The sequence below is a fragment of the Lygodium microphyllum genome, chromosome 6, assembly GCF_053477565.2.
Source record: "Lygodium microphyllum isolate KBCC chromosome 6, Lygodium_microphyllum_v1.1.10, whole genome shotgun sequence".
Taxonomy (NCBI): domain Eukaryota; kingdom Viridiplantae; phylum Streptophyta; class Polypodiopsida; order Schizaeales; family Lygodiaceae; genus Lygodium; species Lygodium microphyllum.
Window position 1 is genome coordinate 131152220 of NC_141140.1, and position 72089 is coordinate 131224308.

General features: G+C 42.6%; 1 protein-coding gene across 1 annotated transcript; it reads right to left on the reverse strand.

Annotated features, from left to right (window-relative positions):
• Positions 1-4142: 4142 nt before the first annotated feature.
• Positions 4143-52955, reverse strand: LOC148035138 (uncharacterized). Its single transcript, XM_087680109.1, has 3 exons — positions 51902-52955; positions 4860-4989; positions 4143-4765 (listed from the first exon to the last, which is right to left on the reverse strand). Exons 1-3 carry the CDS (start codon positions 52364-52366, stop codon positions 4572-4574), a joined length of 789 nt encoding a protein of 262 aa, XP_087536235.1. The 5' UTR covers positions 52367-52955; the 3' UTR covers positions 4143-4571.
• Positions 52956-72089: the final 19134 nt, after the last annotated feature.

Below are 72089 nucleotides of genomic sequence, written 5' to 3' on the forward strand. Positions count from 1 at the left end.
TTATGTATTTAAAGTATCTTGGTCTTGCTTGATAATGTGATTCTTCCATGCTTTGGGTTAACCAGATAGATAGACTTCCATATTTAATGAAATATATAGCATGGTTGTCTAAGATATGTTGTACAATTTGTTTGAAAAATAAAGTTAATTAAAAGTCAAAGTTCAATAATGAAGAAACACAACAATGCAAACTTCCTACCAATAGTGAGTGATATTGATTACCCCAAACTCCTATCATTGCCTTTTTGGAAAGGTCCAATTGGTATTTGAATTCTTTGATTCCATCATCTTTCTAATCAATTTTATCACAATAAGAAAAGATTTTGTTTAGAGTTTCTCAAACTTTGGCTTTTTTATTCCAAGCATGTCCATTATTAGCATGATCCTTAACTACATTATGTAGGGATTTCCATTGATTATATTTAATGATTGAGCCCTCATTTCTAAGGTTTACCTTGCCAAGTTTTCCATGAAACCCTAAGAACCTTTTAACCTTCACCCCACCAATAGATGGACTTTTGGGGATACAATTACCATCCTTGGACTTTTGAGAATTTGGTCTAATAATATTATTGCCTCCATGCAAACCAACCGCAAATAAAACTTGCTAAATTTTATTATAGTATCTTCCCTAGCTAATAAGGGCTTTAATTTTCAAGCAAACCCTATGTAAATGTAAATGAGCATTTCAATTATTATGTAAAGTGCATGGTGTGTGCAAATATAAACATTGACCAAAGAAATATCTAAAACAAATTTGGAGTGCAGATATTTGATGTATGACTCTATTCCAATTGCTTAAGCTCAACTACACAACTAAAGACATACAATATAGATAGGGACATCTAGAGTTGGCTCCTTTTGACACATTGTGCATACACTTAAGTGCCTTTCAAGTCACCAACTATGTGCCATTTGACCTTATAGTAGACAAGTAGCTCTTCGCCTACTTGTTGGTATTGAAGTCCGTTGAATTATCCAATATAGTATATCAAAATCCTCTATATCTACTTCAAAAGCTTCTAATCACCAAATATTATATTCAGATTGAACACTAACGACACTAAATTACTACAATGACTTGATGAAAGTGCTCTACTCATCAAGGTAATAAATACTATCTCTAATTTTTACACTTTAAAATCTCACTTTCATCAATTTTAATCACAAACCTGGCTACTCCTTAAACCTCTTTTAAAGCCAAAACATAGAATCTAATCATTAAACATTACAAGATAGACAAGTCGATATAAATGTTGTTAAATTCATTAAAAATAACCTCTTTTCCCTTGCCTTTGAAGCTAGCCTTGATACAAGAAGGTTCACCCAAAACTTTCATCACTTTACCATTGAGTCTTTGCATGACAGTATTCACCACAGATGGCCTTAAAAGTAAATAATTACGTACCTGGCCCTTTTTCATATTTGATTGCATTACTTGAAAATTATATGTACATACATCTCATCTAATAGTGATATTTTCCAAAGTCTTCAGCACTAGCTCAAAATCTAAAAACTGATGCTTAATGAAAGAATCCAAACATTGTCTCTTTACTTTTTTGTCTTGTGCTCCAATTAAGCAAAAAATACAAAACCTTGATTTCCACATTAGCTCTAACTTGCATCATACAAGAAGGAACCATACACTTCTTTCTAGACAATAAATTAGGAGGCTAGTGATTGGGCAAAGGGAATTCACTTGATAATGACCAAAATGCTAAAATGCACACTTAAAAGAAAACCTTTTTACGTTCAAACAAGAATGATAAACAATCAAATTCCACTGTAAAGAGGTTAATACACCATACTCTTTCACCCAACTTTTTTTCCTCACTCCACAAGGCCTTAGTAATAACATCCTTCATTATTTTTCCTAATGAAGAGAAGGGATTTTCATTTTTTCTTATAAACAAAACAATTGAACTTTAAAAAGGAAAAGTTTTGGTTGATCTCTTAACACTCTTTACATATCCTTATATGACATAGCAATAGTAGACACAAAGGATATTAAATTGTCATCAAGGGGCCATACCTCACCGCTTCAACTTCTCTATGTTAGATAGACCCATGAGAGATATATTGGGATGAGAGTGCCTTCTAAGCAATTCCACATTGTGTCTGACCTAAACATCATTTTGTACTCATCAAACATGTATTGTTTGTTATTTATTTTCCATTTAGTTAGTCATAGCATTAGATAACATATATTTTGCAACTTGAAGATTTCCCTGACTTATAAGATGTAACATTTTGTTCTCATTGGCTGATTTAGACTTTTGTAGGCATTAATATAGCTTTCTTTTTTTATTTTTCTCTCCATGTCCTCTCTTTCCAATGACTTTTTTTAAATACATGATTATTAACCAATCTTCTCTTTGATTTTTAGTAGAATGATAAGAATGCTTCACATCACCCAACACCTACTATTCACATCAAGATCAAATCCATACTAGAAACATTTCACCTTAGTATCGCTTGTTTTTGTATGATTGCCTAAACCATTACTTTACCTTGAGAATCAATAATGAAGAATAATTTTCACCTTAGGAGCGCTTGCTTTGCACAATTGGTCTAAAACATAGTCAAAATAAAGTTCTTTACATGTTTATAAATAGTGTTGTCTCCAAAACTAAACAAATGGGAAGGTGTTCACCTTACAATCATATGCTTCGTTGGATAGTATAAATCATCAATTGCAATTAGCCACAATTGCTATTTCTATCAAAAGGAAGAGGTTTTCCTTGAAAATTTCCAAGATTTTGTCGCAAAAAACAAAATGAACGACCTTATAGAATGCCTTACACCTTCCAAATGTTATTGCTTTAAGAAATATTTGATGAGGAGCGTTACAAACCATAAATCAAAATGAATAAGGTATCACAGTATTTGATGACTCTTTTCTTAATCAAATGTATAGCACAACTCATTTGCAAAGACCAACGATGTGAATTTACTTTATTATGTCTCACAAACAAATATTACTAGGCATGTGCCCACAGCAGACCCTCCTTTTCTTTTTTGGTAAATCTCAAGAATAACAGCACCACGTAATGCTGCAGAGAAATTACTGATAGGTTGGACATATAAAAAGTAGTTTGTTTGTGCTTTCCACCTTTCAAAAGGCAAACGATCACTATTGTTGAAAGTTTTACTAGTGCAGGAATCTTCTGTAGGGTTCATACAGATGGTATGTCAAAACGGTTTTTCTCCAAGGCCTGGTATTCTTCATGATCAGTCTAGAGCACAGACTAAAACTGGGCATTGTGCAAGGTCTTCAACGACATTGCAAACCTGCATCGATTGTTGGAAATTTCAACCTTCTAAATGATTTCCAAACCAAGATCTCAAGACCTGACATGAAAGCTTTAATACCAGCTCAATGGAGCAATAGCAAAACTGAGACAACTTCGAAATAGAGAAATAACTGAAAACGAACTAGAATGAATTGAGAGCATACCAACAATGGCCTTAAATGGCTAACCATGAGAATGATACTAAGCTACCCAAGGTACCCATGCCAGGGAGTGCACCTTCCTAGCCATGGTGGATAGCAGAAGCAACAGCTCTCCAAATTGGTGTATCGAAAAGATTATCACCAAGATGTAAAGATCCTAAGAATAGTGAAGTAGGCCTTTATGTAACAGGTCCAAAGTACAAAGCTAAAACGTGGTAGAAGAAGGCATAGAACCATCTAAAACACCTAGAACCGTTAAAGAAAAAACCTACATTTGAAACTTTACTGCAGACCCTGGGATGAGCTTTGCAGATCTGTTGCTACTGTATGGGCAAGTCAAGTACTGTTATTAATAAGCTTTGACTTCTTTTTGACAAGTTCCTATGAAGACCAGTAGCCTCAGCTATTTAATGTCAGTGCGTGCAGCTCTGCACTAAGACTGTAACCCTTTTCAGCTGCATGTTACCCACCATTTATGAATATCTGCCTAGTTTTGCTTCTGCACCTAGTTTTGCTTCTCCAAGAGGCCTCTCTCCACAAATGCTGCTTTCCAAGCTCTGATTATGCATGCTTCAGTATGCACTTCCTAGATAGCACTGATGCTTGTCCACTTGAACATTTAATCACCAACACCTCCTGCAGCAGCAACACAATTGGGCTTCTCCAATCTAATCTACCCAACCACAACAACATTATTTGAGTCAAAAATGCAATACCAGTTTTACATCATACCATGAATATTGGAGTATCTCTTAATTTGTCTAATGTTGGGTTCCATATCTTTTGGACTCCTCATAGAGCAAGTTGTACCGTTAACTTTGAATGTGCATCTCATTACACATATCATAGAGCTCAAATGAGGCTCTGATACAATGTGAAACTAGAGACAGGAGAGACACCCAAACTTCAATCTGTCACTAAGCACTCGCACAAGAGAGGTGACACTCTCACCATACAATGAGGATAATACTCATACATGTACAAATATAAACTGTATGTGTGTGAACCATGTGTGATGCCATCTGTCCATTGCTTCCCTCATTCATAGATAGCCTAAAGATCTTCAACCATTTCCAAGTTAGTCAAGGCCTGGATATAGTGCACATACAGACAAGCACTAAGCTTCCCTCCAAATGATCTCGCATATAGTGCTACGGGCCTGGCCCTGAAATTGTAAATCCACATCAAGATGTTCAAGGCGAATACTATCACCAATCTTGAGCTTGCTAACATCCACTTCTATGAAGGAAGGCATCTCTTCAAAAAGACAATAGCATTGCACAGACTTCCTGTATACGACCAAAGTTCCTCCTGCAAAAACAAGAACAAGAGCACATAAATAGACCCTTCAATATAGACTACAGCTGGCACTTACTGCATTAGTTACTGTATATAATGGATATACCTGCTTTTAGACCAGGACAAACACTTCGACCTCGAAATTTGAAAGGAACATCCAATTTAAGCTTTACGCCTTCTTTGGGTATTACAAAGGCCACACATTTAATAGACCGATACCCATTAATAAGAGTAAGCTGCAACATATCCACAAAAACAGTGCAAAAGCAATAAACACCAAGGCACGAAACACAACATAATGAACAGTGCACTCAAAGAAAAGAAGAGAACAGTGAACGAGGAGAGAACTCATGAACAGGTAATGCAATCCATAAAGAAAGCATGAGAACAAAGTACAATACCACCAAGATAACCAACACTCAGGTGACCAGCAGCAATGCCTCCAGTCCAACTCTCCAGGGAAGCAAGTGTGATGCGATACAAGACAAAAGAGCAGTAGGAATGCCTATAAATAAGCAAGAGTGCTGTCAGAATGATGATCGGCTTGGCCAGCATACACGCAACCACAAGAAATCAGGTTGGCCACTAAAATGCAACCACCCACACTGATAGTGTTAGAGATATCATTCCCTGGACAGCAGTGTGCAGAGCAGTACCGCCACAGTGCCATGTCAGCAGTCACAGGAGCCACGTCAGCAGGTGCAGTACAGACAGACCAGTCAGACAGTTGCCACATCAGCACAGTTTGGTCAGGTACAGCAGCAGTCGGACTGTTTTATGCTTCTGGTTAATTTTGTGGTATTTTTCCTCTGCTATTTATAGCACTCCTGTCCAGCACTTGGACACACACATCTGACATCTGACAGAGACAGCCTGCTGGTGACTGACAGCACGCGGGCTGATGGAGATAGAGGTCCTCAAGGACATACGCAGATATTCTCTCTGCACCCGTGTATATTTCTGCATTCCTGTACAGCATTCTACACTGCAAATTTTCTGTGTTTCACTGTCTCCTCTCTCTCTCTCCTCTCTATGTTCACTCTCTCTGTCTTGGTCCCACGCTTCCGCATCGCTGCACTCTAACATGGTATCAGAGCGGTGAAATTGGACTGACTGATTGAAGAACCTACCTGAAAAGGAGATTTCAGTGCGACACAAGGCTGTGTTTTCAGCATTCGAGGGCGAGCGGAAGGGCTGCGCATCAGAACAAGGCTGAAGCAAGTGTGGGCATGTGGGGAAGGAGTCCAATTGGTGAATTTGTTGCAGGCTGTTGCTATTTGAATGGGTGGAAGGCTGTGTTTTAGGCCTTCCACTGCAGATTTTACCTTTTCATCGCCTCCGGCGGCTAAAGAAGCTTTGGGTAGCAGAGGAAAGAGCCCTAACAAGCTGCGTTTACACAGTCAGAGGGGGGGCTGATTTTAACATGTCTATAGAGACTGACTAGGAGTTCCAAGAGATCATGGACAGGAAAGTGCCTGTCCTACCGGCTCTTCCATCAGATCAGAAGCTTGATGGTGACAATTACCGCATTTGGCGCGTGATGATGTTGGCCATTCTAGAGTCTTATGATTTGGCGGAGCTTGTGATGGAGGAGATTAATCGGCCCTCGATAAGAGATGAGTCCAAACTCTCTTCCAATACTCGTGCAGAGTTGATCAAGGCCTAGTCTCATTGGTACAAACTAAATGCTAGGATTCGTTCTTTTCTTTTTCTGTCTTGTACTACAGATGTGATAGCTCACATCAAGCACTTGATAGTGGCTAGAGAGATATGGATGGAGCTCGACCAAGTGTATAACCGGGTGACCCTGATGAAGAGGATCTCTTTGGAGGTGCAAATGCGGACCTTGTCCGTGAATAAGTCTTCTTCGCTTCGGAAACACATCAACAAGCTTCAGTCGCTTCAGATGCAGGTTCAAAATGCGGGAAAGCCTATTTCCTCCGAAGACATGGCGATCACTTTCTTGTCCCAGTTGCCGCCATGATTCGGTACTTTTTATTCTGCTCTTATTGCATCCGGGCGGAAGTCGACTCTTCGGTGGGAAGAGCTGGTTCCTGTGGTCTTGGACCAAGAGGAACAGTTGAAGGGACAAAATGCTTCCAAATCGAAGGCTTTGGTTGGTCAAGCCTCTCAGAAGAAGGGAAAGAACCAAAAGAAGGAGGACAACAAATCCAAGAAGGATAAGGAGAAAAAACCGACTTGCCATATTTGTGGTAAGACCAGTCATTTGAAGAAGGATTGCCCCGACAAAGACAAGAAGGATACCAAGAAGGACCCGAAGGATTCTAGAGCGGTGGCTGCACCCTCATCAGCTGCTTTTCTACACTTAGTGGTCATTGAGGACCCTACACCGAAGACTTCGAATGCTGCGATGACAGCTCCCCAGGCTGGAGGGTGGATCGTGGACAGTGGTGCCTCACAGCACATGACTCCCTCTCCCGTTGGTATTGCACATTTGTGACCTTCGCATGGATAGATTCTCATTGGAGACAGCTCTTCTGAGTCTATTGCTGCGCAGGGTGAGATGTAGCTGATTCCAGATGGACGTGGTAATACCCACACTGTCGAGGTGTTGCATGTGCCAAGCTTGGGGTACCATTTGCTTTTGGTCCATAAGATTTGTTCTCTTGGCCTCTTGGTGGAGTTTGACAATGATGCTGTTCGGGTTCTTGATAGTGGATCAAGGAAGGTTCTTTCTTCAGGATATGAGAAGAACGGCATCTACAAATTGAAGTCTTCTACAGCTCTTACCTCTCTTCTTCTTACCTCTCAGACAAAGTCCGAGCTATGGCACGCTCGGTTTGGCCACCTGAACTATGAGTACTTTCGAAAGGCGTCACGAGGATCGTTTGTCCGAGGTTTGCCAAACATAGTGGTGAGCCAACAACCATGTGTCTCCTGCATTCATAGGAAACTACATCGAGATGCGATTCCCAACAAAGTTTCGAAGCAATCTATTTCGCCTATGCAACTTGTATCCACAAATCTTTGTGGCCTGATGAGGACGGAGTCCCTGAAGGGAAGCTTGTACTTCATGTTGATCGTAGATGACTACATCAAGATGACAAGGGCCTATTTCTTGACGTTGAAGTTGAAGGCTTTCTCCCACTTCAAAGATTGGCTTCTCTTTCAGGAGAACCAATCTAACTGGCGACTGAAGACTTTGCGCTTACACAAGGGTGGTGAATTTGTGTCTAATGAGTTTGCTTGTTTTAGTACAAATAGGGGCATTCACCAAGAGTTTGCTAACACCAACACTCCTCAAGAGAATGGCATTTTGGAGTGGAAGAACCGAAGTGTGATCGAGATGGCGCACACCATGATGGAGCACCGACAGACATCTCAGTTTCTATGGGCTGAGGCACTGGCTACCGCAGTTCACATCCTCAATCGATCTTCCACTTCGGCCATTGACAGGATGACACCTTTTGAGGCTTACTTTGGGACTAAGCATGATGTCTCTTATTTTAGGATCTTTGGGTGTGACGCCTATGTGTACATCCTGAAGACACAACGTGACAAGTTCGAGGCAGCTTCCTAATGACAGGTTTTTATTGGCTACAGCTCCCAGTCCCAAGGTTATCGTCTATTTGATCCCATCAAGCGGGGTATCTACAAGAGCCAAGATGTGTGGTTCGTGGAAGTTCCGACCACAAAGGGGTTTGAGGAGAACCCCGTCCTTGGAGATCTAGGGAAGAGTTGGGCTCCCAAGACAGTTCCTTTGGAGCCAGAGCCTCTTGATGAAAATTCTTCTTCTGATTCAGAGTCTTCCCTTCCACCGGCCACCCCAGTGGAGCTTCCACCGATGGATGTACCTGAGTCTTCAGCAGATGGAGAGCAACAAGGCAAGATCCAGCCTCCTCCTCATTGGGCCCGTGACACACTTCGAGATTCAAGGATCGAGGGGGTTCCTGAGGAGTGGGAATAGCAGGATAGACCGTGGAGGTCATGGAGGAACCATACACATTCTACGGAGCTTGTTTGCTCTAACTATTGTTTGATGGCCCATGTTATGCAAGATCAAGAGCCCACTTCAATAAAGGAGACTTTGCAGTCTAACCATTGGTGGAAGGCTATGGAAACCGAGTTGGAGACTATTGAGAGGAATGACACTTGGTACCTTATGCCTCGCCCCTCTCACAAGAAGGTGATTGGCGTCAAGTGGGTCTTTAAGACCAAGTACCTTAGCGATGGTTCTTTGGACAAGCACAAGGCTCGTCTTGTTGCCAAAGGTTTTGCTCAGCGCCCAGGCATTGACTTCCATGATACTTTTGCCCCTACTACTCCTATGGCAACTATTCGAGCTGTTCTTGCCTTAGCTAGCTATAGGAGATGGCATGTCTATCAGTTGGATATGAAGTCCACCTTTCTCAATGGTGACTTGCAAGAGGAGATCTATGTAGAGCAACCTCCTGGCTTTGGATCCTCGGATGGGAAAGTTTACATGTTGAAAAAGGCCTTGTATGGCCTCAAACAGGCTCCGTGTGCATGAAACGAGAAGATCAACTCATTTCTTCGGTCAAAGTTGGGATATCAGCGCTCCAAGGCCGATCTGCAGCTTTATTTGCACACTTTCGAGGCTGGTCGTGTGTTGTTTGTATTGTATGTTGATGATTTAATTCTTACAGGTGACCGTACACAAAAGGTCAAAGCAACCAAGATAGCTTTACATCAGACGTTCGAGATGACAGATTTGGGGCTTCTTCATTTCTTCTTGGGTCACGAGATTTATCAGTTTCAGAGGGGGATTTTCATCTCTCAGCAAAGATACATTTAAGAGCTCTTGGTGACATTTGAGATGGAGACTTGTCGGACCATTTCTACTCCTATGGATCCGAACTGGAATATCCCTTCACACTCAAATTCTCCCTTAACAGATACTTCCCGCTACCATCAGTTAATTGGATCCTTGATTTGGCTACTCAACACTCGTGTTGATCTTTGTTTTGTTGCGGGTCTTTTGGCGCGGTTCATGAGTGAACCCAAACATGTGCATTGGTAGGCTACCCTGAGGATTCTTCGGTATTTGGGGGGGACCTCTGACTTAGGGATTTCTTATCCAGTAGGTACAGATGCTTCCAATCTTGTTCTTGCAAGTTGGAGTGACTCAGATTGGGCTGGCGATGTGGACCATCGGCAGTCTACTACAGGCTACTGTTTTACCCTGGGTATAGGTGTTATCTCTTGGAGTAGTAAGAAACAGCCCACATTAGCCATTTCTTCTACTGAGGCGGAGTATTGAGTCGCATCTTCTACCACATGTGAGACTGTGTGGCTTCGGAAATTGTTGGAGGAGCTTGGCTGCCCCCAAACTCGTCCTACTCTTCTGCAGTGCGACAATGAGAGTTGCATTGCCTTGGTACGGAATCCTGTATTCCATGCCCGAACAAAGCACATTGAGATCCAATATCACTTCATTCGTGAGAAGCTTCTAGGTGGGACCATTGATGTGGAGTACTGCAAGACGGAGGATAATCTTGTAGATTTGTTCACGAAGGCACTTCCCCAGGCTCTTCTTCGGAGACATGCCAGATCCCTCAGGCTTCTAACCTGTCTAGGATCTGAGAGGGGGTGTTAGAGATATCATTCCCTGGACAGCAGTGTGCAAAGCAGTACGGCCAAAGTGCCACGTAAGCAGTCGCAGGAGCCACGTCAGCAGGTGCAGTACGGATAGACCAGTCGGACAGTTGCCACATCAGCACAGTTGGTCAGGTACAGCGGCAGTTGGACTATTTTATGCAGTCGGCTGCATTAATTGCAGCCAACCTGCTTCTGGTCATTTTTGTGGTATTTTTCCTCTGCTATTTATGGCAGTCCTGTCCAGCACTTGGACACACACATCTGGCATCTGGAAGAGACAGCCTGCTGGTGATTGACAACACGCAGGCTGATGGAGATCGAGGTCCTCAAGGCGAAAACATACGCAGATATTCTCTCTGCACCCATGTATATTTCTGCATTCCTATACAGCATTCTACACTGCAGACTTTTTGTGTTTCACTATCTCCTCTCTCTCTCTCTCTCTTCTCTCTGTGTTCACTCTCTCTCAGTCTTGGTCCCACACTTCTGCATCGCTGCACTCTGACAGATAGATATCCCATCCAGCCACCCACTGAAATACCCAATTAAATGCACAATAAAGTCCCCACTAAAGAGCATCTAAACCCATGATATGTGCAAAACTAATAGCCTTGACCTTCTGCAAAGAATACAGGGCTGCTGCAAGCAAATTGAAATGAAGCTTTGTCCTCATGGCCACCATTGCAGGCCAAGAAATAGAGGTGGAAGAAGAAGATGCATCAAGCTTGAAGTCCATGATGCTGAGAACTCACAAAGAAATACCTCTATGTGCTGCGAATACTTGAGATGAGTAGGTGGCCGTCCAGCAAACTCAGTAACTCCAGGTCATAAGGAAGGCTGTCCACACCATAGAAACAGAAGATTTCTCACTGCATAGAGCAGATGTCCACCAGAAAACAGAGCAACCAGCACAATGAACAGGAAAACTGCAGCCACCAGCACCTTGAAAACAGAAAAATGCAGCTCCACAACTTTGGCAGGATTTCCAAGCATCAAACAGCAAAACACAGGTTTATCAGGCCAAGCAGAGCATAAACTGCCTGTGAAAAGCAAGAAAGACGTCGATCAGCTAGGCAATGTTAGCAGATATGTCAGTTCATGGTTGAGTCTATGCATGTGATTTAGAGGGCTAGGGCATCAATATATTTCCTAGATTCTATAGGCATTTTATCTAGCATTTTATGATGTCTATTTTGGGCATTTTGTGCTGGCCGACCTGCTGTCATTTATGGCATTATTTTTGCCGATTTATTTCAGGCTCCTCCTCCACAATCATCATTCATCATCTGTCAGGTTCTAGTGGAGAGGGAGGAGTAGGTGCCAATGCCTTCACAACAGGTGACTCACATTGGTTCTGTAGTGTCTCATATCTTGGTATATGGATTCCATTTCCCGAGGATCTTTTTAAATCTGAGTTCTTTGTGCAATGTTCTTTTCTTTTCTTTTCTTTTGCAGTGTTTCTATTCTCTCTTGTGTTCAGCAGTCTGTTACAGCAGTTTTCCACACTTCCATCACTGCATTCTATAAACTTATGCTAGGGTTTGCACTTAAGAAACATAGCATGTATGACCAAGACTGAAACACAAAGACTGAGACAAAGACAATAAAAAAACTCAAACCCTAAACGCAAAACACAAAATGCAAAACGCAAAAACTCAAACACAGAGACAAGCACAAAGAGAGGAAACTCTGAAGTGAATAAATGTTGTAAATGAATGTAAGAATGTATAGAATGCCCAAGGGCAGAGCAATGAAGTGTCGGAGAGTGACATCCACTGGAGACATCCCAAGTGTTGTGACCACCAGTCGGAGTGACAGAGTGAGAGAAATACCAAATGTTGGTCACCAGAATATAAGGAGACTAAGGCAACTACAGAGGATGATGCCTGATGATGTGGGCAAAGTAACAAAACGTAGCAGTAGAACGCAGTAGTAGAACGCCGCAATAGAATGCCACAGTAAAACACGACAATAAAACGTAATGGTAGAAAGCCGTAGTAGAGGAGCAAATGAGGTGATGACAGCAGTCGCGAAGGTTGGACTACCATGTGATGGGAGACTAACGGCTGAGATATGCACACAAGGGTGAGAAACCTACACGGAAGAGATGAGGCTGCACCCCCAAAAAATTAGGGTCTTGGAAGGACCACTGAAACTCTCTTGAACCATGCACCAAATTTGTGTTTTTCATTAATTAAGTGTGTTTTGGGATTATTTAAAAATGCTAATCAGCTATAAAGCATGTTTTAGCTCAACAACCTCTCTCAAGCCCAAAACTGAGTCTAAAGAAAAGGCCAGTAATGTTTACCCCAAGGAGTCGCACCCCAAAGCAGCCAAGGCATCGAACAAAGGATGCACGTCAGCTGCCCAGTGGCCTACCAAGGCTACAGAGGTGATGGTTATCTTACCAAGGGAGTCCAAGTAGTCACCCCAAAGAGAACAAGGCATCAAACAAAGGGTACTCATTGGCTGTCCGATGACCTAGCAAGCCTGACAAAGAGGATAGGGCATCGGACAAAGGGTGCATCCAGTGGCTTACCAAGCCCTAAAAAAGCGTATAGAACCACATTAAACTTTTTTTTCTTTTTTGTGAAAAGTTAATTTTAGGGGGTGGCAGCCGATTAAGTAACAGTGACCGAAAAGATGGAAGTAGGGATGGTACACCCAACACATCACAAAACAATACAAGCTTATCCAACCACTCAAGAATAGTGATGACAAGGGAAAGGTGGAGTATCATGTGAAAAAGAATGGTGGTGTAATCCACCAGTGGAAACATTTTAGGATCCGTTCAGTGGTGCTTTGCACAATGGGATGCATAGTATGATACATGTTGAAGAATGCTCATGCAACAAGTGTCACTTGTACAATGTCCTTCTTCATGGAGAAATTGTTCACTTGCCCAAGAGCCCTAGTACAAAGATGATGAAATCATGCAATGCATAGGGGAAGATACAACCGAGGGGAGGTCAATATCAAAGATAAGTGTTGAAACCTATAGAATACCAAGAAGGGTAGAAACCCCCTCTCAACCTAGATATCTATGTTGAAAAAGAAAGAGGAGCCTAAGGATGTCAATTTTCATGTGGTGCCGAGAACCATGTGGATAAAGATGATAAAGCATCCCTACTAGAAGAGCAAGGATAGAAGTAATTGCCATAATAGCATCAAGAGAGATACTGCACGATCTGCCACGGGAGGGAAAGCCTCCATACTAATAGAAGAGCAAAACTCCAAATAGATGGAATCATGAAAGGAACAGTGCACATCTCCTCCCTCTAGCTCAAGAAGGACCAATGCAAGCATGCATGTTAGCTCTACACTGAAATTCAAAACCTGCAAAAGAGATCAAAAAATCTGCAAGCACAGAGGTGAGTAGTGAGTTGCTCCAAAAGACAAATCTGAAAATAAAAGAAAGCAAAGCTAAGTGCAATGCAATGAGTATGTAAGTATGCAGAGGAAGTCTAAAAAGAGAAAGGCTAAGAATGTGGCCACCATCATGTATGACGAGGTGGGGAATTGGTCCTAGAAGGTGCAGTGGATGCCCTAGGAATGGACACGTAAACTGCAATAGGTGAGCCACTAGCAGACCAATTGACTAAGCCTTCAAGAATAGTGAAGGATACAGACTGTCCATGTGCCACATGTCCAATAGCTATTGAGGTAGATGGAGTAAATGGTGAAGCAGTGAGACATATAGCCTCACTGGATCGACCAGTTAGAGTAGAGGCAATCGCAACAGTCTATTGTGGTTTTGTAGGTGAAAGACCTTAAGCCTTGATAGAATACTCATCTACATCGCCCAACCTCTGACAATGTATGCAAAGCCTGTTTTTCTTAGGAATTCACTACCAAAAAATTCATGTTTCTTTGGTTCCATTGGAAAAACTAGTGTCATCCTTGTTTTGGTTTGCCTTACATCTTGCGAGTTCTTGCCACTAGTGGTTTTTCCTTCCAAAGAAGAGAAAACCAACCCTCGCCCCTCTGAATGGATGTGTATGGAGGACTTATTGTGGACTTGATCATGCAACCGTGCATAACGCAAGAATTGACACTCAAACTCGTAGAAGATCGATAATCTAGATAGTGTGATAATGTGCTGGATAAAATGAAAATATTTGTTGGGCAACTTGTTCAAAAAGAACGTGACTTGACGCCCGAGGAGCCCATGGTGGAGGGATAGGGACACAGGGAGTAGAGGATGGAAATCCTTGCGTATGAGTGACCCAAGGGATGTGGGACGACAATCCATAAGTAGAGGATGGATATCCTTGTATCTGAAAGGTCGTGTGGGGGGTTTGTGAGTGTCTAGGGATAGTGAGGTGGATTCCCATCACAGCCGTCCCAAAGTGAAAGGATGTGTGGTAAAGTGGAAGTAGGTGGAAGATATAGTGTTAAAGGGTGGTATTTCCTCTAATGATGCATCAAGAGATGGAGTGAATGGAGGATAGGAGATGGTGGGATAGAGAAAGAAAAAGTGCTAATAGTAGAGATGGAAGATCCAACCCCTAGTGTGTTTTGAGCAGAAGTGAAGTGTAATCCAAGATATTGAAATGAAGATGCGAGTAGAGATCAAAATGTGAAGAAGATAGTGATGGGATGGGAGGGAGTCCAGAAGTGTGATTTACTTGCTCAAATGAAACAAATGGTAGAGATATACCTGATGAAGGGAATCTCCTTCAAGAGCCTCCTCTACTAAAGTTAACATACTAAAACCATCTAGATTCTACACACCAAAACGAGAAACAGAAGAGGGTTTCGGCTCATACGACTCAAAAAGGTTATATAAACCTAACACAAGGCCTGGTGGAGATAAAGGATATGGATCACCAGATGTACCAAATATCATAATCCCTCCAAGATCAAAGAGATGGCCAATCTCACCAATAGTCTCACTAATCACTCCTCCAATGAGTCACCAATAGTCTTGAAGGGGGTGAGAGTGTGCAATGGCATGCATGGTCAAGGCGTTAGCTGAAGAGTAGAGATGAGCTCAAAGTTAGAGAAAGAGTGAACGTAGAAAAATAGGTGTATTGATATGATGGTGCACAAAGAATAAAAAGAATGTATTTATATGTTAGGGTACATTAAGGGTGTGTTTACATCCATAAGTCTATTTACACGGAGACGAAGGGACTTTACACCCAACAACCTCCCATTTAAAGGCCCGAAGTGGTACCTTTAAGCTAATCAACTCCCACTAAACGAATGCAATGCTCGTGTTGAGCCCTTGCAAGAGACTTAGTGAGAACATCTGCAGGGTTATCTTGGGTTTTAATCTTAGTCAGTGTAACAAGACCATCATCCAAGACTTGTCAAATAAAGTGATACCGAACATCTATGTGTTTGGTACGTGCATGGAATATGGCATTCTTAGCCAGACATACTACACTCTGGCTATCACAACCAAGCACTGGAGTACGTGAAGAAAGACCAAAATCCTTGACCAGACGGCCAAGCCAAATAGCTTCCTTAGAAGCTTCTGTGGCTGAAATATATTCAGCCTCTGTAATACTCAGTGCCACAATTTTCTGCAATATTGAACACCAAGAGATAGCCCCACCAGCCAAAGTAAAAACATACTCACTGGTAGATTTCCTAGTGTCAAGATCTCTTGCCATGTCTGAATCACAAAATCCCTGCAACTCTAGTGTACCCTTTCCATAGCATATACACTTTTCTTGTGTACCTTTCAAGTATCTGAAGATACATTTCATTGCTTCCCAATATGGCTTGCCAGGGTTAGACATAAATCTGCTAACAACTCCCACTGCATGAGCAATGTCAGGGCGAGTTGCAACGATGACATACATCAAAGATCCAAAAGCTGTTGCATAAGGTATATTCTTAATGGCACTAGCAATTGTATCATCCTTAAGGCAATCAGCTTTGCTAAGCTTTGTATGTGGCGGTAAAGGCACACCAAGAGGCTTAGCATCAACCATATTAAACCTGTCAAGTACTTTGTTGATGTACTTGTCCTGTGAGAGAAACAACAAATGCTGCCCTCTGTCTCTTTTAATGCGTATGCCCAAAATGTGTTCAGCTGCCCCCAAATCTTTCATAGAGAAGGCTAAACTCAGCTGCCTTTTAAGAGCATTCAAAGTACTCTTATGTTGTCCTGCAATCAGCATGTCATCCACATATAAAACCAACACAATAAGGCTCCCATCATCAGCCTTTTTAGTGTATAAGCAGTGATCTACATGACTACATTTAAATCCATGGCTGAGCATAAAGGTGTCAAATTTTTTGTACCATTGTCTAGGGGCTTGTTTCAGCCCATATAAGTTGCGTTTCAACTTACAAACCAAATGCTCTTTTCCTGGAATAGCAAATCCTTCTGGCTGTTTCATGTACAACTCTTCATCCAAGTCACCATGAAGAAAAGCAGTCTTCACATCCTTCGATCCAACTCTAAATCCAAGGATGCAGTGAGAGCAAACAAAACACGGAGCGTAGTCATATTCACCACTGGTGAAAAGACCTCCTGGAAGTCTATGCCTTCCTTTTGTGTATAGCCCTTAGCAAGCAACCGTGCCTTATACTTGGGCTTCCCATCAATACATTTCACTTTGTAAACCCATTTATTAGGAATAGCTTTCCTATCCTTGGGTAAAGGTACAAGCTCCCATGTGTTATTTGCATATAGATACTTCATCTCTTCTTGCATAGCAAGCTCCCACTTTCTCTTGTTTTCACATGACTATGCCTCTTTAAATGTCAGAGGCTCACCCTCATCAATCAACAAAATGCAAAGATAGCTGAAACCTCTGTGGCTGCCTTCTGACACGTGTAGACTGTCTTACCCAATGATCTGTATTATCAGGCAGTGGGCCTACATCCTGAGGAATGTGCACACCATCACCAAGTGACTGATTTTCAGCATTTTCTTGCTGCTGTAATCTGTTTTCAGCATGTTCTTCTTGCTGTCCTGTTTCATCCTATGCATCTACTTGCTGTCCATGATCTTTTGGCTGTAGCACAATAGGTTTGCTGCACATTTTCAGCATCAAAAGGGACAGAATTTTCAGCATTTTCAGCATGTTCTTCTTGCTGTCCTATTTCATCCTATGCATCTATTTGCTGTCCATGGTCTTTTGGCTGTAGCACAATAGGTTACTGCACATTTTCATCATCAAAAGGAACAGAGCTTTCAACTAATGGCTGCTGAATGGCTGGCTGTTCATGCTGAAATTTGACCTTTTTATCAAGATCACCATGTGTAGCATTTTTCAACAACTTTGCCTCATTAAATACTACATCTCGACTGCGTATTATCTTCTTGCCTGAGGAAGCCAAACTCTATAACCCATCTCTCCCTCATCTCCATATCCCATGAAGATGCCCTTGATGGATTTCATGTCTAGTTTGGTCCTTTGTTCTACAGGTACATGCACAAAGGCATCACAGCCAAAGACACACAAATGGTCATATGAAATAGGTTTGCCAGACCAAACCTCTTCAGGAATGCCATTTTCCAATGCACGATTGGGAGAGCGATTGCATACATGAACTGCAGTTTTAAGAGTCTCTCCCCAAAACTGCTGCAGGAGATTAGCTATGGACAACATGCATCTGACTCTCTCACAAAGTGTGCGGTTAAATCTTTCAGCCATGCCATTTGATGCAGGATTATAAGGGGTTGTCAACTCCCTCTTAATGCCATGCATCTCACAAAACTTGTTAAATTCTTTTGAGACATACTCACCCCCATTATCTGTTTACAATGCAAGTAATATAAAGTCCCCCTTTTGCTGCCTTTAACAATTAGCATAGAACCCTTATGGACCTTCCAAGATCCACCACCAAATGTAGTAAAGTACCCTTTAGCATCAAGCTGCCCAACTGATAGTAGACTCTTCTTTATGCCAGGTACAAATCTAACATCCTGCAAAATCAGCTCTTGGCCATTTTCAAGAGTCAAGTAAATGGTGCCAACACCCTCTCTCTCACATGCATAGTTATTACCCAAGTAAACCTTGCCTAGGCAACCTGCAATGTATTCAGAAAATGACTCCAAAGAGGGGGTAACATGAAAAGAAGCACCATTGTCCACTATCCATGATTGTGACAGCCCATCATGAGCTGAAAGGAAGGCATCAATTACCTCCTTTTTTGTGATGTGCATATCACCTGTTGCTGCCATAATATCTGCATCATTGGATGAGGCTACAACAAGTATCTCTTCGATGTCAAGAAGCTCTTCAATGACCACACTAGATGCAACATTTGCCTTTGCAACTTCTTTTGAGGAAGAGCTGTCATCACCTTTATTATCATCTTTCTTTTTCTTACCCTGTTGTTTCTTTCTTTCTTGCTCTTTCTTGAAGTACAGGCAATCATGCTTTTTATGCCCTTTACGCCCACACTGCTAGCATATGACATCCTGTTGTTTGCCCTTGCTTTTGCTTCTACTTTTACCTTTACTGGCTGCATTATCTCTCTTTTCAAACTTGCCTCTTATAAGGTAAGCTGAGCCACTACTTTCACCGCTAGACTTTCTTCCAATTTCTTCATTGAGGATTGAACCTCTAACACTATCCAAAGTCAAAGCGGGGTTGTTGCTAAGTGACACAACCAAAGATTCCCAACTGTCAGGTAAAGTCATCAATAAGAAAGTAGCTTTCAATTTATCATCAAAAGCTGTCAAACCAAAGTCCTACAACTAACTCAAAACCCCTGTGGAAGTACTCAAATGCTCAGATATTGGCTTAGACTCATCCAACTCCATGTTCACAAGTTTACACATAAGATGCACTTGATTCACATGAGTTGTATTTTCATAAGTGTCCTTAAGCTTTTTCCATATAGTATAGCCTACATCAAGACGCTTGATGTCTGTAAGTACATCATCAGACACTGCCATCTTAATGTATGCAATGGCCTTCTTATTAAGTCTAGCCCAATCCACATCTGTCATAGCTACAGGCTTAGTCTCCAAGAAAGCATCTTCACAATCCTTGATAAACAAAATGCCTTGCATCCTATCCTTCCATAAGTCAAAGCCAGTGCCATCAAACCTCTTAATTTCAAAGAGGGATTTTGTGTCACTGCTGCTAGAAGCATTTACAGACATTTTTTAGCAATACACCAGAAATTCAATGCTGCAATTTATGACAACAAAAATGAGCTGAATATTCAGTTGATTTCAGCCCAATTTTTTAGTAAATAATAGCAAGATTTGGTCCAAGTATATGTACAGCAGTAGAATGAATGACTTTCAGCAGTATGACTGCAATTTCAGCATACAATAAATGCATACATCACTGCTAGATAACTCCCACTTCAGCAATATCACCAAAAATACATCTGCACTAATCCCAAATCTGCAAATGATCACTAAGACTGCTGCAACATGAATAATCAGCAATACATCAACTCAATGGGAGCTGCCCAACATGTGTACTACATACATATGTGCTCGTATCAACTTGTGATACCCCAAAACACCAAGAATTCTCTGCAATTTCTCCAAAATCGCACAAGCGGGAGATAAAAATGCTCAAATCACTCTGCTTATGGCAAAAAGATTGCTTCAGAAATATTCCCAAAGTGCATTTCACGCATTAACTTTGCCAAATTCCACAGATTTCAGTAAAAACCCCAAAATTTCACTGACCAATCTACCCTGACTGCATAAATACATGTTCCCAAAAGCATAAAATGGGCAAACTTAGTAAAATTTCACAAAATTTTGCAAAAGCCCCAAATTTATCGGGTCCAATTGTGCACCAATGTCAAACAACTCAGCTGACCAAAATTTCGCCAATACAGCAAAAGCCCCAAATTTTATGGGTCCAACTTTGAGAAATTTTACTTAGATGAGTAAAATTTCAGTAAATTTGGCAAAATCCCCAATTCAAACGCGCACAATGTCTGCAATTTCTGACGCAAATGCCTCGATCTTGCATGAGCAGCACTCAATCTGGAAAAGCCCCAAATTTCTAGGCATAAACCTGCACAAATCTGAGCTCTGTGCCTCCAACACGTGAACCCTTGTTTGTTGAGAGGAAGGGGGTAACTTTGAAATTAAAGAAATTTTTTATTTCTTTTTATTAAAAAGAAACTAACGAAATCACGAAAAAAGGGGGGGGTCCGCTGACCCTGCCCCGACGGCTGTCATCGCTTGGTCGTCGCCTGCCGGCACTTGGTCCGGATCATCGCACTACGAAGTCGCCTGCCAACGCCTAGTCGTTTCTTGGTCCCAATTGTCACACTGGACACGAACTCCAATCGTTTGCCCCGTGCCACTTGTTACAAGCAGCCGCCTATCGACTGGTCCACTGCCGTCCCTGCCGTCACGCTGAAACTGTCGCTTGGTTGCCCAACTGTCGCCTGGACTGTTCCTCACTACGCAACAAGTCGCCTGCACACGCTATAGTGTCACCTGTAACTTGACTGTCGCCTGTAAGCTGCCAACTACTCGTATCCTTTTGGTGGTCTTGAGAAGTGCACGAAGCCTTAAGCTCTGATACCAGTTTGAAGGGGGGTGAGAGTACGCAATGGCATGCAGGGTCAAGGCGTTAGCTGAAGAGCAGAGATGAGCTCAAAGTTAGAGGAAGAATGAACCCAAAAAAATAGGTGTACCGATGTGATGGTACACAAAGAATAAAAAGAATATATTTATATGTTAGGGTACATTAAGGATGTGTTCACACCCGTAAGTTTATTTACACGGAGACAAAGGGACTTTACACCCAACAAGTCTCACCAATCACTCCTCCAATGAGTAGTAGCACTCATTGGAGTGTAAACCAAATTGTACATGATGCGCAAGTACTTGTCAAACTCTTCATCTGTAAGATTACCAAAATAAGAAGAAGAATATGATAAAGATAAAGGTGTGTCTACCTCCTCCTCGAGACCATAATGCCTTCTGAAAGCCTCCAATGATGGAGAAGCCTGATAGGGCATCATAGAATCTAAAGAAAAAGGCACCTAAGACATTATGAGTCAAAATCGAGTCACATATGAATCTCGCACAAAGACTAGCCTCCACAATCACCACAGGATACTCTTTAGAAGAGCACCAACTCTGATACCATGTGAAGATATGCTAGGGTTTGCACTAAGGAAACACAACATGTACAACCAAGACTGAAACACAAAGACTTGAATAGAGAGAAACAAATCTCACACCCTAAACGCAAAACGCAAAACTCCAAAACTTAAACACAAAGAGAAGAAACTCTGAAGTAAATATATGCTGTAAATGAATGTAAGAGTGTATAGAATGCCCAAGGACACAGCAATGAATTGTCAGAGAGTGATGTCCACAAAAGACGTATCCCAACTATTGTGACCACCAGTTGAAGTGACGAAGCGAGAGAAACACCAAATGTTGATTACTAGACACCAAATGTTGATTACTAGAGTATGAGCAAACTAAGACGACTACAGAGAATGATGCCTGATGATGTTGACGAAGCAATAAATCGCCGCAGTAAAATGCTGCAGTAGAACGCTGCAACAGAGGAGAAAATGAGGTGATGGTAGTAGTCGCGAAGGTTGAATCGCCACATGGTAGGAGACTGATGGCTGAGATCTACACACAAGGATGAGAAACTTGCATGGAAGAGATGAGGCTGAATGGTGGGCAACCTGTCTATTTACAAATGTTGAAGCTTAAGGGAGCCCCAAAATTAGGGTTTTGGGGGACCACTGAAACTCTCTCAAACCGTGCACCAAATTTGTGTTTTTCATTAATGAAGCGTGTTTTGGGTTGTTTAAAAATGCTAATCAACTATAAAGCGTGTTTTAGCTAGACACATCCACTTCTGATATGGTATCAAATTGTAGGATCACTGTTCCTGCTGCTGTTTTACGTTGTTTCAAGTCTGAGTTTTGACTTTTCATCTACTACTTGGACCTGTTTCTGATTGGTGTGACTGATTTACAGCCTAAGCGACCTTCCTCTGCTAATTTTTGGCCTGTTCTGCTATTTTCTCAGCATTTTGCAGTCTGCCATTTGTGTTGACTAATTTTTGGGGCTGTTTCAAGGCTGAGGATCTGTTTTTGACCCTTCTACATCAGCATTTTGTTGTCTACTGGCTGAGGTGACCTGTTTCCTGCAGAATGACTGCATTTATTTCCTACCTGCATTTTGTCATCAGCACCTGTGTTTTGCCTTTCTGCTTCTGTGCAAGGCTGGCAATAGGCTTCAAGATATTTTTTGGCTGAGTTTGGTTTGTCTTCTCACTTTGTGGTACACTGCTCAGTTTTAGAGGGGGTTCATGTGCATCCAATTTTTGTGTTCTCATCACCACACTCGGGTTAGTACTGCTCTTTTCTCTATGAGCTTTCTTTACTGCAAAGAACTCTTGCAATCTTTGTGAGCCTGTATATTTGGCATCCTTTTCTCCTTGAAGATCCCTTGTCTTTCTTCATCTTCTCTATATCTCCTTCCTCATGGCTCCTCCGACATCTCCTAATAGTCAACATGTAGTCATTATTTACTTATCTACCAGTGTTATGCTGGAGAATTGCTATCTACAATTTCAAGTTTCCATGAGGATGCTATCTCTTGGTGCTTCTGATATTCCTGTTTCAAAGAGGGGTATCATACGGCGGAAGAAGAAAAAGTCTCAATGCTATTATTGTAGCAAGAAGGGAGACCTCCGAAAGGACTACAAGACATTAGCACATTTACAGCAGGAACAGGAGCAGAAGCAAGAGTAGGAGCAAACGGTGGCGAAGGATGACAACTCTCTCGGTGAGTCTTTCTCATCTCCCGGTCCAAGGGCACTTGATCTCATAGAACGTTGGCAATCAAGGCAACAAGATAATGTGTCGAATGAAACAAAAGTATTTTTCAAGTAACTTCTTTAAAAAGAATATAACCTGATCTCATAATCTGACTTCAAGGAGCCAATAGTGGCAAACTCAGTAAGTAACCATAGAAATTCAACCAACTTGACTTTCAGACCATCCCCTTCCTTAATGCAAAACTCCTTAAACTCAAAGACGAGATTTATACGCAGAGTGCAATCTCATGTCACATAGTAGTCAATGAGATGACTCCAACACTCAAATGCGAGAGGAAAATGCTATAACTAGGACTAAAACTCAACAAGCAAGCACGCAACCCCTACATAAGCTCAACATTGGCTATGGCATTGTGGGCTCTCCATTGACGAATGTGATCAAGGTGAGCCGATTGAGGGTCCGCCGGCATAGGTTCAAGACCAACAACTAGGTCCCAAAGTCCCTAAGATTCAAGCACTTGTTGCATGAAGTTCAACCAAGTGGTGAAATTTGCCATTAAAACGGATCTTATACATGAAGGCATTCTTGGCCATAGCAACTCTTGGATATGGAGCTCACATGTGACTAGCATGCCATGGCAGACAGAACTCCATGGAAATTGGGGGAGAGAGAGAGAGAGAGAGAATTCTTGCAAGTACACACAAACTGAAAGATAGGTTGATAATGATAGATGAGATGAGTGAGATACAAATACAAGTGATAGAGCTTGAATATATAGATTGAAGTATCCACCTATACCTTTGACCCTTATTTGATGCTAAGCAGTGTAAAAGGTGTTCACACTCTTACACACAATAATGTGTGTTCATACACAGGGATAAATAAATCTAACAAACCTTCCTTCGGATCATGGGTCATTGAACCCCTGACACAAAACATAACAAAAAGAAAAAGAAAATGTTTTATATCGAAGAGGTAGTGTCTAATCCCACACAATGATTTTGGAAAGGAGATACGTAAGTGAAAGAGATGCAACGTGAGGATGATCACAACGTGGTCTACTGAGGAGCTCATGGACCCAAAGTAAGACATGGTTCCGATGTGTGTGTGCATGGCTCAGAGGCTAATCAAAAGTCAGCGTGGCTCAGAAGCACAAGGCACATGACCAGAGGTCAAATGCACAATTATAGCTTTCGGAATCAACTCACAGGTCATGCGGGTAGTGGTTATAATCTCCCCTGAAATATAGTTCCTAATAGAATCATAAAAGGAAAGTACGAATCTCTTTGGATAACTCCAAGCAAAGTACCCCACACAATAAATGGATGTGTTTGGAAAAGTATTAACACATGCATTGGCATGGTCAATATCTAATTTCAAAACACATTATCTATTTATTTATTTTTACTTTTTAAAAGTTTTGTTAGGATAAAAACTCCCCCTCAAGGTTAATATTAAGGGAGATGCTATAGATATCGACTGCTTGCAGCAATGGTGCCAAGCATTGGTTGCTTAGAGAGTCATTTTTCACTCGATGTCAGAGGCGAGCACTCGAATGGTCTTGATTGTATCCTTGGCGACCTCAATTGGATGTCAAATGGCTCCAACATGAAAAGCGTCAAATTTCATAGGGCAAGAAATTTTTCAAATTCATGTGAATAACCCCTAAGTTATGAGAGAGTTTGAAATTTTTAATTAAGTAAGGTTTATAGTGTTAATTTAACCTTATCCCTAGGATTGTAGATGTCAAAGGCTAATATGACAAGCCAAAGTGACAGATTGAAGACCTGGTCGTAACGGGTGTTAGGTACTGTGTCAAGTCAAGTTAGCAGGTCAACAAGCAACACAATGTGTAGCAGGGCTGAAAGGTGCATAGAAGATATTAATGGCATCAAATGTAGATGGTGAGTTGTTGTAGATGGGCAGACTAACTAGGCACAGGTCAAAGGGCAAGAAGGCGAACAAAGTGGAAGATGACTGGCGTGGTGAGATTTTGGGAAGGTGATGAATTAAAACAGGTCACAAACATGGTAAATAAAAACGTGCTTGAGATGAGTAGTTGGTGAACACATAGGGTTGGGTTATCAAGGCAACATAAATGTGACAACTAGCAGCATTTGAGACTGCTCTGATACCACTATTGGGTATGAAGCTCACGTGTGACCAGGGTCCCAGCAAGCTCTGGCGGATGGAACTCCATTGAGGGGAGAGAGAGAAAGAGGGGGAGAGAGAGAGAGAGAGAGAGAGAGAGAGAGAGAGAGAGAACTTCCCCACACGTTGGCCTAGGGCCCTCGTGTATCTTGTAATCAGAAAAAAGAGAGAGAGAGAGAAAGAGAAAACCTCTTCACATGATGGCTTTGTGTCATCATGTATCTTGTAATCCAGTATTTTTTTCGTAATTAATATAATTACATTTTACGAAAAAAAAAAAAAAAAAAAGAGAGAGAGAGAGAGAGAGAACTCTCGCAAGTACACACAAGTTGAAAGATAGAATAGATTAAATGAGTGAGATACAAATACAAGTGATAGTGCCTAAATATATAGTTTGAAGTATCCACCTACACCTTTGACCCTTATTTAATGCTAAGTGATATAAAAGACGTTCACACCTAAACACACACTCTTACATATAATAGCGTGTGTTCACACACAAGGATAAGTAAATCTAACAGCAATAAGATTGGTACTGATGTATGATGGGAAAGGTGGATAGGGTGGGTGGGTTGGATAGGGTGAGGGAGTGAAGTACACTTGGAAATTAATCCCAAAGTGCCCACCATGCATGTGCGAAGTTTGTACAATGGATACAAATATTAGCATGAATTGACTCGGCATGGGCATGGTGACTATATGAGTAGCCCATGGAGGAGAGATAGGGATACATGGTGCAAAAGATGGAGCACCCTATGCAAGATTGATCCCTTCATGGTGTTGTTGAGAAACGACGTCTTTAGTTCACACACTTCATTTAGGATTTCGCACTGACAACCCCAAAAAGGACTGGTGTCCATATTTTGGCCACTTTTTCGGTGGGCGCCCACATAGTGATGCGCCACCCTAGACAACTTTTGCCTATAAATAGGCAGTCACTTCATTCCTTCTTCACCACCTCACCACTCTTCAATCATTCTTCACCCCTCTTCCTACGTCATGAAAAACCCTTTCCTTCTCTAACCAACCCCTTCCATTGCCCTCACACCCCTTCAGGAGGACATTGTGGTTCGTGGCTCGTGGCTATCTTCAACCTTCCTCTTCTGCTTCGAGCGCCCTTTTGCTTCAAGCGCCCTGTTCTAGCATCACACCTTGCGTTTGGAGCACCTTCCACCTAGTGTCACCATCATCTGCTTGGCGTCAGCACACTTCTCCATCAGGCTCCACCTTCGCCTACGTTTTTAGTGTGGAGACCTTCTCCTTGCCTAGCACCATCATCTCTAGCTTGACGTTAACATCCTAGCCTCTGGCAACAATCTACATCACCAAGCATCAGTGATTTCATCACTCATCTATCACAAGGGCTGCTAAGACCTAAATTTTTGCAACCTCGCTTCTCCTCCATCACCTAGCGTCACTCGTCTTTCAGAGAGGCCGCTAGGACCTGCATTTTTGCAGCCCAGTTCATCCTCCATCGTCTGGTGTCATCATTATCTGCTTGGCGTCAACATTTGAGCTACTCTCCTTGCCTTTGACATCTCCAACACTTTGGGATCTGCATTTTTATGCCTAGGTCACTCCTCGGCATCAAAGGACTACGATTTGCTCCCTCAATAGCTGGTGATCATCTTCCATATCTCCAATGGCATCAGAGGACTGCAGTTCACACTCTACACCTGTCTTTCACCTTCCAATGATTACTTCGATAGCCCACTACCCAGAGGGCTACATTTCGCTCCCTCCACTATGCAGATTCCCCACAGGTGCTACCGCCTAATTCAAACAGGACAGTGCAATTATCTTCTAAGCTTCGACTCTTTAGTATCAACTTTTCTTCTCATAGTATGATTCAGTGTATCATCACGCATTCTTGTATTTCTAAGTTTCTCTTCTCTCTCAATGTTTGCCATACACACTCTATGTTACTCCCCGCAAACCCTATTGTCTCTCTGTACCGTCACTTATTTTGGCATGGTATCAAATCATACTTGTTATTTGTGACAGATGTGGCGATGCACCATAAGAAAAGGATAGAAATCCCTACATTTGGAAGGTCGATGAATAGGGAGATGAGTGACCAAGGGTAGTGAGGGGAATGCCCATCATCGTCGTCCCATGGTGAAAAGAAGTGCCTACTTATGGGTATAGGCAAGGCACAATGTTAAAGGGTGACATTTCCCCTAATGATATACCAAGGTGTAAAATGGTAGCAAAGTGAGGATAGATGGAATATGGTGTGGAGAAAAAAAAGCGCTAGGAGCAGAGAGGAAATTTGAGGCTTTGAAATGAAGAAGAGAGGAAATTGAGTTGTGGATCAAAAGAGAGTGGGATGAGAGAGATTTGAGAAGAGTGGGTTACATGCTCAAATGAAACCTAAGATCTAGATATACCTAATAAAGGATGTCTTTTTCGAGATTCCCCTCTATTGAAGTTACATGTTGTTCATGTATCTCGCACAAAACCAAGCCTTCACAATATCCGCACAATACTCTTAACAAAAGCACTGGCTTTGATACCATGTGAAGATATACTAGGGTTTACACTCAGGAGGCACAAAAAGTACGGCCACGTCTGAAACACAAAGACTCAAACAGTGATGTGCAAAACTCAAAAGGCAAATATACAAACATAGACAGAGAAAGAAGAAAACTCTAAAGTGAATGAATCGATGCACTAAATGAATATAAGAGTGTATAGAATGCTCAAAGGACAAAGGAGTGAGTGTCGGAGTGTGACCTCCACCAAAGACAAATCCCAAAAGTTGTAACCACCAATCAGAGATGTCAAAGAGTGAGAAACTACAAAACGTTAATCACCAAGACAGTAGGAGACACAAGCAACAACAAACAAGGTGAAGGTTGATGGAGCGGCCATACCAGCTGCAAAAACACACACTGATTCAATTGCAAGATGGAGATCAGCTTGTCGCCAAGTCTAGAGCTGTAAATGCAAGCCGATTCGGGTGTCGATGAAGAGGAAATTGCAAGCGATAACTAACAGCTTTAAAAAAAGCAGTATGAGGCCTCCAAGCAAAAAGGCAATAGACAAGGATGGAGACACCATATGCTAGAGAGGATGTTGTTGTAGTCAGCAAGGGCTAGACAACAAAGGGACAATGGCTGATGGCTAAAATTTCCATGTGGGAGTGAGAAATGTGCACACAATGATGGGCAGCCTCTAAATTTATAGACATGGAAGGATCCTCCCAAATTAGGGTTTTGCATGTGGGACACAAAAACTCTCTACAACCGCTCCCCATTAAATGGAACTTTTGGTAATTTATTGTTGGGGCTGTTTTAAAGAGCTACTCAATATATAACGAATTTTAGCTCAACATTGAAGCAATAGCCACCGCTATCCACATCCTTAATCAATCCTCTACATCAGTCGTGGTTGGTATCACACCTTTTGAGGCTTATGTGTCTTATTTCAAGGTGTTTGAGTGTGACACTTATGTTCACATCCCAAAGAAACAAAGGGATAAGTTTGAGCCAACTTCCAAACGATAGGTGTTCATGGATTTTAGCTCACAGTCCCAAGGATACAAGCTTTATGATCCTGTTTCACAAGAGGTATACACGAGTCGAGATATTTGGTTCATGGGGTTTCGAACTAAAGAGGGGGGTGTTGAGCATCCCGTCCTTGAGATCCATGTGACAGTTGGACACCTGATCCAATGCCTTTGGAGCCTATGCCTCCTGAGGCTCCACCATCACTGGAGGAGGAGATTGCTTCACCACCAGATTTACCTATTGAGCCAGCCCCGATGGACATACTATCGAGGCCGGCTTTATGATCCCATTTCTAAGAGATATACACGAGACGAGATGTTCGATTCGTGGAGTTTCCACCTACACCGGGGGGTGTTGAGCATCCCATCCTTGGAGATCCATGTGACAATTGGGCACTTGATCCAGTGCCCTTCAAGCTTATGCCTCTTGAGGCTCCACCATCACTAGAGGAGGAGATTGCTTCACCACCGGATTCACCTGTTGAGCCAGTCCCAACGGTGGACATTCTAAAGACTTTGGCAAAGCAGCGAGGGAAGTATTCGCCACCTCCTTGCTCGGCACGTGATACACTCCATGATGCAAGGATTGAGGGAGTTCTTGAGGAGTGGCAACCATAGGATAGCCCACAACGATCTCAAAGGAACCAAGCACACTTCACCAAGCTTGTTTGTACTAACTATTGTTAGATGTCTTGTGCCATGCAAGATAGGGAGCCCACCTCTATGAAGGAGGCTTTGTAGTCATAGCATTGGAAGAAGGTTATGGAGTAAGAGTTAGATGCGATTGAGCAAAATGGCACTTGGGATCTTGTGCCCCGGCCCACTCATAAAAAGGTGATTGGAGTCAAATGGGTCTTTAATACCAAGTACGTAATGATGGCACTCTAGATAAGCATAAGGTGTGCCTCGTTGGAAAAGGATTCGTACAACAACTAAGAGTGGATTTCCGTGATACCTTTGCACCTACAACTTAGACGGCTATCATTAGGGCCATTCTTGCCTTAGCCAACCATAGAAGATGGCCGGTTTATCAACTTGATGTGAAGTTTGCATTCCTTAATAGAGATTTGAAGGAGCAAATCTCTGTTGAGCAACCTCCTAGCATTTCCTCATGAAGTGGCAAAGTGTACAAATTGAAAAACGCCCTTTACGGCCTTCAACTAGCTCCCAAGTGCTGGAAATGAGAAGATAGAATCATTCCTCCAAGGGAAGTCAAGCTATCGGTATTCTCTTGATCCCTAATTGTACCTCATGTAGAGGATGTGCATGGTTCGTGCTTTATATGGATGATCTCATCTTGACGGGTGACCATGCCCAAAAGGTCAAGCAAACCAAGAAAGCACTAAATGAGATGTTCAAGATGACAAATATAGACCTTCTTTACTTCTTTTTACGTCATGAGATTTAACAGACATCTATTAAAAGATAATACAAGTGTCCTAAGATAAGCTCAACGAGAACAGAAATCTTGTGTGGAACAAAAGTGGACTTATGGTATTAATGTGGTCGTGCAAATACTCCATTTAGTGTTGGTCACAAGGGAAATGCAATTGTTAATGAATGCAATGTATGGAAAAATGTATCTTGGTTTCGTTGGTAGTATGCAAATTCTCATGCACAATCACATTGCAATGGTTTGTTAGGTACACATGAGGGGCTAGTCAATTGGATGCAATGTTGCACATTAGTCAAGTTTAAATTGCAGCAATGTGAAAGTATAAAGCATCACAATGCTTAAGGGAAATAAAAGACCTACAACCTAGTAGAGGCTTGAGACAAGTAAAGTTAGAGGTAAAGTTTCCATATGCTTCTTGGTGAAGCTTTAGCAGTGTTTCACCAATAGATGCAAAGTGGATGGAAGAGAAGGACTTGGCAAACCATCCTCAGTTGTTGCAACTTTACCAAGATGCCTTTTAGTTAGCGTAAACTTCAGTTCGGGCTCAGTTGGGTTCAGCAGAGCAAGGGTCCAGAGTATTACCTGATGCTGAAGGGGGAGGTAGCACTTTCACTTCTCCAATTGTGCACAACTCTTGTATGTAGTGGATCTTGAATGTATTTAGTATGTATCCAAGGTATGATGCTGACACTATGTCTGCCATGGAGTCACTACTCGCTGTACTTGTCACTATGAGATATACGCAGATGAGTATGGTTGTTACCGAAGCTCTGAGTGTCATGAGGATATGTATTTTTGAAACGTGTCCATTGTCCAAGGTTGTGAGTTAATTTGCATTTCTCAGTTTTGTATTAAATGTTGCTGTTGTAATTAAGTTGTAATTATGGAATTACCACCCATGCATAGAAGAAAGGCTAGTTTCATTGAGACCATACTTTAGTATCAGTTTGGGATTAGTTCATGATCAATTGGGCATAAGTTTTTGCCTAAGTATTAAGATCAAATTCTGATCAATTTCAGCGCTCTTGTTGACCAATTTGAGAACCGTTTATGGTCACTTTTGGGATCAATTTTGCATCAATTGCTGATCAATTTTTGCAATTAGTTTGTGATCAATTTGGGATCACATTTGCAACAGTTTGTGATCAATTCTCAAATCAACAAGTGATCAGTTTATGCTTAGTTTTCAATGGTTTACAACTAGTTCCATGGACAGCAACATATTAGTAAATGCCATTGACAGTTTCAGCCATGGTTTATTCTGAGAATATGCTTTATTATGGTTGTGAAGTCAAAACTGTTGAGAAACATGAGCTATGGATGCATCCAATGGGTTTCTAACAATAGTTCTAAACTATATTTCAGATTTATATCATGTTTATGCTGATTGGAAATTCTCAACGGGTTTGGGGCATATGGCACGGTCGGACAACACTGGCCAATGTTGTGACTATGATGCCTTACGGAAATTCTAGTGCAATATGTTTTTCCTTTGGCACAATGCAGTGTAATCAAGGACAATTGTAAGGATTTCAAGGGGAAGGTCTATCACAAGGACGTGTTAAGATGCTTTAATATTGCCAATAACATTTGATTAAGTTTATTAATTAATCAAATGTGCAAGGTTAGCACATGGCAATTATTTCATGGTAACAGGCCAAGGATCCCAAGGATACAATGGGTGTTAAAGGCAAAAGTTGTGATAAATTATGCCTAACAAGTACTAGGTGATACCCAATGTCAAATTTGAGCCTAGACCAATTTATTGGCCACTAATGACAATGGTGACATTAGAGACTAGGCATTAGTTAATTAATTAATGATAGTCTAAGGATTGAATTGCTCAAGGATACTTGGAAGACAAATTGGTCAAGGATTACCTATACAAGTAGAAAAACGTTTTTAGGGGCTAGTGAAAGTCTATTCCAACCATTGTGAGAGAGAGGAGGATTGTAGGAGAGCAAGGAGAGACTACTAATATGATTTGCAACGACCAAGGATCAGTTCTACAACATGTGATAGTAGTTTGGAGCTCTCCATGAGTAAGTGATAGCAACCCAAGGTCCTTTTGGTACAGATGACAGCATACAGGAGAGGGCAACAGTCTTTTTAGTGATCCTAAGCTGTAGGTGACGACTTCGATGGCTGTTTGAGCAGGGCAGCAGTAACTTTTTAATGTTTCTCACAATGAACCTCTGGAAATTCTCTCTCCACAACAGTCTCTCTCATTCCCCCAACCATCTCTCAAGTTATCTTAGCATTTTCCAGTAGTCTAAGCCATCATAGGAAGAGATTTTAGTCAATCTTTATTGTAAACCCTAACTTACAGCAAAAATAAGGGTTTGACAACCACCTCGAGATGCACACTCAAAATTAGGGTCTAGGACTTAAATTCCACCAGTTGAAGTTAAGGAATTTCAAGGAGATTCAAGAGTCCAACCAGCCAATATCAGACTTGGGGTTGAATTTGTCTTTCAAGGAGTAGGGTGAAGGCCAATCCCCAAGCAAACCAAGGGAAAAATTTATTTGGAGGTCTGCTAGTTAGTTTTAAAAGCAAAAGGCACTTGGATTAGCAAGGGAGATCAGAGGATCTCAGTTGTACTCCATCCATTTGCAATAAAAGTTAAAGAAATACTACAAGGGGTGCCATTTTTGGGGCCAACAGGCTGTCCAATGTCCAAGATTGTATGGTAAAGTATGCATTTCAGTTTTGTGAATTTGTTAATTGCTGTGATTAAGTGATCAATTAGGTTATTTATCACCCTATCCAAGAAGCAAGGCTAGTTTTAGTTGAAGTCTTTAGAACATCCACTAGCGATAGGTCAAACAAGGAAGCCGGTGGGAAAGTAATATCCTCATTCAAAGAGGTCGCATCTCCACGAGATACGAGCTCCAAAGGTATAGTCACTAGCGCCTGACTATCTCCTAGATCTCCAACCATGGGATACTCCTCACTCCCCTCTGAGACCGGAACCTCCACGAACCGAACATCTTGACTCGTATAGACATCCCGCTTGATGAGATCATACAATAGATAACCTTGGGACTGTGAGTTGTAGCCCACAAAGTGTCATGATCAAGAAAATAGCACTCAGCTTATCATCAAAGTCAAGATTTGCATCCTTCAGCTGATTCAAAATACTTGTAAATGCACTCAAGTACTCAAGAGCCAGCTTGGACTCATCCAATCGCATATTCACCAATTTCCGCATTAAATGCAACTGATTGATAGGTGTGGTAATCTCATAAGTGGTCTTCAACTTCTACCATACAGCATAACCTGTACCCAAGCCTTTGATGTCATCAGTGACACCCATTTTGATATAGGCCACAACTTTCTTGTTCACCTTGGCCCAATCTTCATCAGGCATCTATGCAAGCTTGTTTAGTTGCAAAGCATCTTCACAATCTTTCAAGAAAAGAATACCTTGCATATGATCTTTCCAAAGATGAAAACCCTGACCATCAAATCGTTTGATTTCCATCAAACTTTTTGTGTCAAAACTCAAAAAAGTTGTAGCCATTTTGCCAAAATCACAGATATCAACCACAGTATCTGCAAACTCCCAAGCTTAACTACCAAATACGCGTGCTTTCCTTGTTTATCAGCAATAAACCACTGCTGTTTATGCACAACCAGCCAATACACTGGCTGGACCAGCAAGTACACAGATATATCCAATCAGTGTGCTCGGTCAAAGTATTCAAAACTGAAGAAAGTGCTGTATTTCAGACAGTATACAGCTCGGGAAGTAAGATTTCTGCACAAATGAGGACTTTTACAGATCCTCGACCTGTTTTGACTGCCACGCAGACACCTACTGCTGCTGCCTGCTGTCACGCAGCCACCTGCAGGCTGTCGCTTGCCTGCACAGACCAATTTCTACTGTCGGCTGATCCCACACAATCGAAATGACTGCTATCGCTGCAATAAATGCCATCGCCAGCTGCTGTGCACACACGCAGACCTGAAAAACCAATGACCTAACCTAAAAAATGTGGCCTCAATGTGCGTGCAGCTGCTCATGAACAGTTTGCTACTACTGCAGTCCACGAACAGCTGTCTCGGGATGTGTGCTCGCGACCAGCTGCCTCAAACATGCACTCTGATACCAATTGAAGGAGAGTTGAAGGCGGAAGCGAAGAAATGGCAACAACAAACATGAAGGATGTGCATGCGTGAAGTGCAAGAGAGAAGTTGACAGTAGAGAGAGAGAGAGAGAGAGTAAACACGATTTGTGTGTACCAACAATGTGTTCGCACACAAAGATAAAGAAATGTATTTGTACTTTAGGGTTTACAAGGTTTTTACCCACAAGGGTGCATTCACATGTAGAAATAAATAATACAATACACGGTAAGTGAACAAAGGGCCTTTACACCCAACAAAGAAAAGAATAAATACAGACATTCAATTTGTCCCAATGTGCTTGTATCTTCACCAACTTGGCTTTCTCATTTGAAGAAAGCTTGGAGGCGTCACAAGCTGTAAGACAACCAATGGCCTCAGTCGCGAGCTCCTCCAAATCATAAGACTCCAAGATAGCAAGCATCATTATCCACGATATGCAATAAGTCTCCCGATCAAGCTTTTGATCTAAAGGAAGAGCCGGTAGTAGGAGGACCTTATGGTCCATAATAGCCTAAAACTCCAAACCTTCTACTCTAAAAATCTCTCAAATGGTTAAGAATTTGAGATGGCTGCTTAAGATAAAATTGTTCCTTGCGAAATTCCTGAGCCTTTGATGTGCATATAGAGAGATGGGAGAATAGGGTGGGGCTTGAGATGCATGGATGGAATACCTATGCATATAGGTCCCATGGATGGTTGGATTGGAGAAAAAAACCCCACCATCGATGCATCTCCTGTTAGAGAGATCACAGCCAGGCAGGTTTCAGCCTGGTGCAGTCCAGTCGGACTGCTGCAGTCGGACCAGCAGCAGTTGGACTGCCACGTGGCAGTCCGACTGCCTGCAGCGGATTTATTCCAGGCTGCGCCCTATTTTGGCGCCCCGTTCTAGGTGGTTTTTCGCCTATTTATTGCCAACGTTTCCAGCAGTCTACACACTCTTCTCTGTCGCAGATTACAGACCGGTGCCGTGCAGATTTCTGTCTCTGTTCACAGATTTCAGACAGCAGACAGTGCAGACTGCAGCAGACTTCGAGGTGGACAGCAGGTCGCATCGTCGAGGTGGAGACACGCAGTCCAGCGCACTGCGCCCGTGTATATCTTTGTATTCAGCATTCTTTATACAGCAGATCTTCATTGTACACTGTCTCTTTCTCTCCCTTTTCTCTCTGCGTTCTCTCTCTCTCAGTCCTACGCTTCCGCACCGCTGCACTCTGACATGGTATCAGAGCAGTGTTTGAGGGCTGACTGAGCGCAGAATCAACCTGAAAAGGAGTTTCCATCGCGACACAAATTTGCGTTTTTTTGCGTTTAAGGGCAGACAGGAGGACTGCGCCTTGGAACAAGGCTGAAACGAGTGTGGGCGCACAGGAAAGGAGTACAGGTGGTGGATTTGCTGCTGTTTACTGCTATTTGACGCGGAGGAAGTTTGAGTTTTCAACCTAAAAGTGCAGGTTTTGCTTTTTCATCGCCTCCGGCGGGTGAAGAAGCTTCGGGACGCGGAAGAGCCTTAGCAGGCTGAGTTTACTCAGTCAGAGGGGGCTGCTTTTGCGTTTGAGAAGGCATTTCAGGTGAAGATGTCTACAGAGATGGACTTGGAGTTCCAGGCGATTATGGACCGGAAGGTGCCTGTCTTACCGGCTCTTCCTACAGATCAGAAGCTCGACGGCGACAACTACCGCATTTGGCGCGTTATGATGTTGGCCATTCTTGAGTCCTATGATTTGGCGGAGTTGGTACAGGAAGATATTGACCGGCCTTCGGTAAGAGATGAGTCCAAACTCTCTTCCGATGCTCGTGCGGAGTTGGCCAGGGCCCAGTCTCATTGGGACAAACTGAATGCCAGGATTCGATCCTTTCTCTTTCTATCATGCACTACAGCCGTGATCGCTCACATCGAGCACTTGACGGTGGCTCGTGAGATATGGCTGGAGCTTGATCAAATGTACAATCGGATGACCCTGATGAAGAGGGTTTCTTTGGAGGTACAGATGCGGACCTTGTCCATCAATAAGTCTTCTTCGCTAAGGGAACACATTAACAAGCTAAGGCAGCTACAGATGCAGGTTCAGAATGCGGGGAAGCCAATTTCCTCCGAAGACATGGCGATTACACTCTTGTCCCAGTTGCCGCCACGATTCGGTACATTTTACTCTGCCCTTATTGCTTCGGGGCGAGAGTCTACTCTTCGGTGGGAAGAGTTGGTTCCTATGGTCTTGGACCAAGAGGAACAGTTAAAGGGACAGAATGCTTCCAAGACGGAGGCGTTGACAGGTCAAGCCTCTCAGAAGAAGGGGAAGGACCAAAAGAAGAAGAAGGGGGATAACAAGTCCAAGAAGGACAAGGAGAAGGACAAGGAGAAGGACAAGGACAAAGACTCCACATGCCATATTTGTGGAAAGACTGGCCATTGGAAGAAGGATTGCCCTGACAAAGACTCGAAGGACACCAAGAGGAAGGAAACCAAGGATTCTGGAGCGGTGGCTGTGTCAGAGTGCAGCGGTGCAGAAGCGTAGGACTGAGAGAGAGAGAACGCAGAGAGAGAAGGGAGAGAAAGAGACAGTGTACACTGAAGATCTGCTGTATAAAGAATGCTGAATACAAAGATATACACGGGCGCAGTGCGCTGGACTGCGTGTCTCCACCTCGACGATGCGACCTGCTGTCCACCTCGAAGTCTGCTGCAGTCTGCACTGTCTGCTGTCTGAAATCTGCGAACAGAGACAGAGATCTGCACGGCACCGGTCTGTAATCTGCGACAGAGAATGATCGGGAGACTGCTGAAAAAAGTCAGCAATAAATAGGCGAAAAACTGCCTGGAATGGGGCTCAAAACTGGGGCGCAGCCTGGTAAAAGTGGCTGCAGGCAGTCGGACTGCCACGTGGCAGTCCGACTGCACAGTCCGACTGTGCAGCAGTGCTGCTGGTCCGACTGCTGCAGCTGGACAGGCTATGATCTCTGACACCCCCTCTCAGAGCCTGGACAGGGCAGAAGCCTGAGGGATCTGGAATGTTGCCGAAGTAGAGCCTGAGGAAGCGCCTTCGTAAACAAATCCGCAAGATTATCCTCCGTCTTGCAATACTCCACAGTGATGGTCTCATCCAAAAGCTTTTCTCGGATGAAGTGGTACTGGATCTCAATGTGCTTCGTCCGGGCATGAAAAACAGGGTTCCTTGCCAAGGCAATGCAACTCTCATTGTCACATCGCAGCAATGTAGGACGAGTCTGGGGGCACCCAAGCTCCTCCAACAGTCTCCGAAGCCACACAACCTCGCATGTGGTGGAAGACGCGGCCCGATACTCCGCCTCAGTAGACGAAAGGGCTACCGTGGGCTGCTTCTTGCTACTCCAAGAAATAACACCTGCACCCAAAGTAAAGCAGTAACCTGTTGTAGACCGCCTGTGGTCCACGTCACCGGCCCAATCCGAGTCGCTCCAACCTGCAAGAACAAGATCTGACCCATCTGTCCCTGCGGGGTAATGAATCCCCAAATCAGACGTCCCCTTCAGATACCGAAGTATCCTCTGAGCAGCCTGCCAATGCACCGTCTTAGGTTCACTCATGAACCCTGCCAAGAGCCCAACAGCAAAACATAGATCAACCCTGGTGTTGAGAAGCCAAATCAAAGACCCTATCAACTGTCGATAGCGGGAAGCATCCGCCAAAGGAGAAGCTGAGTGGAAAGTGGCCTTCCAGTTCGGATCCATAGGAGTAGAGAGGGCCCGACAATCTTCCATCTCAAAAGACACCAAGAGCTCCTGTACATATCTCTATTGGGAGAGAAAGATCCCCCTCTGAGACTGAAAAATCTCATGTCCTAAAAAGAAATGGAGTAGCCCCAAATCCGTCATCTCGAACGTCCGATGTAAAGCTGACTTTGTCTCCTGGACCTGCTGTGCATCATCACCTGTGACAATCAAATCATCAACATATAATACAAACAGCACACAACCATCCTCGGAAGTGTGAACATACAGCTGCGGATCGGCCTTGGACCGCCGATATTCCAACTGAGTCTGGAGGAACGAATCAATCTTCTCGTTCCAAGCTCGCGGGGCCTGCTTGAGACCATACAGGGCCTTCTTCAACCTGTAGACTTTCCCGTCCGAAGAACCAAAGCCAGGAGGCTGCTCAACGTAGATCTCCTCCTTCAAATCACCATTCAGGAAGGCCGACTTCACATCCAGCTGATAAGCAGGCCATCTCCTATGGCCAGCCAAAGCAAGAACAGCTCTAATGGTTGCCATACGAGCTGTAGGGGCAAAGGTGTCATGACAGTCAATCCCTGGGCGCTGGGCAAAACCCTTAGCAACAAGGCGAGCCTTGTGTTTATCCAAAGTACCATCACTGAGATATTTGGTCTTGAAGACCCACTTGACTCCAATCACCTTCTTCTTCGGGGGGCGTGGCACAAGTGACCAAGTGCCATTCCTCTCAATAGCCTCCAACTCAGCTTCCATAGCTTTCTTCCATGGGGCGGACTGTAAAGCCTCCTTCACGGAGGTGGGCTCTCGATCCTGCATAACTCGGGACATCAAACAATAATTGGAGCACACAAGCTCCGAAGAATGCACCTGGTGCCTCCGTGACCGCCGCGGACCATCCTGCGGTCCCCACTCCTCAGGAACCCCCTCGATCCCTGAATCACGGAGTGTGTCACGGGCCCAGCGAGGAGGAGGCCGAACCTCCCCTCGTCGTTCTCCATCAGTAGAAGACTCTGGAATGTCCACCGGTGGTAACTCCTCAGAAGGATCCGGTGGAACAGTAGACTCTGTGTCAGAAACAGAATCATAATCAAACGGCACAGGCTCCAGTGGAACTGTAGAAGGAGCCAAACTCTCCCCTGGATCTCCAAGAACGGGATGCTCCTCACCCGTTGAAGAAGCCGGAACCTCCACAAACCGCACATCACGGCTAGTATATACATCCCGCTTGACGGGATCATAGAGTCGGTAGCCTTGGGACTGGGAGCTGTAGCCAACAAATACCTGTTTGCGGGAAGCCGCTTCGAATTTGTCACGGTGAGCTTTGGGAATGTGAACATAGGCATCACACCCAAAGACCCGAAAGTAAGAAACATCTGGCTTCGACCCAAAATACGCCTCAAATGGAGTCATCCCTTCCACGGCCGAAGTAGGAGATCGATTAAGAATGTGGACTGCAGTAGCCACAGCCTCGGCCCACAGAACCTGGGGGGTCTGTCGGTGCTCCATCATGGTGCGCGCCATCTCGATCACACTGCGGTTCTTCCGTTCGAGAATACCATTTTCTTGTGGAGTATTCGTATTGGCAAACTCCTGGTGAATTCCTCTATCTGCACAAAACTGAGCAAATTCATTAGAGACAAATTCACCTCCCTTGTCGGATCGCAAGGTCTTCAACTTCCGGCCTGATCGGTTCTCCTCAAAGAGAAGCCAATCCTTGAAGTGCGAGAAAGCTTCTGATTTTAGTGCCAAAAAGTAGGCCCATGTCATCCTGCTATAGTCATCCACGATCAGCATGAAGTACGAGCTCCCACGCAGGGACTCATTCCTCATAGGGCCACATAGATCCGTAGATACTAACTCCATCGGTGAAGTAGACCGCCGCGAAGCGGTGTGGGGAATGGCATCCCTATGCTGCTTCCCCCTTATGCAGGAGACACATGGCTGCTGGCTCACCACTATATCCGGCAACCCTCGAACAAGCTGTCCCCGTGACGCCTTCCGAAGATAGTCATAGTTCAGGTGACCAAACCTAGCATGCCATAATTCAGACTGTGACTGTGAGGTAAGAAGAAGAGTAGAGAGGGCAGTGGAAGACTTCAGTTTGTAAATGCCGTTCTCCTCATATCCAGATGATAGAACCTTCCTCGATTCACGATCAAGGACTCGCACTGTAGAACTGTCAAACTCCACCAGAAGACCAAGAGAGCAAATCTTATGGACTGAAAGGAGATGGTACCCCAATCCTGGTACATGCAAAACCTCTGAAGTATGGGTGCCACCTCGTCCATCCGGAATAAGCTGCATCTTACCCCGACCTGCAATAGAAACTGAAGAGCTGTCTCCAATGAGAACCTGCCCACGCGAAGGTCGCAGCTGGGCAACACCATCTGATGAAGGAGTCATGTGCCGTGAGGCACCACTATCAATAATCCACTCTCGAGATTGGGAAGCCGCCATCGCAGCATCAGAAGCATTCGGTGAAGCGTCCTCAATGACAACTAGATGTAGAAATGCAGCTGATGAGGGTGCAGCCACTGCTCCAGAATCCTTGGTTTCCTTCTTCTTGGTGTCCTTCGAGTCTTTGTCAGGGCAATCCTTCTTCCAATGGCCAGTCTTTCCACAAATATGGCATGTGGAGTCTTTGTCCTTGTCCTTCTCCTTGTCCTTCTTGGACTTGTTATCCCCCTTCTTCTTCTTTTGGTCCTTCCCCTTCTTCTGAGAGGCTTGACCTGTCAACGCCTCCGTCTTGGAAGCATTCTGTCCCTTTAACTGTTCCTCTTGGTCCAAGACCATAGGAACCAACTCCTCCCACCGAAGAGTAGACTCTCGCCCCGAAGCAATAAGGGCAGAGTAAAATGTACCGAATCGTGGCGGCAACTGGGACAAGAGTGTAATCGCCATGTCTTCGGAGGAGATCGGCTTCCCCGCATTCTGAACCTGCATCTGTAGCTGCCTTAGCTTGTTAATGTGTTCCCTTAGCGAAGAAGACTTATTGACGGACAAGGTCCGCATCTGTACCTCCAAAGAAACACTCTTCATCAGGGTCATCCGATTGTACATTTGATCAAGCTCCAGCCATATCTCACGAGCCACCGTCAAGTGCTCGATGTGAGCGATCACGGCTGTAGTGCATGATAGAAAGAGAAAGGATCGAATCCTGGCATTCAGTTTGTCCCAATGAGACTGGGCCTTGGCCAACTCCGCACGAGCATCGGAAGAGAGTTTGGACTCATCTCTTACCGAAGGCCGGTCAATATCTTCCTGTACCAACTCCGCCAAATCATAGGACTCCAGAATGGCCAACATCATAACGCGCCAAATGCGGTAGTTGTCGCCGTCGAGCTTCTGATCTGTAGGAAGAGCCGGTAGGACAGGCACCTTCCGGTCCATAATCGCCTGGAACTCCAAGTCCATCTCTGTAGACATCTTCACCTGCAATGCCTTCTCAAACGCAAAAGCAGCCCCCTCTGACTGGGTAAACTCAACCTGCTAAGGCTCTTCTGCGTCCCGAAGCTTCTTCACCCGCCGGAGGCGATGAAAAAGCAAAACCTGCACTTTTAGGTTGAAAACTCAAACTTTCTCCGCGTCAAACAGCAGTAAACAGCAGCAAATCCACCACCTGTACTCCTTTCCTGTGCGCCCACACTCGTTTCAGCCTTGTTCCAAGGCGCAGCCCTCCTGTCTGCCCTTAAACGCAAAAAAACGCAAATTTGTGTCGCGATGGAAACTCCTCTTCAGGTTGATTCTGCGCTCAGTCAGCCCTCAAACACTGCTCTGATACCATGTCAGAGTGCAGCGGTGCGGAAGCGTAGGACTGAGAGAGAGAGAACGCAGAGAGAGAAGGGAGAGAAAGAGACAGTGTACACTGAAGATCTGCTGTATAAAGAATGCTGAATACAAAGATATACACGGGCGCAGTGCGTTGGACTGCGTGTCTCCACCTCGACGATGCGACCTGCTGTCCACCTCGAAGTCTGCTGCAGTCTGCACTGTCTGCTGTCTGAAATCTGCGAACAGAGACAGAGATCTGCACGGCACCGGTCTGTAATCTGCGACAGAGAATGATCGGGAGACTGCTGAAAAACGTCAGCAATAAATAGGCGAAAAACTGCCTGGAATGGGGCTCAAAACTGGGGCGCAGCCTGGTAAAAGTGGCTGCAGGCAGTCGGACTGCCACGTGGCAGTCCGACTGCACAGTCCGACTGTGCAGCAGTGCTGCTGGTCCGACTGCTGCAGCTGGACAGGCTATGATCTCTGACAGGCTGCACCCTCATCAGCTGCATTTCTACATTTAGTTGTCATTGAGGACGCTTCACCGAATGCTTCTGATGCTGCGATGGCGGCTCCCCAATCTCGAGAGTGGATTATTGATAGTGGTGCCTCACGGCACATGACTCCTTCATCAGATGGTGTTGCCCAGCTGCGACCTTCGCGTGGGCAGGTTCTCATTGGAGACAGCTCTTCAGTTTCTATTGCAGGTCGGGGTAAGATGCAGCTTATTCCGGATGGACGAGGTGGCACCCATACCTCAGAGGTTTTGCATGTACCAGGATTAGGGTACCATCTCCTTTCAGTTCATAAGATTTGCTCCCTTGGTCTTTTGGTGGAATTTGACAGTTCTACTGTGCGAGTCCTTGATCGTGAATCGAGGAAGGTTCTATCATCTGGATATGAGGAGAACGGCATTTACAAACTGAAGTCTTCCACTGCCCTCTCTTCTCTTCTTCTTACCTCACAGTCACAGTCTGAGTTATGGCATGCTCGGTTTGGTCACCTGAACTATGACTATCTTTGGAAGGCGTCACGTGGACAGCTTGTTCGAGGGTTGCCGGATATAGTGGTGAGCCAGCAGCCATGTGTCTCCTGCATACGGGGGAAGCAGCATCGGGATGCCATTCCCCACACAGCTTCGCGGCGGTCTACTTCACCGATGGAGCTAGTATCTACGGATCTATGTGGCCCTATGAGGAATGAGTCCCTGCGTGGGAGCTCGTACTTCATGCTGATCGTGGATGACTACAGCAGGATGACATGGGCCTACTTTTTGGCACTAAAGTCAGAAGCTTTCTCGCACTTCAAGGATTGGCTTCTCTTTGAGGAGAACCGATCAGGCCGGAAGTTGAAGACCTTGCGATCCGACAAGGGAGGTGAATTTGTGTCTAATGAATTTGCTCGGTTTTGTGCAGATAGAGGAATTCACCAGGAGTTTGCCAATACCAATACTCCTCAAGAAAATGGTATTCTAGAACGGAAGAACCACAGTGTGATCGAGATGGCGCGCACCATGATGGAGCACCGACAGACCCCTCAGGTTCTGTGGGCCGAGGCTGTGGCTACTGCAGTCCACATCCTTAATCGATCCCCTACTTCGGCCGTGGAAGGGATGACTCCATTTGAGGCTTATTTTGGGACGAAGCCAGATGTTTCTTACTTTCGGGTCTTTGGGTGTGATGCCTATGTTCACATTCCCAAGGCTCACCGTGACAAATTCGAAGCGGCTTCCCGCAAACAGGTATTTGTTGGCTACAGCTCCCAGTCCCAAGGCTACCGACTGTATGATCCCGTCAAGCGGGATGTATATACTAGCCGTGATGTGCAGTTTGTGGAGGTTCCGGCTTCTTCAACGGGTGAGGAGCACCCCCTTCTTGGAGATCCAGGGGAGAGTTTGGCTCCTTCTACAGTTCCACTGGAGCCTGTGCCGTTTGATTATGATTCTGTTTCTGACACAGAGTCTACTGTTCCACCGGATCCTTCTGAGGAGTTACCACCGGTGGACATTCCAGAGTCTTCTACTGATGGAGAACGACGAGGGGAGGTTCGGCCTCCTCCTCGCTGGGCCCGTGACACACTCCGTGATTCAGGGATCGAGGGGGTTCCTGAGGAGTGGGGACCGCAGGATAGTCCGCGGCGGTCACGGAGGCACCAGGCGCATTCTTCGGAGCTTGTTTGCTCCAATTATTGTTTGATGTCCCGAGTTATGCAGGATCGAGAGCCCACCTCCGTGAAGGAGGCTTTACAGTCCGCCCCATGGAAGCTGAGTTGGAGGCTATTGAGAGGAATGGCACTTGGTCACTTGTGCCACGCCCCCCGAAGAAGAAGGTGATTGGAGTCAAGTGGGTCTTCAAGACCAAATATCTCAGTGATGGTACTTTGGATAAGCACAAGGCTCGCCTTGTTGCTAAGGGTTTTGCCCAGCGCCCAGGGATTGACTGTCATGACACCTTTGCCCCTACAGCTCGTATGGCAACCATTAGAGCTGTTCTTGCTTTGGCTGGCCATAGGAGATGGCCTGTTTATCAGCTGGATGTGAAGTCGGCCTTCCTGAATGGTGATTTGAAGGAGGAGATCTATGTTGAGCAGCCTCCTAGCTTTGGTTCTTCAGATGGGAAAGTCTACAGGTTGAAGAAGGCCCTGTATGGTCTCAAGCAGGCCCCGCGAGCTTGGAACGAGAAGATTGATTCGTTCCTCCAGACTCAGTTGGGATATCGGCGGTCCAAGGCCGATCCGCAGCTGTATGTTCACACTTCCGAGGATGGTTGTGTGCTGTTTGTATTATATGTTGATGATTTGATTGTCACAGGTGATGATGCACAGCAGGTCCAGGAGACAAAGTCAGCTTTACATCGGACGTTCGAGATGACGGATTTGGGGCTACTCCATTTCTTTTTAGGACATGAGATTTATCAGTCTCAGAGGGGGATCTTTCTCTCCCAACAGAGATATGTACAGGAGCTCTTGGTGACTTTTGAGATGGAAGATTGTCGGGCCCTCTCTACTCCTATGGATCTGAACTGGAAGGCCACTTCCCACTCAGCTTCTCCTTTGGCGGATGCTTCCCGCTATCGACAGTTGATAGGGTCCTTGATTTGGCTTCTCAACACGAGGGTTGATCTATGTTTTGCTGTTGGGCTCTTGGCAGGGTTCATGAGTGAACCTAAGACGGTGCATTGGCAGGCTGCTCAGAGGATACTTCGGTATCTGAGGGGGACGTCTGATTTGGGGATTCATTACCCCGCAGGGACAGATGGGTCAGATCTTGTACTTGCAGGTTGGAGCGACTCGGATTGGGCCGGTGACGTGGACCACAGGCGGTCTACAACAGGTTACTGCTTTACTTTGGGTGCAGGTGTTATTTCATGGAGTAGCAAGAAGCAGCCCACGGTAGCCCTTTCGTCTACTGAGGCGGAGTATCGGGCCGCATCTTCCACCACATGCGAGGTTGTGTGGCTTCGGAGATTGTTGGAAGAGCTTGGGTGCCCCCAGACTCGTCCTACATTGCTGCGATGTGACAATGAGAGTTGCATTGCCTTGGCAAGAAATCCTGTTTTTCATGCCCGGACGAAGCACATTGAGATCCAGTACCACTTCATCTGAGAAAAGCTTCTGGATCAGACCATCACTGTGGAGTATTGCAAGACGGAGGACAATCTTGCGGATTTGTTTACGAAGGCGCTTCCTCGGGCTCTACTTCGGCAACATTCCAGATCCCTCAGGCTTCTGCCCTGCCCAGGCTCTGAGAGGGGGTGTTAGAGAGATCACAGCCAGGCAGGTTTCAGCCTGGTGCAGTCCAATCGGACTGCTGCAGTCGGACCAGCAGCAGTCGGACTGCCACGTGACAGTCCGACTGCCTGCAGCGGATTTATTCCAGGCTGCGCCCTATTTTGGCGCCCCGTTCTAGGTGGTTTTTCGCCTATTTATTGCCGACATCCAGCAGTCTACACACTCTTCTCTGTCGCAGATTACAGACCGGTGCCGTGCAGATTTCTGTCTCTGTTCACAAATTTCAGACAGCAGACAGTGCAGACTGCAGCAGACTTCGAGGTGGACAGCAGGTCGCATCGTCGAGGTGGAGACACGCAGTCCAGCGCACTGCGCCCGTGTATATCTTTGTATTCAGCATTCTTTATACAGCAGATCTTCATTGTACACTGTCTCTTTCTCTCCCTTTTCTCTCTGCGTTCTCTCTCTCTCAGTCCTACGCTTCCGCACCGCTGCACTCTGACATCTCCACCATGTGAAGATATGCTAGGGTTTGTGAAACCAACCTTCCTCCTCGGATAGGGTGATAAATCCCTGATTACAACTTAATTACAGCAACAAACAATAAATACAAATTTACCTACTGATCTTGGACAATGCACACCCGATTGGCCCCAAAATTGGCGCCCCTTTCGGTATTTCTTTAGCTTTATTGAAGAAAAAGTTGACTTACAATGGGATTCTCCCAATCGCTTTCGGTATTTCAACTCCCCTTACTTTCCAAAGTGACTAGCAAGTCCTCAATCTATTTTGCCCCTTGATTTGGGCACTCAATTGGCCTTCACCCACTTCATAGACGATGGAAATGCCCCAAATTCAATGGCTGGCTAGTCCTCCATCTGAATTCAGCTAAAATTTACCTTCAACCTTGTTGAATCCAAGTCTTGCAGCTTCCAATTTCTGGCACACTTCCCAATACTGCTGCTAGACCCTAATTTTTGCTATAAATTAGGGTTTACAATAGAGAAATTGCAATTTCTCTGCCTCCAAGGATCCAAATGCTAAGATCTTCGGAGCAAGGCTGAGAAATGACTGGGAGATGAGAGGGAAAGCTGTAGAGAGAGAAAATTCAAAGTTTTGTCGCAAAGAATCATCTGTCAAGTACAACTGCTGCCCTGCCTCAACAGCCTGTAGATGTTGTCTCCTACTGTTGATTGGTCTTCTTTTGCCCCTAGTTGCCTTAGAAGGTCCTCCAATGACTGCAAATCAGACCAGCAGCCTCCCCTCCCTCTCTCTTGCAGGCTGAATTTATAAAAATGCCTCTAGCCTCTAAAGATGTTTTTCAGTCTTGCATGGGCATTTTTCACAAGTGGCAACCTTCCCAAATGGTTTTTCCAACATTTTCCATGATTAAATATTAATTTTTAGTCTTAAAATACTGAAAATTAATCTAATAATTATTTCAGTGCCCTAAAAAATAATATGACTGGTCAATAATTAAATTGGCTAGGCAACTTCCATTCCCGAGTATCTCTACACCATCTTTGACCATGAGATTGGTGTTAGATACCATTAAACGCCACTTCTCTAGTGTCACCAACTGACACTCATGGCCAAATGGATGACCTAGGCCAACAACTAGCACTAAATACCACCAAGTACCTGTGCGGTACAACTTATAGCAACTTTTGCCTTTGACATCCCGTGATTTCTTTGGGTCCCAAGCTCGTAAATTTACTTTAACCCCAGTTGCACCTCACATGTGCATCATTTACTAAATCATGTGATTAAAAATTAATCCACATGTTAAGTGAGGTTTCAAAAATACATGGCCTTATGACAGTTTGCACTAAGGAAACACAGCATGTACAACCAAGATTGAAACACAAAGACTAAGACAGAGACAAGCAAAACTCAAGCCCTAAACACAAAACGCAAAACACAAAAACTCAAAACTCAAACTCAAAGACAAACACAAAGAGAAGAAACTCTGAAGTAAATGAATGCTATAAATAAATGTAAGAGTATACAGAATGCCAAGGGCAAAGTAATGCAATAAAAACGCAGGTATAAAAACGCAGGTACTACAGCAATCCCTTGGTAGAAGAGATGATAGCAGCCTATCACCTGGCACCAAATGCTGAAAAAGCAGGCTGACCCTTCAAAGGTGTCATAGGATAGATGCATTGCCTCTTGTGGACTCTAGAGATTCCAACTTTAGCATACTTGTTATGGGCATATGAGCTTTGGGAGTTTGATGACCCTTCAAAGGTATCATAGGATAGATGCATTGCCTCTTGTGGACTTTGGAGACTCCATCTCCTCATGCATACTCGGGATGTATTTTAAGCAAGATGCATAGATTTGCCTTAAAAAAGGATGGTGCAGTACGTGTTGTTAAAAAAATACAGCTTATTTACTTTGATGTTTGTGGTCCTATGAGGACACCTGCACTTGGAGGTCATCTTTACTTTGTTACATTTATCGATGACTACTCATAGTATACATGGGTGTATGGGTTGAAGACCAAATTTGATGTATTCATGCATTTTAAACATCTTGTGGCCAAACTTCAACATAAAACGTTTTGGAGACTAAAGTGGTGTGGAAGTGTTCTAAGTTATCTTCCCTCTGATAGTTCCTATATTTGATGATGAGCTTTCCAATCAATGACCTAGGTTTCTTTAGAGAGTACCTAGCTCTGATACCATGTCAAGAAATACTTGTCTATAGATTTAAAAAACACAATCGTACAACAAAGCATGGATTGATAAAATAACTCAATAGGGTTAGTGTAACTCAAAGACAATGAACAATGGATATGAATGAAGAATAATGAATAAATACAATGCTCATGCTGTAAACACTCTACGTAGGGTGAATATAAAACCTCAAACTCCCATGTCTCTAGGACCAAGGCAAAGAATGTGAGCTAGAGAATATGTCGTCCTCTATCTGGATCCCAAAAACACAGTTGACAGCCTCTATGAGTGATCAACAGCAGCAAATACAGATCAAGGTGATGTACCTACCCAAATCAGGCCAATCAATGGCAGCAGCTATATAATGGCCGAAGCAGAGTGAAGTCGGGCAAAGTGACAGCCTAAAATGCAAGTCTGGATGAAATGCATATCAGCCTGCACTGACGATTGATCCAAAGGAGAGAGAATATGCTGGTCAGTAATAGACTGCTGCAAACGCAGCCAAAAAGGCTGTGAAATTGGTGGTTCGCAAAAGAATCCTCCAAGCTGATCAAGGCAGCAGTATGCAGCAATAAACACAGATCTGAAACAGCTCCTAGTGTAATCGGAGTGAGGTGACAGCTGGGGACACCTCAAGCTAGGAAAGAACTTGCAACAACACAAACTGAGGTAACCGCCAAGGAGGGGTGTAGATAACAATGTAGATTGGGCGCTAGTTGATTATGAATCTACAATGACAAGATAGGGCTGAGTGGTGGGCAGCCTATCTATTTATAGATGATTGGATTCTCCCAAATCAGGATTTGGCTTATGGGACACAAACACTCTTTAGGAACGCATTTCTTTTGAACGAAAGTTTGGTAATATATGAGTTTTGGGGTTGTAATAAAGAACTAATCAATTTATAATGCATTTTTTAGCTCAACAATTATACTCAAGTGACCAATGAGGGAATACTACCAACTAGCTTCTTTTGTTATCAACATTTAGGTTTAGATTTGTTTTATTGTATTGTTTGTCTCCAAATTTTGGCCTATTGCAGATATTAATAAATCATTTTATTTCATTTTCATTCATATATATATAAAAGAAGAAGAAGGTTGAATTAATTGATTGAAATATTTACAAAGGGCCTTCTGGCCAACCAAGCAGGCTCAAAGATAGGTAGAAAATGACAAATGGAGCCTAAAGGCTATAAAACACAAGGCTACAAGAATGGAAAGGGATCATGAAGTGGGCACAATCGCGGCAGTGCAGATGATATCCATCAATGGAGTAGCACACTCTCTCTCTCTCTCTCTCTCTCTCTCTCTCTCTCATGATAAGGTTCCATGCAATGCCCCGTACAGGTAGGCCAGCCTCAAGCTACCACTAGGGCTTGAACTCAAGACCTCATGAAACTCATAGTACATACCCTTGTTACCAATAGGTCTACAAGCTACTGGCTCTCTCTCTCTCTCTCTCTCTCTCTCTCTCTCTCAATTACTCCATTCCTAGGCCAACAATCCCAACTACATCATCTTGCATCTCTCTCTCATTATCACATTTCCATTGCCATCCATCAGCCTCATCACCACCCTTGCTGCTGCCACAGCTCTCATTAGCACCTTGCTGCCTCTGCCTCAAACACAAGTGTCTGCTGCTACCGTCCATCCTTGCCGCTGCCACAACTCTCGTCAGCACCTTGCTGCCTCTGCCTCAAACACAAGTGTCTGCTGCTACTGTCCATCCTTGCTACTGTCCATCTACTCTTTAACAACTTCCAACTGCTGCTCCAACCAGCCATGCTGCTGTTCTCACATCAAATGCAGCTCCTGCAACATGCCACTTTTCAATTGCTGCTCCTGAACATACCTTGCCCCTTAAGGCAAATGTCCAATATCAAAATGTGGCATTTGTTGCTCATAATTGCTATCAAAGAGGTGGAAACTACTAATTCTAAAACCAGCCTTCCTTCTCGGAGAGGGTGGTAATAACTTGGTTAACCAACAATTACATATAATTACATAAAACCGAAATGCACAATTTACCACTTAATCTTGGAAAATTGACCGCCAATTGGCCCCAAAATTAGCACCCCTTGCGGTATTCCTTTAACTTGTATTGCAATCTGAATGGAATACACTAAGATTCTTTAATGTCCTCTCTCCAATTGTCTCTTGTTATCAAGAATGACAAGCAAGCCTTCTAACCAATTTGCCCCTTACTTTGCTTGGGGATTGGCCTTCAATCTACTCCTTGGAAGAAAATGTATGCCCCAAACTTAATATTGCCTAGCTAGCCTCTTGAAATTCTTTGAAATCCCCAAATTTCAGTTGTCGAATTTCAAGTACATACCCCAATTTTTTAGTACTCTTCCCATAGTGGTTGTTAGACCCTAATTTCTGCTATGAATTAGAGTTTAGCAATAGATATTCTTCAATTGCACCCTCTTGGGATTGAATTTGGTTGAGATCTCTTGAAGAAAGCTGTGCTCAGATTTGCACATTTGATTAACACAATCAAATGCTAGGCAAAGCATCAAAATTTCACATCCTCATCATAAATTCTACTTCAAAACTTTCATCAAGTGTTGGTTTTTCTCTCTGGGATCCACTTGAGTATGACATGCACATCTTGCTCATTCACGATGTCATTCACTCCTTCAGCACTCCACAGCCCACACCTCAAAGGCTTGTGTGTGCCATCTAATACCTCTGCAAAGTAGTAAGCCTTCGCTTTTGCTCCAAAAACATTGCAGTTGGCTTCCTTTGCTCCTTGAGCTCCATTCATTTGTACCTCACTTGTTTATTTATTTCATTGTCCTTTCAATTCACCTACACATACATTTGTTACTATGTTGTTTACAAACTCCATGCACACTATTAGCCCTTATGTTCTCACTTGCAATGTCCGATCATGGATCCACACAATAGGGTGGCCCAAAAAATAGGCAATGCCAAGGTTGCCACCTAAGTAAAGAAAGCTACTACTCTTTCTCAAAAGCTTAGTGCATGGCTCACAAAGAGAAGATGACCAAACCGCCAAACCAAAACAGCTCTTTTGAGGACACATGAGCTATTCTAGGGAAAATAGCAGTTCTTTCAGGTAAAAGCAAGTTGCCTTGAAGCCTTTGGGATGGCAATTCAGTTGTTTCAGCGAGACCAAAATCATTTTGGAAATTTTGAGATTTCCTTTCAATGAACTAGGGAAAAACTCACAAGATCTGGCAATGAAACTTTACTCTAAGACTACTTGCATTGTCAGTTAAGTCATAACTATTAATGATAGAGAGCAGCACACCCCTTGGTCAAGAAAAACTTTCTCTTTCTTCCACTCATACCCCTGCCTCAATGAAGAATTCCGAGGTAGTGAAAAGGGTGAGAGGCATGCCAACACCATTCTCCATATTCTAATCCAAAACGTGCAAAGAAGCCTACAATCAAGAACTTCCAAGTGCCAAGGGCTCTCACAGAGCACTAAGAAATGGCAAAAAGCACTGAACTTGAGCTATGATAGATAAATAATCTACTGTCGCATGGGCTGGAATCTGGCTTAAGCAACCGCCCAGATTTTCTCACCAATATGATTGCCCCCAAGTGCTTGTTGGCCAATTTGAACTGTCTGATTTTGAAATGCAGCCAGATGAATAGAAGCACATTCACATGGATGGAATAATGAATTCCAGGTGCTTGTTGGCCAATTAAAAACCAAATATGTGATCTTCAAAATGAGCTACCTGGATGGAAGCACAGCAATGCGGAATCCAACAAAGAGCCATTGAACAAGTCAACAGGCTTCTTACCTTCTCTGGAAAGACTCTGATTCTCTCCACAACCTCCTCAGAATCTGGAGATGGATGAATGTCCAGCAAATAGAAGCGAGCTGCGAAGCCTTTCCTTCCCATGAGAGTCCAGTACTTCCAAACTTCTTGCCTCTGCAATGAGATGCGCTGGTTCGAGGATTTCCCTGTCTTAATGTTGTGATCTGTTATCAAGCCGGGGACCATGCCAGCCTTCCTCAAGGCTGTAGTTATCCCCGGGCCTTGCTCTCTGTAGCATGCCCACAGGCAGATATCTTCTTCCTTCTGAGATGCTGCAGAATCAGTTTGCCTCTCTGTGCACAAGCTTCTACACCATATGCGGACATCTTCTTCCTTCTGAGAGGCTGTAGGTCCACTTTGGTTGTGTGTGCTCAAGCGTCCATACCATAGCCGCCAGCGTATGAGATCAACAGCACTTGGATTGTTCCTACACAAGCTCCTCAGCATTACTCCCAGGCAAACTGCACCTGAAGCTATCTATGCTTGCATGTTGACACGTGTGGAAACGTACTGATTGTATGGATGATGACATGTGTCAACATCAGCCTGATCTGTGTTTGCACCTATAGGTGCATGTATCCAAGACACAGTACATATAGGAGTACATAACCAGCACAACCCCACCAACTGTCTCTTCGTCCGTTTACATAAATTTTGCCATCATTAATCCTTTTTTGCCCTTGATCCTTTGCACGCTGGTGGTTACTATAGGCCGGCTCTGCGGCTGGAAGCCTGCTTCTGGAGCACAGCAGGTCGGTTTGCAACAGTTGTACCGGAACGAATCAGTTCCACCTACAAAGTGTTTATGTCGCTTGTCTCCCTGCGCATTCCTTATGAGGATCATCATCAAGGGCATTGGAAGCTGCATTAGAGATGGCGATGCAGTTGCGCCATGGCGCAAGGTTGGACGAATGAGACGCTTGAGATGCTGCTAAGCGAGCTCATGCAGCCACTTCTGTAGAAACTTTGGTCGCTTATAGATATGCCGCGCGGGAAGGTTCAAGGGGGGCATATTTTCTAAGTCACGCACCCGTGTCACTCAAACCACTACGCCACAACCCCATTGGCACTTCCATAGGTGACTTTACTCTCATGTGTTTGTGCTTTGTGCACTTCCATAGGTACTTTGCTCTCATGTGTTTGTGCTTCGTGTTTTGCTCGTGGTTTTACATGCTCAAAGGTCACCATTTTGGTTACATGTGCTTTCTAGAGGTAGCCTACTTGTTACAAGTTACAACGCACATGCCACAGCCATCAATATGGTTCCTTGGTTCCCTTTTGTATCTACTTGTTAGGTGCTACTTGGAACATCTTAGTTATCCGAGTGTTTTCCTCAAATGAGACAAACTTTTTGTAAAAATTTAAATACATTACTTTTTGCACCTTAGAAAAACTTTTTTATGGGTTAGATTTCTAGAAGATCTTGGAATATCAATCCCCCTTGGATGCTTGTAACAAATTTTGGTTTATATTTATCAATAAATTTAGTTCTCAATGGTTAGAAAACCATTGAAAAACTCAAGAGTAATACATTAGGCACCATGGGTTAATTTTGGACTACTAGAAATACCTTACATCTTTTTTCCCCATTGGATACCTTTTTGCATTTTCGGTGATACTTGGGAACAAAAGAGGGAAGTTTTATAAATTTAAATCCCCCAAAGGAATAATTCCTAGGGTTTTAAAGCACTATATAGGTACCTTTTGGTGGAACCCTTCTCTTTCAACCTCCCTTTCTTCCTTCCTTCTTCCTAATTAAGCATGGTATATGTGATGAAGACATTTGGGGATGAGGATGATTGATGTCTATGCCTCCTTATCATGACATGACTACATTCCATGGTGGAATAATTAACCCATGACCTCTTCACAGCCAATCTACTAAAGCTTTCAATTTATGCACACTACTGAGCTATGTTGATTGTATCTGATAGCAGTTTTACATCTTGCAGTGCTCTTGTTTAGTAGGAATGGCCATCATTCTAGTAGCAAAAAGGCTTCACAACCAACCATGGTTGATGAACAGGTTAGTGGTCCTATTTGAGGTGGTGATCTTCTAAAGTGCAATATCCATATTTACTATGCATTCTTATAGATTTCTTCGTTGCAATAATAATTTCACGTAGTGTCAGCATATCTCTTTTGTAAACACTTTCGTGATTGATTAATGTGCTCTTCTAATAAACAATGTGTTTTCACACTCACTAAGCCCTTTTTTGTTTTAAAGACACTAATGCAGCTCTTAAATGTACATCATGATATACATATAAAGGGGATAGGAATCGTGACATGTCTGCCCATCAAAGGTGATCACCAGCCCTATCTAAATCATCAACCTTCTATTCCATTCTCTGTTATCTTGCTTGTTTCTCATACTCTGAGGTTCTAATATGTTGGAGCATCAAACAATTGTATTCATCATGATAGAGGGTGTGAGGAAGTTCCAAGCTATGATAGATTCGAGGGTTTAAGTGGGTGAAAGTAAGCTTGAGAGGATAATCATCACAGTTTACTAAAAAGAGATGGGACCTAGTGGGAACCTCCTCCTACTATGGCCACAGGGCGATGGGAGGTTGGGTTTTAGGTTGAGTGTGCCTAAGTGTGATATAACCAATGTCAAGTCTATTTTAGGCCCTGAGAGGAGAGGAGATGGTGCATTTGCTAGGAGTCCACTAGGATTTCCAACAAAGTCTAAACTCGATTCTTGTGAGTATCCATCTTCACTCAGAAGCAGGGAGAAAGTTGCCTAGGCAAGAGCAAGAGAGCAAGAACCAAAGACCTCTCAAATTCAACACAATGAGAGGAGCGTGAAGAATGATTAAGGATACATGTGGAGATATTTTGCAAGCATTCCCTGTTGAGATATCGAGCTCCACTCGTGATATGCCAGGGTGACAGTTGTGCATTTATGTCACCGACTTGTAAGTTGTTGCAAATGCGGTTGGTACACCGCCCATGCATAATAGCTAGATGACAGCTATCCTTATCTACTCTAGTTCGTGGCTCAGTTAGTATGCCACCTTAGTTAGTTGAGTTTGGTTTGAGACCCATATATAGGGTTCTTCTATTTCTATGTACTTGAGTTCTTTTTGTCTTACACAACTAAGAAGAGGAAAACTGTTTTCAGCCTCAACCTTTGTGTGTATTCCCCCATTGTGCAAGCAAGAAAGCTACAAGTGAGACTCCTTCCTTCTCTCCCACAATCTTGACATGGTATCAGAGCCTTGTTCGTGGTAAGGAGCTCAAGAAAGCAAACCAAGTTCACGGTGTTCTGGTAAGAGGACCAGTGTTGCTTTCATTTTTATGTTTTGGAAGCAAGTCTCTGCAGGTAGCACAGTCGAAAAGTGCAAGAGTGCATTGTCTCAGATTGAGACGCCCTTCGCAATGTAGCAAGAGGGCAGTATATGCTGCGAGAGAAAGCTTTAGCCCCTGGTTGCTCTATTCTTTGATTTGAGGCCATTTCGGGGCCTGTTTTGGAGGCGGAAGTTTTTTGCACACACTTAGGAAAAGGCCCTGTTTTATGCTGTGCGACCACTGTTCTACAGGTCGGTGAAAAGTTACTGTAGAAATTGCATATGCATGTGCACAGAGACATTGGGAGTTACAGAATCATCCTTGTTGCCTATTGATGCAAAATCGTCACTAGGAAGTGACTGTGTGGTCAAATACCACTTTCGTCAGTTTTGCAGATTTGCCCTTGTGAGGCTGAAGCTGTGTTCTTTGTAGTGATAGAAATTTTTGCAGTGTTCTGTAATGGCGTCTGATTCTCTTTCACAGATTGTCACTGAAAAGCTTGACAATAACAACTTCCAAGCATGGAAGTTCAGAATAACGAATTTCCTTATGGGAAAAGGATATTGGGAATTTGTTGCAGGAAATGAAGAATAACCAGTTCTTCCTGATGTTCCCAATCAACAGCAAATGCAAGCATTTAAAGCATGGCATGAGAGAGCCAAAAAAGTTATGTACTGGCTGTCTATCAGCATTTCAGACTCTATGATTATGCATATTCAAGATGCAAGTACACCAAAGGAGGCATGGGATACTTTGTCAAAAATGTATAGCACAAATACGCAAGCCAGGAAAATGCAGCTCAAGCAAGAGTCGCACAATGTGCAAAGAGAAAGTATGAGCATCAATGACTACCACATGAAGGTGAAGAAGATTGCAGATGCACTTGCTTCCATTGGGTCCCCAGTGAAAGATGATGATTTAGTTTCTGTGACCTTGAATGGTCTAGGAAAGGATTATGTACAGTTCCAAACATCCATTTCCGTCCGTGAAAGATTTCCTGATTTGGAGGAGTTGATTGCTCTTCTAATTTCTGAGGAGCAGAGAAATGGTGGTGCATCTTCTTCAGGAGGAACTTCAAAAGAAGCTGTCTTCTGCTCAAATGCTGGAAGAGGTAGAGGCAGAGGTAGAGGAGGCCGATCTAGAGGCTGTGGTAGAAATCAGAATATGCAGCAAACTCAAGAAAACCAGTCCTATGGAGGAGGACATGGTAACTCTAGAGGCAGGGAGAGCCAAAGAGGTCGTGGTGGATGGCAAAGAGGCCAAAATGCAAACAGCAATGTTGAATGCTACTACTGTGGTAAAATGGGTCATATGGCTAAAGACTGCTATAAAAAGCAGAATGACATCATGAATGGAAAATTGCCACAAGGGAATTATGCATCTTCTAGTAGACAGGGTGATGACATAAATGAGCATTTGTTTATGGTGCAGCACATGACCAATTCTGTGACAAGTGCAGAAGAAAGCAACGATGTGTGGTATGTTGACTCAGGTGCATCAAACCACATGATAGGTCATGCAGAATGGATGGAGGATGCAAGGAAAATGAAAAAACCAGGATTTGTGGAGACTGGTGATGATACTACACATCCTATTGTGCAGATTTGAAAATTTCCTTTGTCTATACAGGATGGGAAAAAGAAATACCTATTGGATGTATTTCATGGCAAGGAAACCGTTTCCTAGACATGTTCAAGAGAGTAAGAAGCCATTGGAATTAATCCACTCTGATGTGTGGACTACTAAAGCTGCATCTCTTGGAGGCTGTCATTATTTTGTCACTTTTATTGATGATTATTGCAGAAAAGTTTGGGTGTATTTTATGAAAAAGAAAAGTGAAGTTTTTGGGCATTTCAAAACTCTTAAAGCTATGGTTGAAAAAGAAACAGGCCTGCAAATAAAATGCCTAAGGTCAGATGGAGGGGGAGAGTACCTCTCAAATGAGTTTGCAAGGTTCTTGCAGGAGCATGGCATAAAGCAGCAATATTCATGTAGTCATACCCCACAACAAAATGGAATTGCAGAAAGAAAAAATAGGCATATTGGAGAGGTATCTCATGCCATGCTCAATGAAAAAGACCTGCCAGATTTTTACTGGGCTAAGGCAGTTGCTACAGCAATCTACATAATGAACAAGATTCTCACTGCAGCAATACATGGCATGACTCCAGAGGAGAGGTATACTGGTAGGAAACCAGATATTTCTCATTTGAAAATTTTTTGTTGCATTGTTTATGTTCATGTGCGAGATGAGTTGAGATCCAAGTTGGATCCAAAAGCTAAGAAGTGCATCTTTATTGGTTACTCTCTGCAGCAAAAAGGGTATAGATGCTATAACCCTTCTACTCGTAAGTTTACAGTGAGCAGAGATGTTATTTTTGATGAGATGAGTAGCTGGTATAAACCAGTAAATGTGATTGATAATGTAGATGCACAAAATGGTAATGCTACACAGAATTCACAGCAACAGTCACAAGATATTAGTGGACCTGGAGCGTCCTCTAGCAGTGGTTTACATTCTTCGCCATGGACAGGCAGATTGAGATCAGGAGAATCTTCTCAAAGCAATGCAGATAGTGGTATGCAAGTATCACGAAAAGGAAAAGAGAAGGTAGATCAGCCCATGTTTGATGTTAATGCAAGTCACTCTTATGTGGATGGTGAATCCAGTGGCTCAGAACAGAGCATTGATGACGAGTTGGGTATTCCTTCTATTGTTACACCTGGAGTAAGGAAGATCAGGGATGTTTTGAGAGCACCTGGGAGTGAACCTACTTTGCGCAGGTCTACCAGAGCTAGGTATCCTGTGGATAGGCTGAAGTATGATGGATTTACAGCCATTCACTATGCCTATATGGTCAAAGTGATATAGGAACCAGAACCCACTTCTTTTGAGCAAGCCATGGGAAAAGAAAATTGGGAGAAAGCCATGGATGAATAAATGAATGCCTTGGAAGCAAATGCTACATGGAAATTGGTACCTTTGCCTAAAGATAAGAATACAATTGGTTGTAAGTGGGTTTATAAGGTGAAACACAATGCAGATGGTTCTGTGAATAGATATAAGGCAAGATTAGTAGTCAAGGGGTATGCACAAACATATGGCATTGATTATGAAGAAACATTTAGTCTGGTTGCAAGGATGGCAACCGTAAGAGCAGTCATTGCTATGGCTGCATCAAAGGGATGGTCTTTACATCAGATGGATGTAAAGAATGCTTTCTTGCATGGTGATTTGCAAGAAGAAGTCTATATGGAGCAGCCACCAGGTTATGTGCATGCTGTTCATCCTGAGTTTGTTTACAGGTTGAAGAAAGTCTTGTATGGCTTGAAGTAAGCACTTAGAGCATGGTCTGACAAGATAGGACAGTATATTGTCACTATTGGCTTTTAGATTTCCAGGGCAGATTTCTCACTTTATGTGAGAAAAACAAAGAAAGGTATTATGCTACTTGTCATTTATGTTGATGATTTGATTATGACAGGTGATAGTGATGAAGATATCCTTCATGTGAAAATGCTATTGAAGCAGAAGTTTGAGATGAAGGATTTGGGAGAGCTGTGTTATTTCTTGGGCATTGAGGTGATTAGATCACCAAGTGGGATACGGCTCTTGCAGAGGCAATATGGATTGGACATGCTGTCCAAATATGGGATGACAGGCTGTAAGCCTATTTTAGTTCCTTTGGAGCAGAATGTGAAGCTGAGCGCAGAGGCAGGTGAGCTTCTCGAAGACCCTACTATGTACAGACGCATAGTAGGAAGTTTGATTTATATGACTATTACCAGGCCAGATTTGAGCTATGATGTTAGATTGGTAAGTCAGTTTATGCAGGCTCCAAGGAAACCGCATTTGGATGCGGCTAGACGCATACTCAGGTATGTGAAGTCCACATTGCCAATGATGGTAAGAGTAGTAATGACCACTGTGGTAGAGACTCACAGAGGTATCAATCTCGCAGGAAATCTTGCATCAAGTCCTGTGGTCATAAGGCCTCTCTTACATGTCATTATTGTGGGAAGCATGGTCATATTAGGCCACACTGCCATAAGATGCACAATTATAAGTGCAAGGAGAAAGACAAGCACAAAGTGCAAGATAAGTGTAATGATCGTAGCATTGTTCCTAGTAAGTCTAGCGTGAAAATTGAGAAGATAAATGCCTTAGAGCTTAAGTCTAATAATGATTACATATTGGCATCTTCTTCTCTTTATGCTAATTAGTTGGTTGATGCATCATCCACCTTTTCTTAGGGTTGGCTACTTGATTTAGGGGGATGGACTACTTTATAAGACTGGGGTTCAGATACAGTTGTATGGATACACTGATGTTGATTGGGCTGGTAGTATTTTTGATAGATGATCTACCAGTGGATATGTGTTCTCTTTTGAGAGTGTTGCAGTCACTTGGAGCAGCAAGAAACAGCCTACAGTTGCCTTGTCAAGCACAGAGGCTGAGTACAGGGGCGCAGCAATGGTTGCATGTGAGGTAGCTTGGTTGCATAAGCTACTTTATGATATGCATTAGCCTACAGATGGGCCAGTTGTCATTTATTGTGACAACCTGAGTAGTATACACTTGGCAAATAACCCAGTTTATCATGCTAGAACAAAGCACATTGAGGTGCATTATCACTATGTGCGGGAGAGGGTTTTACTAGGTCTTATTGATCTATTTTATGTCAGCACAGAGGATCAGGTAGCTGACATATTCACGAAGGCATTGGGCGCAGAGAAGCTGCGCAAGTTCAGAGACCTGCTTGGTGTACAGGAATTGGGATTGAGCTCGAGGGGGAGTGTTGAGATATCGAGCTCCACTCGTGATATGCCAGGGTGACCGTTGTGCATTTATGTCACCGACTTGTCAGTTGCTGCGGTTGGTACACCGCCCATGAATAATAGCTAGATGACAACTATCCTTATCTACTCTAGTTTATGGCTCAGTTAGTATGCCACCTTAGTTAGTTGAGTTTGGTTTGAGACCCATATATAGGGTTCTTCTATTTCTATGTACTTGAGTTCTTTTTGGCTTACACAACTAAGAAGAGGAAAACTGTTTTCAGCCTCCACCTTTGTGTGTATTCCCCCATTGTGCAAGCAAGAAAGCTACAAGTGAGACTCCTTCCTTCTCTCCCACAATCTTGACATTCCCTTGATCAAGGGGTAAGCTTCTCATAGTTCTCAACAAACCAACTAGACCCATTTCACTTAAAGGTAGGGCTCTTATAACCCCTCATGATAAGAAGAGTCCCAATGAGTGGTTTGTGTAAGAGTGGGAGTTTACACCTCTTGCCCCACTAGTGGTAAGATAAATCACATCTCCTAGGCCTAGTCGTAGTGGTGGATTGACTCAATCTATTAGCCTTTCTGTTCCTATCCAAGTTAGTGTATCAAGTATGGCACAATTTCCACTGTTAATACTTACACAAGCTATCCAAATCCCAATAGCAAGGACACTGGCTCTACCCACTTTAGGTTATTCGCTACCAACATTTAATGATGGACCCAATGAGGATATTAAATTACATATCAAGGACTTTCAAAAGTTGATGTTTGATTATCAAATAAACGAGGAAGCCCATCACAATGTTTTTCAACATGATGCTTAAAGGGAGTATAGTGCAGTGATACAATTGCCTTACTTCTAATTCCAATGTCACTATGCAAGAGTTTTATGCCTCTTTCATAGGGCATTCTCCATCGAAAAAGGTGAAAAATAGTGGCTATGTGTCATTAGTGAAACTCGCCAAGAATTTAATGAGCGTAAAGGTGTATGCTCAAAAGTTAAGCGAGTGTTAACAAGTTATAATCCATTACTTGCATTACCCCCATCAACTTTATGGGTCAAATTCAAGGACCCTTAAATCAAGGGTTTCCATAGTTACTTGCCCTTGGGATGCCCAATGTTATTCAATCTATGCCTATGACATCCATGAGTAGTGGACATGCTTTTGTCATGAAACAAGGGACTGCATAATCAACCACCTCTTTACAAATAGTTAAACCTAATGTGGGGGTAACAATCAAGGCTGCTAGTTATGAGTTTTCCACATCTAATATCATAGAAGAGGTAAAAGATACGATGATGCCCTATGCTAATATCATCATGGAGCAATACCATGAGATCATAAAGGACATTAGTTTTCTAGTTGTAAATGGTGTGGTGGTCAACATCTTTCATGTAATTGCCCACATGTAAAATGTGATGTATGTGGAAAGTTAGGGAATATGGCCAACACCGCTTGCAATAGAATAAGCTCACTCTAGCAAGGTACTTGACAACTTAGGCTAGTAAATCATCATTCAAATGATGAAAATACTAGAGGGGAGGGCCATAAGAAAATATTGCATAGGGGAGAAGCCACTCTTAAGGAGATTGTTAGTGGGTCAATCTTGTTGAGACACTTTTGACTAGTGAGAATGTTGCTTCTAATAATGTTAGAACAATTATTAGGGGCAAAAAACTAAAAGAATATCAAAAGGTCAACCCTGGTACGAGTAAAGCTAACCCTAAACCTAGCATTGTCGTGGCAAGACAATTGTGGATGCAAACATCTAGGCAAGTCCTCTTAAATGTGATGGTGATTTAGAGGAGCTTGTGGTTAAGGGTAAGTGTAATTCAAAAGCAAAGGAGGCTTCTAAGGTTGTTAAAAAGCCAAAAGAGATAATGATTTGGAAAGAAAAGAAGGCAACGCTCCTGACTTCTGGGAGTTTGACTTAGCAAATGCTTTATGTAAAGTCAAGCTAGATATCATATTTAATTCGGTTGTCACCAAACATTTTAAGGAATTTAATTAGCTTTTGTTAATGTCAATTGAGCGTGTAGTGAATGGTGGGAACATGTTTAGAAACAGTACCATAGGGTTTAAGTTTATGTGGCCAACATTTTGATTGAAAGTGTAGTGGTAGACCTAGGCTTATCAATGAATATAATGAGCATGGATTTATTGGAGAGGCTAGGCCTACCCATTTAGAAATATGTCATCACTGTATTGAAGATGGTAGATGGCAATCTAAGGACAACTAGAAGGAGTGGTGTCTCAAGTACATGTGATGATAGCTCATATTGAGTGTATTTTGGATTTTTGTGTGATTCGATTTGTTGGGAGGCCAAGTTATTAGCTTTTGTTTAGATGCTATGGATCTCACATTCAGATTGCCTAGTTGACATCTTAAGGGGTTCTTTGGGCATGGTTTAAGAAGGACAAATTTTTATGCTTACCTTGAGTACCCATTGAATAAATTAGGATGATTAAAGGGGATTTTTATTGTGATTCAATTTGTTGAGAGCACAAGTTACAAGCTTTTGCTTAGATGACTATGGATCTTACATTCAGATTGCTTGGCTGACATCTTAGTCAGTCGGTCAATCTTTGGGCATGGTTGAAAAAAGGATGACGATTGATAAGATGTTTGTTGACATCTGCCTTGATGAACTTGTCTTTATAGACAACTTGGGGTATGCCACAATCCATCATTGATAACTCATTTTCTTTATGTAAGTGCTTTGAGCATTGCCACGAGTACAATACAGTGCTAAATCCTCATAAGTATATATTTGGGGTGCCTTGTGGAATATTATTAGGATGACATGTTATGAGTGGAGTTGGCATTACTACTAATCTTGAAAAGGTAGCTATTATTATAGCAATGAGCCCACCCACCAACCCTAAGGGGGTTCACAGCTTTGTTTCATCGGTGGATTATTATCATAGGTGGTTCAGTGCTTCTCATTGCCTTTTACAAATTGTGTAGCCATATGTTTAAGTAGACATAACTATGTAAGGTTACATTCGAGGATGTAAAGATGGAATCATCCAAAATGCAACTTTTAAAGACTCCTAAAAGGGGGTGAAATCCTCTATAATTTTACAACCGTAACAATGCATTCGATTGGTTGTTGCTTGCTCTAGATTTAGGAGGCATAGTTGTATCATTCTATTGCTTTTGCACTCCAAAAGTAAGGTATTTTAGAGCTTCGTTATATTTTAGAGAAGGTCTACTTGGCCATCATTTTTGTCATCGAGAAGTTGAGGCACTATATTTTATGAGAATGTGGTATTTTTCACGAAGGCTAAGAGGTTACATCTATTATTAAAAAAGCTTTTACCCTTGACTACCTGACCAAATGGTTGATCTCTTTGCAATAATTTGATTATGAAATTTGAACTAAACTGAACTTGCAGGGGATTGTTAAATGTCTAGTGGATATTGGTGAGCTTAAGGAAGAATGGGTTGATGTTAGTGATTGTGAGCATTTGTGCAAGATTGATGCAACCCCTATTCCCTCGTAGTATGCCTCAATTACAGATTATTTATCAACAAGCAACCCAATAGAAAATCTATCTAAGTCTTAAAAGAGGAAGTTTAAGTAGCAAGCACTTTGCTTTTCTTTAATAGTGGGTGTCTTGTAGAAGAGGTGTGGATAAAGTGTATCATCAATGTGTGGTGCCTGAGGAGATGGCATTCATTCTCTAAGAATGCCTTGATTTAACATGTGATGGTCATTTCACTAGATGACTTATTGCCTAGAAGTCACCAAGATAAAGTCATTTGGTGGACCAATGTGGTATAGTTCGCATCCTCAATGATGTCTTCTAAGTCTATCCCAAGAATGTCCTCCTCGAATTCTCTAGAAGTGATGAGTAAATAACCTCTTCGATACCCTTCTTTACTTTATGAAGTCTTTTAGGGGTTGTTGTTTTGGAGTAAATTTGATAGAGCATTGAGTTTAGAAAGCTTTTGCGATCAATCAAAACTCGAAGGAGGAAAGCACCATACTTAGTTCAATGAGATGAAGAAAAGAGGGTGAGTAGAACATTGTCCTCCTCTTTCCATATGGCATAGCCTCACACTAGTCTCCTAAAATGGTGCTATTCTAGGATGTAAGACTTGAACCCTATGGAAGCCTATGTTTAGGTCTAAACCTATTTGTTGAGAATTTAGTCAACTAATTGAGTCCGCCCAACCATAGGAAAACTATTGGCAGGGAAGCCGACCTCCCACTTTCTATATACATACCTAAAGCATCTATAGTTTTCTAATTAGGATCCTAGCATAAGTAGCGTGGACATTTAAAACTAAATTTTTTAATTAGCCCTTAAGCATAAGTTCATTTTACACCTTTAGATTACGCATATGGAAACATGTAAAAATAGTCCTCTATTTCAAACATATAGCAAAGTGGCTACTAACCATGACATTCAATGCTAGATTGTAATAACCCCACCCCCTCTATGCATGAACACATGCTTGTGGAGGGGGGATTTTGAAAATGATGAAAAGTTATAACAAAACTCAAAAATACTTAAAATTTTGTTTTGATCAATGTCTTACTTAATGAACTCCATTCATATATTCAACATCTCCAACCGCCATCTAAACGAAGCATAACCTCACCATATCGAACTAATCATCACATTGACATTGAACATCGTTATCCACAAATAAAGTGATAGCACCATTAAGCTTGAGGAGAAAGGATTCAATATCAAATCAAAGAGAGAGGGGCTATAGTGCACACTGATAGACACTTATTGAACTCAATAAGGTGGGCCAAAGCCAAGAGAGACAAGGAGAGAAGAAGAGTTCGATGAGAGAAACAATGACCCTATTAAGGCTCTAAAATAGCCTTCAACTAAACACATTGAATTTGTTGATCATTTGATTATTGAAAAGAGAGAGAGAGAGAGAGAGAGAGAGAGAGAGAGAGAGAGAGAGAGAGAGAGAGAGAGAGAGAGAGAGAGAGAGAGAGAGAGAGAGAGAGAGAGAGAGAGAGGGCCTGAGAAGGAAAGAAGTTGACTTGCAAGACAATGAAGAGTGTAAGGAGCAGGATATGGACGAAGTGTACAACTTGTGTATAATTGTCCCAAAGTGAAGACATGCTAGAGCTAGGAGCACAGGAGCTAGGAATAGAATTGCTCGTGCAAGTGAGGTGCCATTGGCATTGAGCCAAGCCCAAGAACAAGATAACAAAGGACCCTAAAGGCAAGATAAACACTTTTTCCTAAGCTTAGAATAATCTCTACAAGATCAATGGTTAGTAGAATGCTACCTAGAGCAAATTCAAGTTGCATAAGTTGCATCTCAAGGATTGTTTGATGTATTCAAAAATATTGTTTGTGCTTGCATATTCTACTCGTGATTTGTATTAAACTAAGTTGAGCTCAAATATGTGCTAGGCCTCCCCTAAGGCTAGTCATGAGAGCCCTTCACCAAGGGGCTATTCTTGCGTGTTTGCTCTAGCCACTAGGACCAGTTTCGAATGTGAATGGTCTCTTACTTGAGATCAGACGTTAGTTACGAGATGATGAGGTGCCAAGGGAGCTTTGGTTGTAAATCCCTTGGACATCAAAGAGTAGTCTAACCCCTCCCAAGCCTAGGATGCTTTCGTGAAGGGCCTTGATGTTAGCTGAGGGTAGATTTGTGGTTCACCTTTGGGTGAAGTCTTATGTAGATGGTTGCAATATGTAACAAACCTACTCAGTTTGAAAAATCTTATGCACCTATCAGATTGATTAAGTAACATATTTTTACATGTCGAATTGAATGTGCTAGGTAGTTAGATAATTAAGAAATTCTATCATAAAAGCAAAGCGAAAGGGCAGATCCCTGATGGATCCATCCTATGGTAGGGTGGTCTCAGTAAGCCAAGTTTCCCTTAAAGTGATAGAATTGGAGCAAGTAGAAAGGACTAAAATGTTGACCATCATAGGAATATTAATTTAGAGTTTGACCTTGTGTTCTAGGGTGAGACTTTGCCTGATGAGCTAAGCAGTTAATGAACTAGCTTCCCCTTGTCACTCACCCCCTTGAGCCAAGTATCACATAGGTTTACTTCGATATAGATAAATTTTGCACAAATGATTGCCACAATGGCTACTACATAAATTGTTGGGCGACCTTGGTATTGTTTAGGAACCTTATTTTCAAGTCGATCCTCATTGGAATGGGGCAAAACTTCCCTATAAGGTGCACTTTGTTGGGGGTAAAAGTGCATATGCCTAACTCCCCATATATTCATCACACTGACAATACCCACATACCTATATAGAGCAGCCCATCACTTTCACTTCATTATTTATTCTTTCAGTGACATTTGAATAAGGGAAGGCTAGTCATACATTGTGACTATTGAAGTTCCCACATAAGGGTGTCTCTCTGTCTTGCTCTCTTGCTCCATCCTCGGGCTCTACCTTTCAATTGGTATTAGACCCAACCATCCAGGGAGCTTCTTCATCCCTTATTTTAGCCTAGATTCAAAGCTTCAACTTGTTTTTTCCTCTCGGGGTATACATGAGTCTTTGATTCTTTCGGCTTATTCTAGCTTGTTGTGTGCTTATTGTGGAGCTTTCCAAGGTGTAGCTAAGCCTTATTGAGTTTTTATTGAGCTAAGGGTCAACCATTTTATCCATTTTGAGTGGATACATAGCATATTGTAGAAGTCATGGACAACTATGGTAGCTTAACAACACTATCATATTTTAGCTATAACTTTTCTATATGGTATTGAATTTAGGCATTCTATAGCTAGAAACTAAGAGCACAATGAGAGCTATAGATCTAGGCACTCATAGAGTTGATTTTGTGTAGTTTTCTATTCTTTGTTTCATTAAAAATAGAACAGTTTTGGTTTGAACATCAAACACTAAATTTCATAATGCATGTTTTATACTCCATGGATACTATTTTGGTACCTAGATAGTATGGTTATGCTTTTGGGACAAATTTGAGCTTGAAATAGGTTAAATTTCACTGTCATTTAAATGCACTAATAAGAGAGTAGCAAGCATTTATTAGTTAAAAGCTTATGCCTAATGCTTATCGGGGCTTAGCTGGATACTTAGTAGATTTATCGCTACTTTGATTGTTACATATACTTTTTGATATGCTATGGTGTGCTTTTGAGCTAAGATTTGGGGCTCCCTTACATTGATCTTAGATGCAATTACATGCTTGGTTGCATCCCAAAATGGTGTTGCAAATCTAGTGCATAAATAGGATGATTCAAGAGAGAGTTCATAGCATATTTAGCTAGGTAAGCTTACCACAACACTTTTGGATTAAGGCAGTTACTACCACTATACATTCGATTCATTGATCCCCATGCACTGCTCTTGACTATCAAGTTGCACAGGAGGTATGGTCTAGAAAACCTCCATCATATGTTCATTTCTGTGTCTTTGGTTGTGAGGTTTTTTGCCATGTTCCTAAGGACAAGCACAATAAGTTAGATACTAAGTCCATAAAATGCATCTTTCTTGGTTATGGGGATGCCAGTGAGATGGGCTATCACTGATGCCAGGAAGCATATTCCACGGTGGATTCCGCGAGGTTTTGCGGTGGATTCCGTGAGGTTTTACTACCAAGGCTCATACACAAGGTGGATTCCTTGTGTGAAAAGTCAATGGGGACGCCTGTCCTTTTCGAGCATCTTGTTAATTTAATGTGCAAGTGGGTGATTCCGCAAAATACATATTTAAATTAATAGATGTTTATGACTTTAGAGTGCGCACTCGTAATAAATTAAGGTTAGGATGGAGTTCTAACCAATTTATTTATTTTGTAGGTGAAGACTGTTAGTTATTCACTTTTGTTGGTTTAATTTTATTATTTTCTAACAATTGTGAATGCTTTAGTTTATGTGTAAAGCAGGCAGCAGTGGCGTTGGGAAGCATTGGAGGATAGCTTGTATTCAAATCATTATCATTTTTTATGGGCGCGCATCTTAGGCATGACGCCAATATTTTGACGTGCTTATTTATTGAAGCACTTGACATTTATTTATTATTTTTGTATATGCATGGGCGCATGATTTAAATATTTGTATTGGACATTGTATTTGGGTACCGTCTAACTCCTTGGGCGCCCAATAGCTTTAATTCTTTAGTGGGACAAAAGCAAACACAAAAGCTAAAGCATGCTAATTGTAAATTAGGCTATTTTTTGAGCTTGGAGATCAATAATATATCAAATACATGCTTTGTGGAGTGCTCACACAAGTCATGGGGGGAAATTGTACCCAATTAGTCTCTTGCTTCATGTCGTGCAAGCTTTCTTCCTTGTTCTTTGTGCAAAAGTAGAGTTCTTTTGTTCTTGGGGACCTTCCGACGCTCACTACATGCGTATAAAGCGTCCAATCTGTGCACAATCACATATGGGATCCATAGGCTCGAAAGGTCATTTGTATGCATGACGTTATTTTTCATGAAGAAAAAATGCATAAGTAGCTTGAGCAGGTACCTTTACCCCCAAAAGCCTCCCACTTAAAGATGAATGTGACCTTAGTGAGAAGAGAACAAGAAAAAAGTGACAAATTACAAATGTACATAAAGTACAACAGGATGAGGAATAAATATCATCTCATCCTATGCCCATCATCTTTTGAAGGGAGGCAAAACATTTCACTAAGAGACTTTTATTGAGCATATATGCAAGATTCTTGTAAGCTCAACAAACTTGTCCTCTACCATCTCCCTGATGAAGTGATAGTGCACCTCAATGTGCTTTGTCTTCACATGGAAGATCGAATTCTTAGACAATTGAATGGCACTGATAGAATCCAAATATAGTGTAGGGACAACATCAATAATACCAAGGTCTACAACTAGACAATGTAACCAGAGAGTCTGCTTGCAAGCCTTAGTGGATGCAACATATTCTACCTTTGTAGTAGATAGGACCATGCATTTTTGCACCTTAGATATCTAAGAAACAACACCTCTAGCAAAGGTGAAGGCATAACATGGGCTTTCTATTTTCATATGTTCTGCATAATTAGAGTTAGTGTACCCATGACTCTGATATCCTAGCCACTATAACATATGTATATATCTGTACTACCCTTAAGGTATCTCATAATAGCCTTCACGATATTCCAATGCCGCTTGCTAGGTCTAGCCATCATAAAACTGCCCATTGTAGATGTGTAAGGGATCTTGGCTATCACGGCCTTTGACTCATTAGACTACGGGCAATCGGATTAATTAACCTTCACATGATAAGGTAAAGGGTAGCCAATAGGCTTAACATCATGCATAAAAACTACTCAAGGATCTTCTGGATGTACTCCTTCTACGATAAGTAAAGGAGACTCTTAGAGCAATCACACATGGTGCGCATTCCAATAATATGTGAGGCTTGTCTCATGTCCTTCATTTCAAATCTCTTCTTGAGTTGATTTTTGAAGGCATCTAGCTCATCATGAGCACTCCCAAAAATCAACATATTATCAGCATAGAGTACCAAAATCATAAGGCCAACATCACGAGCCATTTTCTGTATAAACATAGATTTATATCACTACTACAGGTATATCTTTAGGAATACATGAAAGTATCAAACTTGTGGTACTATTTTCTAGGTGCTTGCTTAAGGCCATAAGGACTCTTTCTCAACTTGTACATTAGATGTTTCTTTCCATTTTCGTGGAAGCCCTTAGTTGCTGCATATAAATCTCATCATGCAAGTCCCCATGTAAGAAAGTTGTCTTGACATCCATCTGATAGAGGTTTAAATCGAGCTATATAACCAAAACTAAAACCAAGCGTAGGGTGGTCAATTTAATGACAAGAGAGAAGACTTTATTGAAGTCAACACCATGCTTTTGCTTAAAACCCCTAGCAACTAATCTGGCCTTATAGGCTAGCTTGGGAAATCCTGGGGTACTCTTTAACTTGTATACCCACTTGCATAGCATAGCACGCTTTTTACTAGGCAAAGGAACTAAATTGGACGTATGATTTTTCAACAACGAGTCATACTTTGACTACATGGCTCTTTCCCAATAGTAACTATCACATCTCCACATAGCCTCATTATATAGATAAGAGGCTCACTAGCATCTATCACCACAATATAACCCATAGAGGGTGCAAACCAATCAGGTTGATGTCTATCTCTAGTAGAATGCCACAAAATAGGCTATGGGACCTATACCTCCTATATAACATCATGGTCCTAGGCCACTAGTGTATCAATTGTTGTAAGCTGTCTAGTTGGCTGTACAGTAACAGGAGGCTCCACTTGAAATATCTCTTACGTACCTCAATTATTCATTACACCTACAATTTCTGCACACCTATACATTGTAGGTGGTGGGTGCACATCGTCTCTCTCTCTTGCTCTCTTACTTCATCCTTCATAGCTCTTACTTCTACTTGTGAGCTTCCACTTGGGCTCTACCTTTCACAGTCAAGTGATCCTAGTCAAACAAACTCCATTATATTTTGATGGAGTTTCAAATGTATTGCCTATGTTTATCTCTTGATGGTGGACTACTAAAATCATGCCATCAAGGGAGCATTACATAGGCATATTGCACATGGTATTAGAGAATAATAGAACTATAGCTAATAAAGCTTAGGTAGGATTGTTTGCAAGCCTATCTAAGGTAATGAAATTTGATTTAATGACCACTTATGCAAAATGATCTATCATTAATTAATGGTGGGCCAAGGTAATGAAATTTAATCTAATGACCACTCATGCAAAATTATATATCACTAATTAATGGTGGGATATTTTTTGAGTCATAAATCTTAGCACAGATTCTTATATTTTGGGTTATGTCCATGTCAATCGTATATTGTCTAAACTTTGACAGGAGAAATCAATTTATGCTTACTTCGGAGGATCGAGTTTATAACCCACCCTCTCAATGTGCTCCAAGGAACATTATCGATCCAAAGATCCATGGAAATAAGCACTGCAAGTGTGGAGAGCTAGGACACATCCTCAAGAGATACCCCCCTAATTGATATTTCCATTGCAATGAGCTAGGGCATGTCCAAACTCATTGCCCTAAACTAGATCAAGAAGATAAGTGTTAGCCATGGCTTGACACATGATATTTACAATTAGCATGGTTTATACCTTAGTCCTTGGTATTTTCCTATGTGAGTAGACTTTAGATGCCTCATGAAGTATGGTTATGTATAGTGTTGTAGGCATGGATTGAAAGGGTGTTGAAAGTATGGATTGAAAGGGTGTTGTGTAGGCATGGATTGAAAGGCATGGATTTCTAAGTTTTAGGTTGATTGTTTGATAGAATATGAGTTGTTTTTTGCACAACATACAATAGTTTGATTTATTTATGTATATAGTGTTGTAGCCCTATTATGTATTCCACATAGATTAGGTTTGTAACACACTGGCAATCCTGCTGTTGTCATCCTAAACCTTTGATTTGAAGCATTTTAAAAATTACATTATTTTATGGGAAGAAAAATAAATTTCTTGTATGCAATTCAAAGGGTTTTCTATGTGTATACCCTATCATTGCTTTCTCGAGCCTTTGCTTTAAAACATAACCTAAAAAGATTATCTTTTATGGCCAAAATCTAAAATCCTCGTAAGACTATGAAGATGTGGGTACCTCTACGAGTACCGCTATGGGGTATAATTTCCTTATTACATCTATAGAATCTCCTCCAAGTTCTCCAACTCCAAGTATTCTAGGTCCTTCAAATGAAGAGAAAGCAATATTCCTTCCACAAGATCAAGCTATTGCTCCTAAGCAAGTGATTAAATGATTCTAGCCCTTAGTACTGCTGTGGAATACAATAGTTGTAGCAAAGAAGTCCTTGAATTTCAATCCCTAACCTCCATTGGCTCAATTTCAATTCTGCTTTGACTATAGCAGAGCAAGACCTATATGGGCTGAACATATATCCAATGATCTTTCTTTTGACTCCGAGCACACTTGCTTTGGATATGCCCATCAAAAGATATCTCGATTTTACTATAGTAGGGTTGCAGTAGACAACAAGCCGCCTATTGTTTGGAGCTATCTTTTCTTGGAGCTATGGTGGTCTAATTCTCAATTTTCTCATGTCGAATGGATGTCCATATGGCCTATTTGGTTTTCCCCTTTTGG

Bases quoted from the DNA above. Each gene is read 5' to 3' on its own strand.
- LOC148035138 (XM_087680109.1), bottom strand. From the start codon at position 52,366: ATGCTGAGGAGCTTGTGTAGGAACAATCCAAGTGCTGTTGATCTCATA. The intron at 4,990-51,901 runs GTAAGAAGCCTG...GATATGTTGCAG, and splicing joins TCAGAGTCTTTCCAGAGAAG to CTTACTCTTATTAATGGGTA. The intron at 4,766-4,859 runs GTATATCCATTA...TTGTTTTTGCAG, and splicing joins TTGTCCTGGTCTAAAAGCAG to GAGGAACTTTGGTCGTATAC.